Raw genomic sequence first — 72,089 nt, forward strand, 5'->3', positions numbered from 1 at the left:
GGCTTTATGAAAGGGAGGGGGTTAATATTGACAAGTGTCTTTTTGTGTATTCATGCAGATTCAGCAAGCAGATGTGAAAAGGGACTTCTAATCTGTCTTCGCCTGCTGTAGATGATTTCTGGCTGCCAGCCTATTATATTTTATTTCTCCATTTTTCCCCTTCCCTGGAGGAGGTCAACCTAGAAGCAGGGCCGTTTCTACCATTAGGCAAGCCTAGGCGGCTGCCTAGGGCGGCAACAGGGGGAGGGCGGCAAAAAACAAGTTTGGGAAACTCCTTAATAACAATCAATAGCTAAGGATTCGGAAGTAATAACTCCGGAGTAATGTACGAAAAAAAGACCAAAACAGTGTCTGTCATCCTCCGTGAAAAAACGATTGGAATGTACACCTTTCATTTCCGGCTGCTCGCCTTCTTCCGATAGCCTCACATTTCAGGATAGTTTACTGACAATTTAAAGACTTTCCGTCTGTGCCACACACACAGTTTTTAAATCAAAATATCGGATTCACCAAGAAATAACACCTAAATAGAGTCCCTAATTAGAAAAAAATGAAGAGATGAGGCGATGTGAGGTCTACACAAATGTCCGCTCCGATTTATTCAGCTCTAAGTTCCAGGGGATCTTCGTCCATCCCGCTCACTGCAATTTCAAGTGCTGACCCACTAGTGTTGATAGTGGAGGGGAGGGGAGGGGAGGCAGATAGTGGAAATTGCTGGTGTGCAATTCTTAAGCAGACCCTATGGCCGGAGATAAGTAAACATGACAAAATTGCATAGAAAAGGACCAACATTTCCGAGGGGGATACGTCTGCCCAGCCCCTCACACTGTAAAAGAAGCCTTAATTACAAGGCAGTGTTAAGTGGCTTAACGCTGCCTTGTAAATAAGGCGAAGACCCTATCGCCACAGGAACTTCATAAAATGTGATGTGCCAATGGTGATAGGGGCTTGTAAATATGCCCCATGGTTTTCTAAATATTGTGGTCGAAGATTTCAACGTAATACTGTGGCTCTGATGCGGAGATAGGGAGCTCCCATAGCTGAAAGATTCACATGAATACTTGTGAGTGTGATACTGCAATAACAAAGAATAGTACCTATATGAGGTAAAGCTACTACCATATGTGGGTCAGGTAAAGAAGCAGTTTGGCAGTATGCAATACTCATGTCACTTAGGGCCAGATGTAGGTAATCCCCGATTACCGATTCTTAAATACCGAATCATACCGATTCGGTATTTAAGAACTGGCAAGCGGGATGTAGGTATATTTACCGAATCATTTACCGAACCGGTAAGATTCGGCCATTGATTCCTATGGGCCTTGAGGCCCATAGGAATCAATGTCAATTACCGAATCAGTAAATACCGATTAGGTAAAATTACCAAATTTACAAGGGGGGCAGGGTATCACTTTGACACCCTGTTGCACCCCTGATTCTGGCTTGTGTGCAATGAGACACATACATGCCCCTAGGGCATGTATGTGTGCCACATGGCACAGGTGTATATGCACAGATGTGCATGTACACAGGAATTCGTTATTTACCATGAGATAGTATTTCATGGGAAATAACGAATTCTTAAGGGCCTGTGGCACTATTTTAAGTTCCACCTACATCTGAAATTACCGATTCGGTAAATATACCGAGTCGGTATTTTACTGAATCTGTAAATGTACCGAATCGGTTAATTTACAGATTCGGTAAAATTCGGGTCCCCTACATCTCAAAAACCAATTACCGGTCGGTAACGGCCGAAATCGTCCGTTACCGACCGGTAATTGGCGACCTTCATCTGGCCCTTAGATGCTTAAACAGCTGAGAATCTAAGGCATTCTATCACTATCCGTTTCATAAATGAAATCACCTGCTCACACCTTGCACATCTCACATGTTTCATCTTCTCAGGAGATGCCATAATTTTACATCGGACATTCTCCTTATCACCCCTCAGTTGGAATGTCCAAAAAATGATGACATCCTTGAACCGAAAGACAATGTGAGCCTTTAAAATATCGGCTGTCCCCAGTGAAATTAATTTGTGGTCCCAGCGTGACCCCTTGGGTACACATTCACATGCCACCGCCATACTGGAGTTTGTCACAATGTGGCCCCACTTTTAGACCCTGCTCTCAGAAGACAAGCGGCTAGGGAAATGAAGGGCTGCGTCAAGCTGAAACCGTGGAATTTATACAGAGCTTGCCTTGGTCTGAAGAAAAAAATCCCAGACTACATATGGAAACCTGTTCTACTTCAATACTATTGTTGATGTGTTTTATTGATTAATGTTGAATAAAAGTTCTTTTTATATCTAATGCATTCATTCTTCTAGCCTGGATGACAGAGGGAGAGAGTGATGATAGTAAAAGGGAGGGGAGCATTTTTCTATTCTTGCCTAGGGTGGCAAAACACCTAGAAACGGCCCTGCCTAGAAGTGTGTTATATGTATGACACGCCTGGGGGGGCCGCTTCTAGGGAGGAAGGAATTAAGCTACGACATCGCTCCTGCTGCTTCTGACTTTTAAGGTTAGTCATCCTGCCTTGTTTGTGACAGTGCATCACTGTGTGTGTATGTGTATTACTGTCTTTGTATGTGCAATATGTCTCTGAAAGTGCATGAATGTGTTTGTGTGTGTCTATGTGTATGCACTTCTGCTTCTATAGTCTCTATATGTGCATCTCTACTTGTGTTTGTGTCTTAGTGTGTACGTGTATCTCTATATATGTGTATCTCTGTTTTTGTATGTACATCTTGTGTCTGTATGTGCGTGTCTGTGTTTACTTTTTTATCTGCGTTTTTGTGTCTGGATGTGCATCTCTGTATATGCGTCTTGCTAAAGCATAATGTGGAATTTTATTCATAAATTCTGTTCTTCGGGTGCCATCTGTGGAAGCCGCCACATTGCATACAACTTGTTGGCTGTCATATAACACTTCCATCTGTTTCACGGCGCAGTGAGTGCAGAGTGAGTGCGAGAGTGACTGAGTGCAGAGTGGGTGCAGAGTGAGTGCGAGAGTAACTGTGAGTGCAGAGTTAGTGCTGAGTGAGTGTGAGAGTGACTGAGTGCAGAGTGAGTGCCAGAGTGACAGTGAGTGCAGAGTGAGTGCCAGAGTGACAGTGAGTGCAGAGTGAGAGTCAGTGCTGAGTGAGTGCAGAGTGACAGTGAGTGCAGAGTAACAGTGAGTGCAGAGTGAGTGCCAGAGTGACTGTGAGTGCAGAGCGAGAGCAGAGTGAGTGCCAGTGACTGTGAGTGCAGAGTGAGTGCAGAGTGAGTGCAGAGTGACTGTGATTGCAGAGTGAGTGTGAAAGTTTCAGTGAGTGCAGAGTGAGTGCAAGAGTGACAGTGAGTGCAGAGTCCGTGCGAGAGTGACAGTGAGTGCAGAGTGAGTGTGAGAGTGACAGTGAGTGCGAGAGTGAGTGTTAGAGTGTGAGAATGACTGAGTGCAGAGTGACTGCCAGAGTGACAGTGAGTGCAGAGTGAGTACTAGAGTGACAGTGAGTGCAGAGTGACAGTGAGTGAAGAGTGACAGTGAGTGCAGAGTGAGTGCGAGAGTGACTGTGAGTGCAGAGTGAGTACAGAGTGTGAGTGAGTGTAGAATGAGTGCAGAATAAGTGCAGAGTGAGAGTGAGTGCAGAATAACTGCAGAGTGAGTGCAGACTGAGTGCAGAATGACTGCAGAGTAAGAGTGTAGAGTGAGAGTAAGTTTCTGCCTGGTGAATACGTGCAGAGTGAGAGTTAGTGCAGAGTGAGAGTGAGTGCAGAGTGTGAGTTAGTGCAGAATGACAGAAGTGAGTGCAGAATAAGTGCAGAGGGAAAGTAGAATGACTGCAGCGTGAGAGTGAGTGAGTGAGTGCAGAGTGTGAAGCAGGTCAGAGTGCATGTAGAATGAGTAAGTGCACAGTGAGTGCATGGGCAAAGTGAGTGCAGTTGCAGAGTGAGTGCAGGGTGAGTGCAGGTGCAGAGTGAGTGAGTGCAAAGTGAGGGCAGGTGCAGAGTGCAGAGAGAGTGAGTGCAGAAAGAGTGAGTGCAGAATTAGTGTAGAGTGAGAGTGGGTGCAGAGTGAGAGTGAGTGCAGAGTGAGTGAGCGTAGAGTGAGTGCAGAATAAGTGCAGAGGGAGATTTAGTGCAGAATAAGAGAGAGTGCAGAGTAAGTCCAGACTGCAGAGTGAGTGCAGGATGACTGCAGAGTGAGAGTGAGTGAGTGCAGAGTGTGAGTGAGTGCAGAGTGTGTGCAAAATGAGTGCAGAGTGACAGTGAGTGCAGAGTGAGTGATGAGTGCAGAGTGAGTGCAGAGTGAGTGCAGGGGCAGAGTGAGTGCAGTTGCAGAGTGAGTTCAGGGTGAGTGCAGGTGCACAATGAGTGAGTGCAAAGAGAGGGCAGGTGCAGAGTGCAGAGAGAGTGAGTGCAGAAAGAGTGAGTGCAGAGTACAGAGTGAGTGCAGAGTGAGTGCAGGTGCAGAGTCAGGGTACAGTGAGTGCAAGTGCTGAGTGAGTGCAAAGGGAGTGCAGAGTGAGTGTGAGTGCAGAAAGAGTGAGTGTAGAGTGCAGAGTGAATGCAGACTGAGTGCAGGTGCAGAGTCAGTGCACAGTGAGTGCAGGTGCAGAGTGAGTGCAGAGTGAGTGCAGAATGAGTGTGAGTGCAGAGTGTGTGTACAGTGAGTGCAGGTGCAGAGTGAGTGCAGGTGCAGAGTGAGTGAGTGCAAGTGCAGAATGACTGCAAAGTGAGTGTGACTGCAGAGTGACTGCAGTGAGTGTGACTGCATAGTGACTGCAGAGTGACTGCAGAGTGAGTGTGATTAGAGAGTGAGTGTAGAGTGAGTGCAGGTGCTAAGTGAGTGCAGAGTGAGTGCAGGTACAGAGTGAGTGCAGAGTGAGTGTGAGTGCAGAATGACTGCAGAGTGAGTGTGACTGCAGAGTGACTGCAGCGTGAGTGTGACTGCAGAGTGACTGAAGAGTGAGTGTGACTGGAGAGTAACTGCAGAGTGAGTGTGACTGCAGTGTAACAGTGACTGCAGAGTGACAGTGACTGCAGTGTGTGAGTGTGCAAGGTAAACAGTGTGTGAGCATGCAGGGTGAACAGTGTGTAAGTGTGCAGGGTGCACAGTGTGTGAGTGTGCAGGATGAACAGAGTGTGACTACGCAGGGTGAACAGTGTGAATGTGCAGGGTGAGCAGTGTATGTGTGTAGGGGCACTGTACACCACACACACCACACACATATACACCACACACACATACCACACTCACACACACCACACACACCAGCCTCTCACCACCACACACTCATCACCACTCACCACCACACTCTCACCACCGCACACTCACCACCGCACACTCACCACCACACTCACTACCACTTTCACCAGTCACACACAGCACCAGCCGTCAGTCCACTCTTTCACTAGGCGCACTTGCCACCAGCTGTCAGTGCACCCTTTCAGCAAGCACACACATTACCAACCATCTCTGTACGCTTAACAGGCACTCACACTACCAGCCTTCAGTGCACGCTTCCATCAGGTACACACACCTCCAGCCGGCACTGCACGCTTCCACCAAGCACACACACCACCAGTCATCAGTGCACAATTTCTACAGGCACACACACCACCACTCATCAGTGCACACATCAATTGTTAATGCATCCACAATTAACTATTGCAGCAATCGCAGTATGGTGCACTTTACTTTTAAACATATTCATCTAAAGCGCAGCATGCCACGATTGCTACTATTCCAATCCATCACACATATTTCCACTACACACCACATGCATACACTCCATAACAAATGGCTAAAAGGCATTGCCATTTACAATGCCATTACCTCTAACTCAAAAAAATCCGAGACCTATTGCATTTATAATGCTTGTTGTGGTTTTATGTTAAACCGAAACAAAGACATTTTTGATGATGACTATAAATAGTAATAGGTCTTCACAAGAACAAACTTATAATAACTGAATTACAATAGTGTATGATTATGACACACAACATACCCATACGTGACCCACGCATGGCCCAATCCCATGGTGATCCAGTTGACAGAATTGCATGATTCTGAAGAAGGCCACATTAAGAATGAACTATCATTTGAATAACCATGTGAATGACAACTATGCAGGCAATGCAGAATGAAAATATACACTGAAACACACATTTTACTAATGTAAGAATAAGGGCCTGATAATGAGTTTGGCAGTGTGGGAGTGAATACACCGCCCTCCAGATTATGAGTTTTCTCGTGTCTGGCGGGCTGTTTTTGGCAGTCTCACGGCAGTGCCTTTGAAAATGGACACCACAGTGGCAACGGCAAACACACTGTAAAGACCATGCACATGTTGTGCCCCCCTGCATGCATCCCCATGCACATGGGCCACAGGGGGCCTTGTAGGGCCCCCTTTGTTTCAGGACTGCCACCTTTTTCATGGAGTAAAGACCTCCGTGACACAGCGGGCGGTCCTGAAACTCGTAATTTGCACGGCGGTGCTGCAGAGCCACCAGCAGCATATTGCTGAGCCCTTGACTGTCATGCCACTGCCAGGAAAAAGCACTTTCCTGGAGGTTGCAGCAGTGCAATGCTGTCCGACTGCCAAAGTTGCGATTGGGGGGTCGAACCGCCAGTGCCGCGCCACCACCTCGCCCGCGAGTAATTGGCCCTAAGTAACTAATGTCATAAACATCCACTTAGTTCAAAACGTTTGATAGCTACCAACAGCATATATTAAACAAACTGAATAGAAATCTGCATGATAGTCACAAACTGTAAGGCAATACATGATAAGCAGCAGGAGCAGTTGCAATCTCTAGTAAATGTTTGACATCCAGGGAGTAGCATGCTATTATTCCACAAACCACATTAACCAGGGTAGTAAGCACTATATAAGGATCATATATAATACACTAATATAACATATTATAACATAAAATAAAATTATATTTTATTAAAGGGAATATTTCCAGATGTCAGCTCTGTCACTTTTAGAATAAATATCATGTCTCATACACCATTGTAGCTAGCAAGCCTAGCTTAATTCCAAGCTGCCACATTTTTGGAACATATGGGAAATAAAATGATTTGCCAGCGCTGAAGATCACACAATTTGGTAATAAAAGGGGAAGCGATGATTTGAACTCTTGTCTTCTGGATACAGAGATGGCAATATTATCATTAGGGCACACCTTCGTACTATAGTTTACTCCATATTTTGTTCACGTCCTTTTAAACAACAGAATGTACAGCCGTATGTGTAAAATACTTAATTGCACCTTCCAGATACCTTCCTATAATCCAACTCCATGGCTAGCAATAGTAAACCAGGTGCAGTGGCACAGGCACCCTTGGGGCTGTGAAGGGACTTTGGCGCCCAATGGTGGGCGTTTTTCACTAACTAACTAGAGGACACAGGGGCACATGTAATTTACTTTCGTTAACCAAAGCCTGCTGGCTCCTGAACGCTTTCCTGTAAAAATTAGCATCATTAATTGAAAATGAGAAATGCCAAGGTGTACCAAGTGCTTGGAGAACCGCAGCTAAATGGGAAGTTTCTGAGGTCAGACAACATGGAACTATGGTTAGTGAGCTCCATTTGTATAAAGGTTGCATGCCACAATATCCAGGAGGTAAATATCATCCTCCAAAAATATTGAACCATTAATATCAATTACCTATACTTTGTAAAGATGAGTATAGATTTATTATCCGTATTCCCTTAACTCCAGCTATACTTACCTTATTGTGATAGAGCAAGCAGATATTCGTAGAACTGATATTAAAAAGTCAATACTGTAGACTCTCCCACTTTTAAAAGCACTCAAAATACATGTATTCACAGCACTGAATTCAGTGGACAGAGGAGTCCTCACAAAGCATTGAATGTGAAAAGTTTAGGTCAAAGTATATCAGACAGTTTGCTAAAGACATCTTGGGAACATTCGGAAAGCTTCCCTGGGTATACCTTCCGACCATGGCTTACCATTGGCTTTGAAGTTTGTAATTCACATTTGCTTGTATTCTATTTGCTAGCTTTATTTGTTTTAATCTGCTCAGTTGCAGTTTGTCCCTCCTGAAGAGTACATCCTATTTAATGTATTCTTCCACTGATTGATCCCTTTCTATAAACAAGCTTTTAAATCTTGTTCTATTCTTGTCATGTTTGTTGTGCTTTCAAAGTCAGAGATCAAATGGCAGGCTCTCCCCCCAGAGGGAACTTCATGTTTATATTTCTTTCTATGCCTTCAAAGTGAGAGGCTTTATGAAAGTAAGGTTTTTTACCTATCACACAACAAAATATAAATTTCTGTAAATGAACTGTGCAGATATTTCAGAATGTATCCGAATTAGGAAAGCACAAATGAAGCACTTTTTTTGTAATTCAGAAGTGTGGTGGAAATACATATTTTAATATGATCAAAACAAATTAATACACTAGATGATGGCTTCTCACATCATGATTTGTACACTGTATACTTTTATCAGTAAGACTGTATTTCTGTGCAAATGTAATAGTCATTTCAATTGAAAATGTGTTGTCTGTAATTGCAGTGCATTACCACGCCATGCAGACTCCACTTTACATCTCTCTGCATCATGCCACTCCACTCTCCTCTGCACCACTCCACTCTACTCCACTCCACTCAATGCCACTGCACTTTACACCACACTCGGCTACACCTCTCCAGCCACGGCCCCTGCAGGTAAGAGCGGTGGGGCCGGCTGGGGGGGATTTCGAAAGACGACCACAAGGGATTATTAATTATTTATTTAATTTTCCCTAGTGGTCGTCTCTCGAAATCCCCCCCCGCCCCCCCCAGCCGGCCACACCGCTCTTACCTGCAGCAGCCACAGCTGCAACTCTCTACTCTACTGTGCACCATTGTACTTTATGCCAATACACGCTACTCCGCAGCCCACTTTCTTAAATGGCACTCTACACCACTCCAGTCCACCCACTCTACTCTGCACCACTCTACTCTATGCCACTGCACTCTGCACCAATCCACTCTATGTCACTCTAATCTACTCTGCACCATTGCACTCTACCTCACTGTGCTCTTTGCCACTCTACTCTATGCCACTGCACTCTACACCACTCTACTCTATGCCACTGCAATCTACCCTGCACAGCTCCACTCTACGCCTCTTCACTCTCCTCTGAAGCAATCTACTCTATGCTGCAGTACTCTATGCCGCTGCACTCTACACCACTCTACTCCACTCTATGCCACTGCACTCTATGCTTGCCACTCCACTCTCTTCTACACCACCCCACACCACTCTACTCTGCAACAATGCACTCTATGCCAGTGCACTCTACGGTGATGCACTGTACTCAGTACCACTGCACTCTGCAACTGCACTCTATGCCAAACCACTCTACGCCACTGCACTCAATGCCTGTCAACTCTATACCACTGCACTCCACGGCACTCTACTCTACACCAATGCACTCTACACTATACTACTCTACTCTATGCCACTGCACTCTACCCTACATCACTCCTCTCTGTGCCACTTCACTCCACTCTGAAACAATCTACTTTACGCTAATGCACTCAGCGCCACTGCACTCTACTCCACTCTATGCCACTTCAATGCCGTGCATTCTACCACACTGCGACACACCACTCTACATCACTCAGAGTATGTAAGTCTCACATGCAGTCTTTTTACCAATCATTTTTAAATTTGACAGGTAAGGAGACAGATACATGGTATTCAAATACAAATTTAGATAGAGTGAGTTACTCAATTCTTTTAGCTTAAGTATGTATGATTTAAACTGATTTTCTTATAGTTTTTTGCACTCACAGTCACATATTTTGACAGTAGTATAAACATAGGGCCTCATTTACAAGAGACCTGTGCTGCCAGAGCGTCACTTTTTTTGATGCTCTGGTGGCACAGGCCTCTTAGTCATAACTATGAGGTGACGCAAAGCCACCCTGCGTGACTTCGAATGGCCTCATAGCTATAAAGTAAGGCAAGGCAGCTCAAAGCGCTGCCTTGCCTTAGTCAGCGTCAAGGAGGTGTTCCATGGGCATTGCGGTGAGTGTACCCACGCAATCAATACCTGTGGATTTTGACGCTGCCCCAGATTTACAAATTCCAGTTTTGAGCTTGGAAAGACACGCTGTATGGGTAATTTGCTAGGTATGGTAGATGGCATTCTTTTGTGTTTGTTGCAGGTAATACCTGTGGCAGTAACAGGTAACATCAAGGAAATCAACAGTACAACCTGGCTACCCAACCACAAAACAGGCTTCCAAGCTGCTAAAAACAAAAAACAGCCCACACATTGATCTGTCAGACCAGCCCATCGGACACTGCCTGACTGCCCTATTGACCAGTCCGACCCTATAGTGAGGCCAGCACTGAGAAAAGATGGCTTCATTGGGACAATAACACGTTTTCTACATTCCCCTAGGGAGGCAGCAAGGAACAGAGCTGGCTGTGCTGCACGGCTGAGTCTCCAGGTGAACCAGAAGTCAACAAAGAGGGGGAAGGGAAGCACGCAGCTGGGCGCGCGACTGTCAGACCAGACCAAAAATGTAGCAGAACAGCATTTCCGAGCACGTTTCATTTTACACATTATTACATGACCATGGCACACATACTTAATGAAGTCCATAATGCGGAAAAAAACCCACAATACTGCACATTTGCACTTGAAACCCTCCTGCCTGGAGGGACCACTGCATGCCCTTAAAAAAACGAAAGTGAAAAGTTTCATTTTTCTTTTTTAAATGCATCCCATTTTCCTTTAAGGAAAACTGGCTGCATTTAAAAAAAGCCTGCTTTATTGAAAAGAAGTCACAGACATGTTGGTCTGCTGACCCCAGCAGGCCACCATCCCTGTGAGTGCTAGCCATTCCCCATGGGGTTGCAAATTGCGCTTGCCTCATAAATATTGATGAAGAATGCAATTTGTGACCCCATTGGGAATCGCAAACAGTGTCTGAGACACTGTTGTACATTCAGTTTAGCGAGTCGCAATTCTGTGCAATTTGCGATTCGCGAAATGGAATGGGTCGTACATCTGGCCCACAGAGCCGAATTTAATAAATACAAGGCCAAAACAACAAAAATCCAATCAGTAGAACCGGAGCTTTGAATGTTAAAGATTTTTAGAGAAAATAGCACCAAAAGGAGTAAAGCAGCAACTGTGGATATCTTGTTGTGCCGGACCAGGACAAAGTCACAAGTTCTGGCCGACCGCAATGGATAGTGGGCCATCTGCAGTGACCCAGTACAGCTCACTGAACAGAGTACCTTATATACTGCTTTGCGGAGCATTGAGGGCGTCCACGTCGAAGATGTGTTGTGCAGCCAAAGTGGTGCGTCGGGTCTGGAATGGGGCGAGGCTGCAGTGCAAGGGCCTGCATCATTCTCAAGGATCCCGTTGACAGGGTATGCGTTGTGAAGTCCAGTATCGAGGATGTGGTATGCAGTCGGGGCGTTGCGTCGGTTCTGAAGGGCTGTGATGTGAAATCCGGCATTGTCGTCGACGCTGCCGTCAGCGACAGATCCTTGGGACTGCACCAAGGATGCTTCGCACAGGAGTAGTTCCAAAGGTGATGTGGGCTGCAGTGGCAATGCAAGTCACTGCAATGGGTCCACTCCACACATCCATCAGTAGAGATGGGTTGGTTCTTCTCTGGGTTGAGTAGCAGAGGAGATGCGTCAGTTCCACTGGTACTACAAAGGGTGGCAACGTTTCTTAATCTCACTTACAAGGGTCTAGTACTGGGGTGGCAGGGTAGACTCACATATGGCAAAGTTCAGGTGCAGATGTAAGGTTGTTGGAAGCCATTTACGTCCCTGAGGCTTCAGATCAGAAGCCAGCCAACTAGCCCTTGGAGTTACTCTGGTTCAGGGCGGGAGAGCTGCAGGTCTACTTCTTCTCACCCAGGCAGCAAGAGGGCAGCAGGCAGCAGGTCAGCACAGCAGGGTAGCAGTTCCTTGAGAGCAGCAGTCCAGCAGAGGAGCAGTCCTTGTAGCAGTACAGCAGTGCTTCTTCCAAGTAGAGTATCCACAGGTCCAGAAGTGTACTGAAGAGTTAGTGTCTGACGTCCAGTATTTATACCCATTTGTGTCTTTGAAAGGGGGGTAGCTTCTAGAGGTTTCCCTTTGAAGACCCCAGGCATCCTGCCTTCCCTGTCCTGGCTCCAGACTAACAACAGGGGATGTGCAGTCCTTGGTGTGAAGGCACGACACAGCCTATTCAGGTGAAAGTAGGGCTGTGCCCAGCTCCTCCCTTCCATACTGCCTGCAGTGGCCCATCCAGGAACACCTAAGCTCCCTATGGTATGTGGATGTCTACGAGGAATACACAATTCACAGCTGTCAGATACACCCAGTCATGGGACCAGAGACGGGGTACAGGCACTTAATGGATACGGCAAGAAAATGGCAACTTTCTAAAAGTGACATTTTCAGAATTGCATTTTAAAATCCGACTTCACCATAAATTAGGATTTTAAATTGTGATTCCAGAGACACCAAAAACGGACTGGTTATCTCATCCTATTTGAAAATTACACTTATAAAATATAATAAGTCAACTCCAAGATAATAAATAATAACAAATGTAAACGTTTTTCACTACCAGAGCATGTACAACTTAAAAATATATGTACTGCTTTCTAAATACATTGCACTCTGCCCTCTTGACTGTCCCGAGCATAACCTAGGTGTGGTTTATATGTATTTAAAAGGAAAGTTTAAGCCTCGCAAAAGGCTAATTGGCCAGGTTGAACTGGCAGTTTACAACTGCACACACAGTCTTTGCAATGGCAGGCCTAAGACATATTTAAAGGGCTACTTAAGTGGGTGGCACACTCAGTGCTGCAGGCCCACTAGTAGCATATAATTTACAGGCCCTGGGTACATGTTGTACCACATTACTAGTGACTTATAAGTAAACTATTTATACAAATTGGGTGTTGCCAATTCTACCATGTTTTAAGAAGAGAGCACAGGCAATATAGCACTGGTTAACAGTGGTAAATCGCACAGTCCTAAGGCCAACAAAAAAAATTCCAGCAATGTGGAGGGCAAATACATTAAGAATGGGGATGACCCTGCAGAAAGGGCCAAGTCCAACACAACCCTCCTCCAGCCAATAGCCAGAGGAGACTAATCAATATCTTGATGGACTTCCCTGCTCAAGCGATAGAATGTGGACAATTGCCCTCTAATGCAGGGGCACTTGGCAGTTCTACGCCTCTGAACTCCGTTGGATCCCTCTGTCTATACTCCTGAGACACTGAACTGACCCATAGGGAACACTTCTCTTTATCTGTGGACCTCATCTGTTCAGCACCTAACCTTAACTTGCTCACAGATGCATCCCAGTAGGCAGGCAGTACCACCATGGCCAACCAAGTGATGTGGCCCATTCTGGGACAAACATCCGTCCCAACCCAAGGAAAACTCTGGCCATAAAGGCAAAAATCAACAGAGGACACTGGCAGCTGTGAGGAATCAGCAAAAAGTGGAGGGCAAAGGAAAAAAGTCTGGAGATGACCCTGCTGAAAGGACCAAGTCCAACAGCAGAGCAACGGTCACTCAGTTAAGTATGGTTGTAGCCTTTTTGTACTTATAAGGAATTAGAAGCACTGGAGACAAAGAAGCATGTAACAATACTGCTATTAACCTATACACACTTATACTGTTCTATACAAAATGTAAAAAATAATTCCCATGTTCCATTAATCAAATGGGCGTAATCTTTGTAATTAGCACATCTTTAATTTACATACTGAAACAATATGTATTGAACAAAGTTCTTTTCTTTAACTAACCCCACTCTTACACAAGACAAAATATGACACTATAGGCTACATTTGGAAAATACGAAAAACAAATGCTTTTGTCCGAGAGTGTAATCCGAAATGCAGAAGAGATAGTATAAAAATGCTGCTTGTTACAGTCTGTTAACCAGATAGTAGACATCATATTTGAAAAGAAATTACATTGAAACCTGTTTTAATGGCATATTTGTAGTTTGAAAACTACCTTCTTCAGGACAAAGACAAATCTTACCAGTTCTCTCCTCGGTGTAACTTGTATGGGGATATTTTTCTATTTCAACATGAATGGTGACCGCATTTATTTTAATCATAAGTAGGGCTCTTGGTTTGATGGTATTTATATTTTTTAACATTTCTGTCTGTAGTTATCCATTTTTATGTTTTGGTCATCCTATTGGTATTTATCCATATTTATTTTGTGTGCGTTGAAAATAAATGGAGCCGTAAAATGGTATATTTCCACATTTATTTAATTGAAAAACATACTTTTATACCTGTCGCAAACAAAAATACCACACCGAGAGGCAAATATTAGCATTATATACAAATATATATTAACGTAAGCCTGTATTTAAAGATTTTTTTTTAATTCCCCATGCTGTCTATCTGCTCAGCTGTTGCCTTGAATTCATGAAATTCTGCGGCAACAAATGATGGACGGAATGCTTAATGAATCAAACATTCACCACCAGTCAAGAGATCTGGGTTAAATCCATCATTCTTTTGCTCAGTACCCCATCCCAGTTTAAACCCAGCCATATGCAAATCAGTCTTGACCTTACTCATCATGGGAATAGTCAGCCCGAACTGCCAAGCCAGGTCCTCCCTGGACCGAAAACAAGCATGCTGGGACTGGTTTCGGGATAACACCCTTCATCAGCCAGGCTAGCTTGAATCCACTGGCACAGAAAGCAAGGGACCCACGTCTGGGCATACTCATCCCACTTAGGGCAAAAAGTGCTGTGGCAGCAAATGATTGATGGACTGCTGAATAAAGCAAACATTCACCCCCCCAGTCAAGAGATCTGGGTTAAATCCATTGCTCTTTTGCTCACTACGCCACCCCAGTTTGGACCCAGCCATATGCAAATCAGTCTTGACCCTGCTCCTCATGGGAGCAGTCCAGCCTGAACTGCCAAGCCAGGTCCTCCCTGGACCGGAAACAAGCATCCTGGAGCCGGTATCGGCGTAACACTTCTTATCATCCAGGCTAGCTTGACTCCACTGGCACAGCAAGCAAGGGACTCATGTCTGGGCATACCCATCCCACTTAGGGAAAAAAGAGCTGCAGCAACAAATATTTAACATTGTTCAACATTCTGTCCATCAATTGTTCTTTTTGCATTTGTTACCCCGAGTGGGACGGTTATGCCCAGACGTGGGTGTAACCTACGCTCTCCATGCCACTGAAGTCCAGCTAGCCTAGCTGATTACGGGTGAAACCCAGAATCTGGTCCCAGGATGCTTGTTTTCCTGTCCAGGGAGAACCTAACCTGGCAGTTTGGGTTGGACTGTTCCGATGGAGAGCAGATTGAAGGCTGAATGCATATAGCTGGGTTTAAACTGGAATGGCACAGGGTGCAAATGAAGATGGATTTGGGCCCAGATCTCTGCACTGGGGTGAATGTTTGACATTGTTCAACATTCTGTCGATCAACTGTTCTTTTTGCATTTGAATTCATGAAGGGCAGTAGGGAGAGTCACTCACAAGAAGCACTATTTTCTGTATTTTTCCGCTTTAAAAAAAATACAGACAGGAAACACATTGTAAAAATCAGTAAAAACTGACAATTTGGAGCCTTAATCATAAGTTAAAACACTAAAACGCCTCATCATATTACATTTTTTAGTTGGACCCACCAGGTTGAGTGTAAGGAAATCTATAAATCTTACTGGGCATGATAAATCCATGGGCACAATATCTGTGTCATGGATTCCACTACGCTCTGACATCAGGACACTTTCTTTACTAGGCTTGATTATTCATTAAACAACCTTTTATTAGGTCTCACCTGGACAGTTCATGTGTTGTCTTTGTTACTCTGTTGTCGTTAAAAAAATAATACTTAAAAAGGGCTTAGAGCCTGTTAGACGGACCGGGAGGGTCGGCCGAGGACAAGGGGAGAGGCCTCCGGGGAGAGCCGTCTCCAGCGATCGTACAGACAAGTAACTTCCCCCCCACAGATGTACACCACACAAGGATAAGGTTCAACGTTACTTTATAAGCAATTCTTCAAGTACGGTGAAATGGTACAAGGAGGTCTGGACTCAGGGGTCCCCTCTAGGTTAGTCTCTTGGGAAAAGGGTAGCGGGACAGTCTCGTTACCAAACTGGTAGATGAAATAGCTCACAATCCTCGAGCTCGGCGTTCTAGATGATCGGGCCGCGGCGGAGCCAGCAGGTCCCGATGGTTGAAGGTAGCGACGGTCCGCAGCGGAGCCAGCAGGTCCCGATGAAGGTGGTGGTTACAAACGGTCCGCGGCCACGCCAGCAGGTCCCGACGACGATGAAGGTTTCCGAAGGTTGCGGCAACGCCAGCAGGCAGGTCGATAGTTCACAAGGCAGGGCTACGGCAGCGCCAGTAGTCCGTCAAGGATGAGTTCTTCTCTGCGTCTCTCGACTCCAGGATACAACTCCCTTCCTGCTCTGGAGCTGCCCCAGTTATAGGTCTGGCCCCCTTTGATGTCCGGACCCTCGCACTTGGAGGTCGGGAGGTCCAGGATGAGGGAGTCCAGACACCCAGCAGGGGGGTGGAGCCAGCGCCTCGGGGAGCTGGGAGGATCGGCCCCTGGCGGGGGGAGAGCCATCGACACCTCTTTCTCCCATTGACCTGCCAAGTAGTCCGCTCACCTCCTGGGTGGATGGTGGTGCCGGGATGTCGGGGCCTGGCCAGGCCCAGGGTTAGGGTCGATCGGAGGCCACGCGGCCTCGTGGTGCTGTGTCCAAGATGGCGCCCAGGCCGGGCGAGAGGGCCGGTGGGAGATGGGCCCATGACGGGGAGATGTCCAGGGGCAGGGGTCCCATATGAGACTGGAAACGGGTGGTGGTTGTGGGTGGCACCTGAAGAGCCCGGTTCGGGCATGGTCGTGCGGGGAAGGAGCAAGCCCTGCACGTGACCTGTCCAACATGCGTCCCCCCCAGCTGAAGGCGGGGAGAGTCACCCATCCTCTTGGGGACTCTCTTCGTCGAGGCGGAAAAAGCGGGACAGGCCATCTGCGTTGCGTGGTCTTGCCCGGGTCGATGTTCCACAGTGAAATCCATCCCCTGCAGGGAAATGGACCAGCGCAAGAGTTTCGGGTTTTCCCCCCGCATCTGCATTAGCCACTGCAGGGGCCGATGATCGGTCTGTACCCGGAAGTGGGTGCCGAAGAGATAGGGCCGGAGCTTTTTGAGGGCCCACACCACGGCGAAGGCCTCCCTCTCGATGGTGCTCCAGCGTTGTTCTCGGGCCAGGAGCCGTCTGCTGATGAAAGCCACCGGCTGGTCAAGTCCTTCGGGGTTCAGCTGGGAAAGGACTGCCCCAATGCCATGGTCGGAGGCGTCCGTTTGAACGATGAATTCCTGGCTGTAGTCGGGGGCCTGGAGCACAGGGGCGGAGCACATGGCGGCCTTCAGCTTCTCGAAGGCGGTTTGACAGTCGGGGGTCCAGTTGACCTCCTTTGGTTGGTTCTTAGAGGTGAGTTCCGTTAGGGGCCCCACAATGCTGCCATAGTCCCTCACGAACCGCCGATAGTAGCCTGTAAGTCCCAAGAAGGCGCGGACCTCGGTCTGGGTGATGGGGGGCTGCCAAGACTGGATGGCAGCGATCTTGAGTTGCAGAGGGCCACCAGACCGCTTCCCACCTGGTGCCCGAGATAGGTCACGGACCCCTGGCCAATTTGGCATTTGCTGGCCTTGATCGTGAGGCCAGCCCGCTGGAGGGCCTGTAGCACCTTTCGGAGGTGGTGGAGGTGGTCGGACCAGTGGCGGCTGTACACAGCGATATCGTCCAGGTAGGCGGCGCTGAATTCTTCGAGTCCCGCCAGGACCTGGTTTACGAGCCGCTGAAATGTTGCTGGGGCATTCTTCATGCCGAAGGGCATGACCTTGAAGTGGTAGTGCCCATCAGGGGTGGAGAAGGCAGATCGTTCTTGGGCCCGGGGTGTGAGACCGATCTGCCAGTAGCCCGCTGTCAGGTCGAAGATGCTGAGGTAGCGGGCAGCCCCCAGGCGGTCGATTAGCTCATCTGCTCGGGGAATGGGGTGTGCGTCTGTTCTGGTGACCGCATTCAGGCCCCGGTAGTCGACGCAGAACCGGAGCTCAGGCGTGGTGCCGGGGGCGGCCGCTTTGGGGACCAGCACCACTGGGCTGGCCCAGGGGCTGTCTGAGGGCTCGATGACCCCGAGTGTGAGCATCTTGCCCACCTCCTCTTGGATGCAGGCCCGTACCCGATCTGGTACGCGGTAGGCCCGGTGGCGGACAGGGGGACTCTCTCCAGTGTCCACGTCGTGTAAGCACCAGGGGGTGACCCCTGGGGTGAGGGAAAACAGGGTGGCGAACTGCAGCAGGAGGTCTCGGCAGCCTTGGCGCTGTTCCGGGGTGAGGGCCTCCGAGAGGCGGACCCCGTCTACGGAGCCATCCTTTTCTCGATTCCGTAGGAGGTCAGGAAGGGGTTCGGAGTCCTCCTCGGCCCCGCTGTCTGTTGCCATCAGGAGGCTGAGCTCTGAGCGCACAAAGTGGGGTTTCAGTCTATTGGCGTGGAGGACCCGGAGAGGGTTCCGTGAAGATTCCATATCGATGAGATAGGTGACAGGGCTCTTGCGCTCGACTACTTTGAAGGGCCCTGCCCATTTGTCTTGCAGGGCGCATGGTTCGGTGGGAGACATTACCCACACTTGTTGGCCGGGTTCAAATTCGATGGAGGAGGCATTTTGATCGTACCAACGTTTCATGTCTTCCTGGCTGGCCTCCAAGTTTGCTTTTGCCATCTCTCGGAACCGTCTGGTCTGGTTGCGGAGGGTTAGGAGATACTTGAAAACATCTGGAGGGTTCTTTAGAGGGGGCATTTCCCAGCCTTCTTTGACTAGGCTGAGCGGGCCGCGCACAGGGTGTCCATACAAGAGTTCGAAAGGGCTGAAGCCGAGGGATTTCTGGGGCACTTCTCGGTAGGCAAAGAGGAGGCACGGTAGTAGCACATCCCACTGGCGACGGAGGGGCTCTTCCAACCCCCCAATCATCCCTTTGAGCGTGCGGTTGAACCGCTCAACCAGTCCATTTCCTTGAGGGTGATAGGGGGTCGTGAATCTGTAGGTGACCCCACACTGTTGCCAGAGGGACTTCATGTATTTTGAAATGAAGTTTGTGCCTCGGTCGCTGACGACTTCTCGGGGGAAGCCCACCCGGGAGAAGATCCCCATCAAGGCCCGGCCGACTACCGGGGCGGTCACAGTTCGTAGGGGAACAGCCTCGGGGTAGCGAGTGGCGTGGTCCACCAGTACCAGGATGAACCGATGCCCTTGTGCTGTACGGGGGTCCAGGGGCCCCACAATGTCTATCCCCACCCTCTCGAACGGGGTGGTGACCACCGGGAAAGGTTGCAGAGGGGCTTTAAGCTTGCGGCCGCTCTTCCCGCTGGCCTGGCACGTGGGGCAAGACCGGCAGTGCTGGAGTACGTCGTTCCTCATCTTGGGCCAAAAAAAATGGGTCACCAGGCGGCTGTAGGTTTTGTCCTGGCCCAGGTGGCCAGCCAGGGGGACATCGTGGGCCAGGTTTAGCAAGAAGTCTCTAAAGCGTAGGGGCACCACTAGCACTCGACTGGCCCCTAACTCTGCGATTCTCTGTTCGCTGTACAACAGGTCATTGTCCCAATAGACCCAATGGGTTCCGGAAGTATCCCCTGCACTCTGGGCGAGGGCTTGCTGGCGGAGTCCCTCGAGGGAGGGACAGGTCTTCTGCTCGTGGCGAAACTGTTCCTGGGTGGGCCCCCCCTCCTGACGCCACTGAGCCAGGCCGGGAAGGTCCTGAGGATGGATGAGCCCCTCGGGACTTTGCTCTGGGGGGACGGCACGGTCGGCGTCTTCTACTGGAGCGACCGGGGGCGGAGGTGCCGGCCATTCAGGTTCTTCGGGACGGGGGGTGGTACGGGCAGCCATGGACCGGGTGGTTACGCACGCCCAGTCCGGGATGCCCAACATCCCCAGGTGCTCTCTCCTCTCTACGGCGGCCCACGGGGAACTCTCCAGATCATTTCCCAGGAGACAGTCTACGGGGGCATCATCTCGGACCGTCACTTTCAACATGCCGGAGACTCCTCCCCACTCGAAGGGGACGCAGGCCATCCGACATAGACTCTCCGAATTGTCGGCTGACCGGACAGGGCAGAGAACGTTCGGCAGGATCTGTTCTGGGGTCACCAGGTGACAGCGGACGGCCGTTACACTGGCCCCGGTGTCACGCAGGGCTTCGGCCCGGCGTCCATTAATGTTCACCCACTGACTGTACTTCCGGGTGTTGGCGGGTAGGGGGACCCGCGGGACCATGTCTTTTCCCCCTAGGCATGCTAGAACCATGGCGGCTGGTTCCCATTCTTGGTGTTCTTGCTCACCTTCCTCGTGTTCTTCGGAGATTTGTTCTTCCCCCAGGGCGGCGGCAGCCATCTGGCGGGGTCTCGGAGTCTGGCTCTGTGGACAATTCGGGTCGTTTGCGTAGTGGCCGACTCGCTGGCATCGGTGACATGTGACATTGGCTCTGTATCCCGGCCGCGCCGGGGTGTTGCCCCGGTTGGCCGGGGGTGGGGTGCTGGTAGCGGGAGCGGCCGGGGCGTTGTCTCTTCCTCGTCCCTGGCCCCCTCCTCCTCCTCGGGGACGGTGCTGACCGTGGTTGTTCCGGATCTGTTCATGTGACCCAATTCGGCCCACTCAGGTAATTTCCCACCGGTCAGCCTCGGCGGCGAGCTGCCGCGGATCAGTCAATTTACTGTCGAGGAGGTGCTGCCTGAGCTCGACGAAGCAGTTGTTTGATAGGTGCTCCCATACCATGAGATTGAATAGTTGCTCGTAGGTCGTCACGTTGCTTCCCTTGATCCAACCCTCGAAGGCTCGGCTGAAATAGTTCACGTATTCCACCCAAGTTGTACCCGGGATCCGGGTGCAGTCGCGGAACCTCTGGCGGTACATTTCGGGTGTGAGCCCATAGCGGGTGAGGAGGGTAGCTTTCATGTGGTCATAGGAGGTCATCAGATGGTCGGGAAGCTGCAGCAGGGCATCGCGGCCTTCATTGACGAACCTCCCCCATAGACCGGCTCCCCAGTCGCTGCGATCGATCCGGTGGGAGGTCATAGCGATCTCATAGGCCTTGAACCACTGCTGTATGTCGTCATCTCGGAAATATTCTCGAACGACATCCTTGGGGATGTGTACCTTTTTTTCTGTTGCCCCCGGGATGCGCGGTTGCTCGGGCACCCCTAGTTCTTTGTTCTGCTTGCGTAAGTCTATTTCAGCTAGCTTGCGCTCGTGTTCATACGCCAGTCTCTTCTCTTCGAGCTCTCTTTGTCTCTGTTTCTCTTCCCGTTCTTCTCGGAGCCGCAGGTGTTCCAGGTTCAGTTTTTGTTCGGCTAATTTGAGTTCGCCATCCATTTTGAGCCGGGCCATTTCTAGCTCGTGTAGTTGGTTTCTTTCTCGTTCTTGGATCTCCTCTTGCGAGAAACCCGTTCTTTGCTCCTCGGGAGCCGCTGTGTTTTTTTCTGCTGCTGCGACATTTTGGTCCGGGGGTCTGATGTCCCCGGTTTCTGCCCATGACTCAATGGCGTGCTTGAAATCGTCTTTAGTACTCAGACCGGTGGTAGCGACACCTAGTTCAATGCAGAATTGTTTCAGCTCACGACGGTTGTATTCTTCCAATTTCTCCATCTGGAATTTCTCGGTGGATCCGCTGTCTTTGGTTGGCATTGTGGTTTTGTCGTGGGGTGAGCTACTCTCTGTACGATTACGCGTTGATTCGGATCGCGCCGCTGGCCACCAATGTTAGACGGACCGGGAGGGTCGGCCGAGGACAAGGGGAGAGGCCTCCGGGGAGAGCCGTCTCCAGCGATCGTACAGACAAGTAACTTCCCCCCCACAGATGTACACCACACAAGGATAAGGTTCAACGTTACTTTATAAGCAATTCTTCAAGTACGGTGAAATGGTACAAGGAGGTCTGGACTCAGGGGTCCCCTCTAGGTTAGTCTCTTGGGTTGGGAAAAGGGTAGCGGGACAGTCTCGTTACCAAACTGGTAGATGAAATAGCTCACAATCCTCGAGCTCGGCGTTCTAGATGATCGGGCCGCGGCGGAGCCAGCAGGTCCCGATGGTTGAAGGTAGCGACGGTCCGCGGCGGAGCCAGCAGGTCCCGATGAAGGTGGTGGTTACAAACGGTCCGCGGCCACGCCAGCAGGTCCCGACGACGATGAAGGTTTCTGAAGGTTGCGGCAACGCCAGCAGGCAGGTCGATAGTTCACAAGGCAGGGCTACGGCAGCGCCAGTAGTCCGTCAAGGATGAGTTCTTCTCTGCGTCTCTCGACTCCAGGATACAACTCCCTTCCTGCTCTGGAGCTGCCCCAGTTATAGGTCTGGCCCCCTTTGATGTCCGGACCCTCGCACTTGGAGGTCGGGAGGTCCAGGATGAGGGAGTCCAGACACCCAGCAGGGGGGTGGAGCCAGCGCCTCGGGGAGCTGGGGTGATCGGCCCCTGGCGGGGGGAGAGCCATCGACACCTCTTTCTCCCATTGACCTGCCAAGTAGTCCGCTCACCTCCTGGGTGGATGGTGGTGCCGGGATGTCGGGGCCTGGCCAGGCCCAGGGTTAGGGTCGATCGGAGGCCACGCGGCCTCGTGGTGCTGTGTCCAAGATGGCGCCCAGGCCGGGCGAGAGGGCCGGTGGGAGATGGGCCCATGACGGGGAGATGTCCAGGGGCAGGGGTCCCATATGAGACTGGAAACGGGTGGTGGTTGTGGGTGACACCTGAAGAGCCCGGTTCGGGCATGGTCGTGCGGGGAGGGAGCAAGCCCTGCACGTGGCCTGTCCAACAGAGCCCACCAGTTGGTTACCATTGGTTGGCTTGAGACCACTCTCACTTTCTTGCTTCTAATTGGTCTGCTCCTCTGGCTTCATTTCTTCTTCCTATTGTGGAGCATGGACTGAGTACAGCTTCCTGCCCACGGCCAATGTCCTTCCACATTCTGAAGGCTTCCGGGGGTACTTTTTAGGTTTCGCCTGGCGTCCGCTGTGCAGCAGCGTTCGCGCTGGCGAAAACGTTTGAGAAGAGTATGGTGCCTTTGTCACGCCTCTCACTTCCATTGGCTAGCTCCATAAATGGAGGCTAGCCATTGGAAGTGAGATGTGTCCGTCATGGTCCGAGGCGATTCGTGGGCGTTCCGGCGAGGTTTTTCTCATCCTGCCCCTTTTCTCACGTCCTGCGGCTGTGGGCGTGTGTGTTTTTTTTTTTTCTCCCGTGATGTTTTCGTCTTTTTGGAAGTGCCTTTAGCCGGAGTGGTCGGCGAGATTTACGTTGCCAGGAAGTTGTTGTTATTTTCGATCAGGTAAGCAGCATTTTGTTTATAATTTGGCTCCGTGTTGTGAATGTTTGTGTTTGCACAGTATGCTTGTAACAGATATTTTTTTTATTTGAGATTTATTTTGGCTCGTCTTTTACTCGTCTCGTGTATCCCGTCTTATGTCGTCTCCCCTTTGTGTGTCTCGTTGCTGTGTTTGTGCGTGTATCCTGTCTCGTCTATCCCGTCTCATGTTGTCTGTTTGTTTGTTTTACATTTTTAGGTTTCGCCTCCGTGTGCCTGTTAACCCGCCCCCCTCCCGCTGTCCGTGAGCCCGTTCACCCGCCCCCCTCCCGCTGTCCGTGGGCCCGTCCTACCCCAATGAAAAGGTAGCAAATGCGTCCATTTCGCATTGAAGCGGGAACAGGGAAGAAAGGGAGTTGTTTGACTTGGTGTCTGTTGTGGCAGCTTCTGGCTACCATCAGCCCAGCAGAGCTGCAGTTGCAAGCGTCCATGTTGTCTGTTTGTTTGTTTGACGTTTTTAGGTTTCGCCTCCGTGTGCCTGTTAACCCGCCCCCCCTCCCGCTGTCCGTGAGCCCGTTTACCCGCCCCCCTCCCGCTGTCCGTGGGCCCGTCCTACCCCAATGAAAAGGTAGCAAATGCGTCCACTTCGCATTGAAGCGGGAAGCAGGGAAGAAAGGGAGTTGTTTGACTTGGTGTCTGTTGTGGCAGCTGCTGGCTACCATCAGCCCCGCAGAGCTGCAGTTGCAAGCGTGAGACCCGTTGACGAAGGGGCACTAGGCCTCTCTTCCGGTGGTCCTCGCTTGGTACAGTGATGGTGCTCACAAGACGCTCAGACGCAATAGCATCTTTCTGCCTGGCTGGTCTCCCTCCCTCGCCGAGCAGTGCCTAGATTCCGTTCGGCACGGCTGATTAGCTGACCACCAGCCAATACGAAGGGGCTCCTGCAAATAGTATCCAATAGCGCACGGTTTTAGGAAGGGTGCACATCAGAGCAGCTGAGCACACCAGCAGGGGCTTATTTACGCCAGGACCCGTGGGCATGAGGGGTCAACTTCACCTCCATTAGTGCCAATGTTTTATTACAAATGTATGTGAGGGGGCCCATTTTCTTCCTTAAACTAGTGCCCATGAAGCTCTTTCTACATCACTGCCCACACACCCTTGTTGACAGTCTGCCAGCCCTTCTTTCCATTTCATGGATTGCCACTTCCGGAAGCCCCACCATCCATGATGCCTCCATCAAGCCAGGGGCCCGGGTAGAACAGTGACCCTGCAGACAGAGGCTCCAGGTTCAAGTGCCACCTGACCACATGGCCCAGTCTCAATCCGTGTACACAGACCACCAGGATCGGACTGGCCCGATTGGCTAATCTGACGGATCAGTATAAGGGCCGTTTATTTTTTTTTAGAAATTTGTAGGCCTATTTATGGCGTGATGGGTACGTTTTTAGCGATGATCCCCTGCTATTACAACACACATTGGCCGCAGACAACACAGATGCATGCATGGAGCCTCCCATACTTTTTTAAAGAACAGCCCAACGTTGCTTTCCTTCAATTTGTGATTTTGTGTGCACACTTCTTATATTCTTTCCATGAGACAGTCGAAAGCATTTAAAGTGATTTTCAGTCCGTAGAATAGACTGCACTTTTTTTGTAATGTTCAGGTTAGCACTGTTGTGGTTCTGCTACAGTAGTTTGTAAAAAGAGGTTGTACATTTTGTATATTGCCTATTCCTTCTGCATTTTCATTTGTTATACTTTTTAGATTTCGCCTAGCATGTGTGTGTGGGGGGCTCTGGGTGTGTGTGTGGCTCTGGGTGGGTGTGTGTGGCTCTGGGTGGGTGTGTGTGGCTCTGGGTGGGTGTGTGTGTGTGGGGCTCTGGGTGGGTGTGTGTGTGTGTGGGGCTCTGGGTGTGTGTGTGTGTGGGGGGGGCTCTGGGTGGGTGTGTGTGTAGGGCTCTGGGTGTGTGTGTGGGGGGGGCTCTGGGTGTGTGTGGGGCTCTGGGTCTGTGTGTGGCTCTGGGTGTGTGCGTGTGTGTGTGGCTCTGGGTGTGTGTGTGGTAGTAATTACTGTCTGCTGAGCTCGTCCGTAGGGTACAATAGGTCTCACATTGCGAGAGATTAAGCTAATGGCAATGTAAATGCCAAAACCAACACATAAATACAAATTTTGTCATTTGCAATGCCAATAGCTCTAACTTTTCCAAAGGCGAAACCATTGCATTGTAAATGCTTGTTTATTTTTTATTCAAGTTGTTGCAGTTCACAGGAGTCATATGCTTGTGACCTGCTTTCATGGTGTTTCTTGCTCCATTGCACCCTCCTTCCTGTTGCTTTCCATGTACCCCTCCCACCCTCCTCTCCCCGTCCGAGGTGTTGCTTGCCCCCATTTCAGGTCTCTCGTGTTGCATGCCAATCCCACCCTCTGTTGTTTTTGTTTCATCCTATGATAGCATCCCTGCTCCTCTGTGAACCCCACACCTCGCAGTCTCTGGCAGTGTATCGTCTTGCTGATGCTAGGGAAGTGTGAGCTACACCTGCAGACCTCACGGGAACAACCGCGGTGACCCACCAGTGGGGCTGATTACTGTTCTGTCAAGGGATGCTCTTACTGGACACAGGCTGCATGCAGAATGTCCTGCAAGTCGGTGAGTGCACATTCTGTACCACCAAGACTAACTGGCCTTCTTTCTTAGGAGATCTTCTATACTGAACACATTAAGCCATGTTTGTGCCATTTCTGTGATTCGAACTTCTTCTAGTCTGTGGTGTAGGATTGAATAGGAGATTGTGTCGAAAGCTGAGCTCAAATCAAGAAGAATGAGCGCAGCTGACTCACCCTGGTCTAGTGTCCAGAGAAAACGTGGCGAAGATCGGGTGGTTACGATACATTAAAACTACAGCAGAATATTTAGGCCGCCCAGAGTTATATACATACCCTGAGAGCATTGTGAGGGAGGACATTGACTGGGTAAAGAAAAACTATATTGAGAAAAAGGTTTCAGAGCGAGAGGCTATTGAAATTGTAAAACCAACTGTTAGGGCCCAGTACATGACGATTGCTTCACTATCTATGCAATCCTATTTAATGCTAGTTAATAAACCTTTTCACAGGTGGGTCCTCACCAAATTTCGGTTCAATCAAGCACATTTTTTGTTAGGTGAATTTGAAAAATGGTGTAAGCCTCAGGAAAATGCTCCCTGCAAATGTGACCACTTCTCAGATCAGGACATATTACACTTCTTGTTCTTCTGTCCCTTCTATAAGAATGGAAGGGAAAGATATATTAAACCAATTCTGAGAGGTTTCGTGCAGGTTAAACCAGCCCTATTGTACTTACAACTTATGGAAACTTCAGTAGTAATGTACGGGGTAGCACATTTTCTGACTATGTCTATCCGGTCAAAGCAAGCAAGACTAAAATCAAATAATTAACGTAACCTAAAAATGCCTGTACTGAATAAATGACCTTTGTTTATGTAACCCTGAGTTGTACAAATTATGAACGCATGAGCGGCACATTTTGCACTTTACCCCAGGCGGCTAGCATTTCCTGTATCTAAAAATGTAAAAATGTTCTAGTCTTTTGTACTGTTTTTTATAATCTGAATACCGCTAAGGGATCATTAGATTGTGATCACTGTAAATACGTTTGTAAAGATGATTTTTATATGAATTTGTCATGCGTAATTAACTTTTTAACTTTTTAACTTGTTTTAAAAACTTGTGTGTATGATTGAATATGGTTCTGTAGCATACTTTTATGATTTTAAAACAATCGAATAAAGTGTTTCTGACTTGACTTGACTTGGTCTAGTGTCTTTTTAAGGTCCTCTGTGGCCAATAAGAGAACTGTCTCTGTGCTGCCTGCAACCACATCAAAAACCAGTTTGCGTCTGGCATAGTAAGTTGTTAATATTCAGTAAGAAAACCATTTATCCGTTTTTCCCAAATTTTACTGACCCTCAGACGTAGCGGAATAGGTCTATAGTTCTCCGCTAGGCCAGGGTCCAAAGAAGGTTTCTTCAACAATGGGCGAATAGTCGCGTGTTTCAATGTATCAGGAACACATCCTCTCACCAAGGATAAATTGTAGATGACCATTAGAGCAGATATAATCGCCTCTCCTCCTTTCAACTGGATATCGATAGGTGGTGGGTCCAAGGGTGAGCCAGACTTCACTATATTCGCTAAGGTCAGAATATCATTCTTACTCAATTTTGGAAATATTGAGAGCTCCGCCTCAGGCTTTTCGACTGTAGCACTGTCTTTGATGTTTGGGTATGATGCTCCCGACAAGAAACCATAAATAAGTCTGACCTTTCCCTGAAAGTAACTGGCCAGCCGCTCACACCATTCCTTTCCTTGGAAGGGATGGGGGCGCACCTGCAATATTGGGCTTTCAAAAAGGAATTGAAATAGCATGTATTTCTTTGGAAGGCTGTGAGGACTGACTGATACTGATACCTTTTTTAAAGCTTTCTTTTAAATTTCCTTATGTCATATCCATTTTTTTCATATCTTTTGCATTCCTTCTTTAGCTCCCTTATCTCTGGTGAGAACCATTTGGCACTAGTTCTAGCATGGGGAAGTTTACGAGCTTTACTAGAGATTAGCGTCTCTAGCGTCAAGTCGATCCATTCCTTGTAGGTGGAATAGGAGGCAAAGGCGTCACCATCTAACCTAGGGGGCGGAATTAATTATCCAGGGATGCTTCCCAACTCATAATATTCAATGTGCACCATTGTCTGGTGGGTTTCTCTTGAGCTCCTTTGGGTTTGGGCACTTCTGTTCTGGGGATAGAAGACTGAACCAGCAAATGATCTGACCATGGAACTGGCACAGGAGTATTAACCCTCATAGCCGAGATATATGTGAAAATAGGATCCAAAATATGGCCCTTGGAATGAGTAGGGACCGTGACCAATTGAGCGAGCTCTATTGCTAATAAGTCTTGTTTAAGATTTATAGCCTGTGTACATGTGTTTGCATCCACCACAATGTTATGAATATTTGTAGATACATTATACTACAAAGTGATGTAAGAAGAAGAAGAATGAAAAGGTCTTTTATTCAAGTGGTTTCATTAATGATGTCTCCAGAATAGAAGTATAGGTTACCATAATTTACAAACACTCATTATCTTTAGGAGCCACACACTCCCTCACCCTGTATATATGTTATATGTAACTGGAAAAAACTCTAAAGCAGATGTTACTATTCTCCCCAAGCCTCTGTTTCAGTCCCCGCAAAGGAAACAAGGCTACAGTCAATAGTGTTATCTTTTATTTAAAAAAAGGAATTCATCGAGATCCTGTTCATACTTAAAATACTGCATGAATAAAGAGAAATCATTCTCATCTAACTTAGAATTCAACCGAGTTTGGCAATACTAACATCTTTATACTTCTGGTTATGAGATAGCTCTCTTGCCTCGTCATTCTCATGTTTTCCAAAAAAATCATTAAATAATTGCAAATATATTTACATATACGAGGGACATTTTGCCCAGCCCTTTTCTACCATTGTTCTTTGAAGTATCACATATTACTTCTGCCCACCACAGCATACATCATGTGCAGTGGGTCAGCCCACTCTATCCATTGGCAGTTTCCCAGTGCTTGTTTCTTTTATGGCGCTACTGATCCGAAAGACTGTCACACCAAGTGGTGTTGTGAAGTAAAAGCCAATATTATTAGTTAGCATCAGTGAGCGAGAGGCATTCCCATTGAAAAAAGGTATTTTAGGTGTCAAGTGTAACCTTGATCATAGCAAAAGTTCTCTGGTGCAAGCTTAATATCTTGAATGGCTGTCACCTAAGGCATTTTAAGTTTAAAGGCTGACTGGGTGTTGACCTTAAAGAAAAGGGTATATGGATCAAATATCAAATTGACATCCCCAAGGCACTCATTTAGAAAAGGTCAGTAAGCAAATAACAGTGTTAAATGCTCAGTAAGCAGATTTCTGTGCTTCTTCCACGAGTTTGCAATTCAGAGTCTTCTGGTATCACTGTATCAAAAATGTGGCAATCGGACCCACATTATTTCACTATTGCAAAGACAAAAGCATACCTAATGACAGAAGCAAAGTCTGGTGCTCCATTATTTACATACTGTATTTATAATGTATTTACTGTATTTATAAAGCGCAACACTCGCCGCAAAGGGATATCACGGATCTACACCAAAGACTACATTGCATCCAGTCACAAAACTAATTATAAAGGGAATAGTCAGTTCTTTCATTAAAACGTAGGTTCTCATAATACAGAGCAATGCAGCTTCGATCGTTCCTTTAATGCCAGAAAACATGCAGAAGCACTCCTATAATGCAATTCTCTTCCCACAAATGGTGTAATTTCAAGTGTGCCAAATTGGTCACAAACTAAGTGTTCTTCCAAACCACAGAGCTCAGCTTAGGGATCAGAACCATGATGAAGGCCTCAGTGTGCATGCACGAGGGCTGAGCTGAAACAGATCAGGGTACCAATTAACCTGCAGCTGGGATCATTTGGGTTAAGGGGGCCACATTAAAATATGATTTAGTGCACATTCCAGTCTAAGAGCGCCTATATACCCAATATGATGCAGCTGTTTAAGACTTCTACAATGAAATTACAAGCATTGCCTATTAAAGAAAGCCCTCTTCATGCTTAACTTGCCCTTTTAAGGTTGCAGCCTACCAGACAGCACTGTCTGGTTTGCTAAAAACATCTTGGGGACATTCAGAAAGTTGACCTAGGAATGCAATACACCAGTTGCTTACTGGCTTTGTGGTTTGCAACACACATTTTCTGGCTTTCTATTTGCTGGCTTTCTTTGCCAGCGCGAGTTTGTCCCTCCTGTTGCCCAAACCTTGCTTACTGTATTCTTAAACTGACTCGCTTTCTGTAAACACGCCCTTAAATCATGTTCCTATCTTGTCACATTTGCTGTGCATTCAAAGACAAGGGTCAAATGTAAGGCTGAGTCTTCCATCGACCTTGCTGTTTATTTTTCTTTCTCTGACTTCAAAGTGAGAGGATTTATGTGACTATTATGCTAGCTGCTAAGGGTCTGCTTGTGGAAGGCTGTACAATGTTATTTCTTTTTCTAGTACACAACAACATTAAAATGTCTGTAAATGAACTGTGCTGATGATCAAATCAATACATTGGGTGATGACATTTCCACACATCGTTTGTGTGCTGTGTATTTCTATCAGTAAAACTGCATGTGCGTGCAAATGTAATGGTCATTTCAATTGCAGCTGTGTTGCCTGTAATGGCAGTACGCTACCATACCATACATATTCCACGTTACCTGACTCCACTCTACTCTGCACCACTCCACACTGTGTAACTGCGCTCTTCTCTGCACCACTCTGCTCTATGCCTTTCTACTCTAGACTACCCCACTTCACTCTATGACAGTGTACTCTACCCCACACTACTTTATTATGCACCACTGCACTCTTTGTCGATGCACTCTACTCTAGCCAATGCCACTCCACGCTACCCTACTCTACAAAACTGCACTCTATGCTACTGCACTCTATGAAAAAGCACTCTACTCTGTACCACTCCAGTGTGTGCCAGTGCATGCTATGCCAAACCCCTCTACGCCACTCTATTCTACTCTGCACCACTGCGCTCTACTCTGGAGCAATCTACTCTATGGCACTGCACTCTGCACCACTCCACTGTGCACCACTGTACTCTGTCACTGCACTCTATGCCACTCTATTCTACTCTGCATCACTGCACTTTACGCCACTCTATTCTACTCTGCACCACTGTACTCTATGCCACTGTACTCAGCCCCACTGCATTCTATGCCACTCTTCTCTGTGCCACTGCACTCTATGCCAATGCACTCCACACCACTCTACCATACACCACTGCACTCTATGACAGTATACTCTGCAACACAGCACACTCTGCCACTCTACTTTATACGACTCTACGCCACTGAACTCTAATTTATACCACTCTACCCAAATGAACGCTATGCTACTGAACTCTGCATCGCTCCACTCTATGCCACTGCACTCGCTAAGCCATTCTAATCTACTCTGCACCAGTGCACTCTGCAACACACTGCTCTATACACCTGCATTTTACGCCACTTCACTCATTTTTTTTCATAAACTTTATTCGGTTTTACAATGAGAAAACCATAAAAGTCACAGTAAATATACACATTCCTTAAAAATATACAATAAAAAGTATAAAGTTCATATCTTTAAAACATAAGGAATTACAACAAAATACTACAAGTTTCATAATTTCACATAAAAACCACACAGAAATCATACCTAAAACTATGTGTACCTCTTCCCCGTTAAGTGACTAATATTCTAAGCCGGCCCTGGTTCTCACCAGTGATTTAAGATACCCTACAATAAAAATTATACAGTCAGGTTTCAACAACTGCAGGTACAAAAGTGCTGGGCGAACCTAGTTAAAATTAAGCCTCTTTAAAAGGGGGAGTAAAAAATGTCTCCGAGGTACTTCATAGAATTTGCAGAGGAACATAAAGTGTAGCAAATCCTGTGGAGACACGTTGTCGCAGCCACAGGGTGCTAACACCTGACCTCTGCTACACCCTTTTGGCACTGCAATTAAAAGATGAAAGAAATCAAGACGAAACCTTGTCAACAGAAACCGCTCATAAGTGGTCAGTGTTCCCAAAAAGTATGGCTCTGTTAGTGGGTGGGTGTTTAGGGTCAGAAATGTATGAACACTTGGTTTGCATAATTCCTGGTCATCTCTTTCCAACTTCCTTATAGAGATAAATGTTTCTTTGACCAATTCAGCATCCTTTTTGTTATGGTTGAGGGTTTTAAAAAGAGTTCTGGGTGGCCCAGCTCTGTGAAGCGACCTTTAACATACTTCAGCAAGGGAATTCTAGACATATGATCCAGGGACATACAGTCCATCAGAATCTGCTGAGTTAGTTTTAATTCTTTGTTAGGCCAGCACTTGAGCCAGAAAACTAAAGGACGCAAAGCAAAAACATCACATAGGAAAGGGACCCCCAGTTCTTCATGGCCTATCAAATTCGATAAGCCAATTGGCATTCCCAGCAGGCGCTTTAAAAAGTTATTGTCTACCAGTACCACCTGCAGCGAATCTGCAGTGGTATACCCCCACACTTCACTACCATAACATGCGGTTGATACACCCTTCGCCTGAAATTTTCAGCAAAGCTGCAATCGGGCACTTGCCCATGTTAGCAGCAAAACTGAAAATTGCGGCAACTATTCGTGTGAGCTCCCCCTTCTTCCTTTGAATAAGGGGCCCCCACTTCAGGCGCTCATCTAACACTACCCCCAGATATGAAAAGGCATGTGTTGTGGGAACCTTCTCGGAGCCTACTGAGAAGGAATACTTCTTCGTTGGCCGAGACCCTACCTGCATAATATAGGATTTTGCATTATTAATCATTAGATCTCGGGACCCCATAACATTTGGAAAAACATCTAGTGAACATTGGAGTCCTCTGGAAGTCCTCGCTATCAGGACAGCGTCATCCGCGTATAGGAGAACAGGGAGACCCCGACAGCCCAGACGCGGAAAGTCAGCCCCGTCGATACCAGTGTTCTCTCGAGGTCATTGATATATAAATTAAACAGGAAGGGGGCCAAAATACAGCCCTGGCTCACCTCTCTCTCAATGTCAAATTCCCTAGAAACCCGGAGATCCTGTGCGTATCTAATATTTTCTTTAGTGTCCCTGTGCAGATCCATCAGAAAGTCCACGATAGAGGCATCCACACCCATGGCCCTCATGGACTGCCACAGTTTGACCGGATTAAAACAGTCAAACGTGGACGATAAGTCCATGAAGGCCATGTAGATCGTACCCGGGCAGGCCATTGTGTACTTGCCAAGGATCAAATACAATTTTAAACATTGGGCCACCGTTGACCTCCCCGCACAAAACCCATATTGGGTATTGGCGATAATGTTGCGTTCCTCTGCCCACAAAGATAATCTCTGCAATAAAACCCCTCCCACCACCTTAGCTACAGAATAAATGAATGAATGAATGAATGAATGAATGAAGGCAATCTTATATTGCGCAACTTAGCCCAAAAGGCATCAAGGCGCCTAACAAATGATGTAAAATGTAATATGAGCCGAATACCAGATTACAGATAGGCCTCTGCGAAAAACCATGTTTTTAATGCTTTCCGGAAGAGCATAACAGATGGTTGTACTATTAGTTCCGGGGGGAGAGTGTTCCACAACCTCGGGCAAGAGAAGAAAAAGCCCTCCAATGAGAGAGTTAGGCCGGTAACAATGTGTACTATTTCGGTCCCCCTTTTTAAACACTGGCATGATGGTAGAGATTGCCCATGTGGCAGGGCTGCCGTCCCTGGCTGCTGCATTTAAATACTGCCATCAGGATCGTGGCCCAGAATGAGGGATCCAATTTAAAAAGGTCCAGCGGATTTCCGTCCGGCCCGGGGCCTTGTTGCTAGATAAGCCCGCAATTCCCGACTCTATTTCTGTCATCTCGAAGACCATGTAGTCAGTATTTATTGACTCGGATGGTTGGTCATAATTGCCCATAGGGCCCTTAAACATAAGTTGAAAATGTGCCACCAATTCCTCTTCTGTGATGAGGGAGCCAAGGGTGTTACTTGAATCTTCACAGAACAGGGGTCTGTTAACAATGCCCCAAAACCATGTACCATTCCTCAGGGTACTAGACTCCAACAGCTCCCTCCATGTCTCCTCCTTCAATGCTCTCTTGCGTGTGGCTAGGGCCTGCTTATATCCTGTTCGACAAGCCCGTATATATATGGGGTTCCTCGGCACATCTTTCAGGGCCTCCTTTAGCTTACGTGCTGCCTACGAGCAAGAGGAATCAAATCATCTTGAGTTAGGGTTAGAGACCCTACTAGCTGGGGCCCTCAAAAGTTCCCCTACTTTGCATGTGATGGAGCTAAAAGCACTGAGAACATTCCTTGGCAGACTCTCCAGGTGAACACAGAGGGCAAGTTCAGTTACACGTGAGTCCCTCACCTCCCTATAAAAAGCATCTGGATCTATCTGGGACCATTTAAGACTGCGCCCACCGTCTGTAGGTCTCATGTTTCCCTTTCCCCTACCCCTAGGCTTGCTAGATAGAAGCACACCACAGAAATGTACACAAAGGGGATTGTGGTCGCTGTAACCTATATCTTTAATAGCGGACCTCTGGAAAAGGGACTGAGAGGGTGAGGAGATTAGAATATGGTCTATAAAAGACCCGGTGCCTCTTCCTTTAAAAGTGGGAATCAGGGTTTTACTATTTGGGGCAGAGAGGGAAATCAATGGAAGTAAGTCAAATTCGTTGACTAAGTTGTTTAATTCGTCCCCCTGTGAAGAGTGTTCATAATGATACCCCCTCATTCTGTGACATCCCATATCGCCCATGTTCATGATCTTGGGGTCGCCACAGGGGTGGATATTAAAGTCTCCCAGCACCATCAAGGGGGGTAAGCGTAGGTCACATAGCTTCCTTAAATAGTGACTCAGCTGTGTAATGTAACCTTCCTTTTTAGGTCTCGCCTACGCAGCGCGCATGTGGTGCATAGGAAAGAGACCTAAAGCTGTCGATTCCCTTTTTGAGGCAAACTCGTGCACGCGTTCCATTGCCTTCAATGGCAAGGTGTGCACGTGGGGCGATTGCCTTGCGGGAGCAAGCGGCGATAATTAATACCATATGGCGCTGCGAGCGGCAGCGCCATATGGTATTAATTATCGACACTGGCTCCAGCAAGGCAATCGGCAGGCCCCCTCCCCCCTGCTGCCACGCGCGGGGGCGGTTGTTTTGTTTGCTATGAATCTTAGCCCTTCCTTTAAAAAGAACGGTCCAATCCAAACTGCTTGACCATATGAAAGGGGACTAAAGCAGCCCGACATTCCTGCACGTTTGAACCTCCTCGGCTATTCATCATGATGAACCTGTGTTTGTAGTTCTCTGTGGGAGTGCAGCTTTTTTTTTCTTCTAGTCCCTGGAATGGTCTAAGCATTCGGGCAGGTAGTATTGCATACACGCCCACCCTGGACACTTAATAGCCCACTATTGTTTAACGCTACTGGGGCTTATCCTGGTGGGACCACCGACCCATGGTATGTGCTGTGGCCTCAATTCCAGTTAGGGCAACAGGGAAGTACAAGAGACTGCATACTAAATAAACCGAGAACAATTGGTGTGGGGGAATAAGCAAAGCGCCTTGAAAGAATCTTAGTGTGTTAAGAGTACCGTCTTTTGACTACAAGACATTCCTAAGCTGCAACTGTATCATTACCTATTTTTAGGGCGTAGTAGTTTGCACTAAGTGCATAGCGGAGATCCAAAAAAGGATGTATTTTATTGGCAGCCCAGCACCATAGAATTTGAACACTGTTGTGTTCAGTATGTATTTTGCCCAGGGCTTAAATATTCCCGAGGAAGCATTACCTACGACATTTCTCTCCTTTTAACCCACTCGAGCAAAGAGAATAACGGTAGAACCAGGGAGGTTTACGATTTCAATTCTGTGCTTTCCAGGTCAGATTTTTTTAATTGGCTGTGAAAAGACTGATAATTTAATTGTTTTTGTTTGTTGTATAAAGTTACAATCTGCATATAACAATATTTTCCTTTCTGTTCTAAGTGCCCAGATGGTGTATCTACGTTGTTTAATGAGTTTTGATTCATGCTCTGTTGCTAATTTGCCAGATCTAGTTTACATTTTACAATGTTTGTGATTATTGTGAGACTCCTTTGGCTAATCCAGCTAGCATCTGCTATGTTATTATTTGTCGCTACATCTTTTGTACAAATCCAAGAATATATTTTGTTGGAATGTGCTTTGCATCTCTATCTATGACCATAGTTATTAAGAAATTCAGTAACACAAGGTATTGCTTCACCTATGGTATGGTGAGGCTACCTGACGGCATATGTAACCATGTTACTGGAGAACAACATTAGACAAACCGTGACATTGAAGAATAGATTCGGGTGCGAAGAAATGTCTGCATCTAAAGGCCAGGTTTTTCGGTATTTTAACCAAAATATGTATTAGAACGAACAAACAAGTGAATGTTTTTTACTGTGTTCCAGTGAATGGGTTTGGGTGAAAAAATCGGTTTTCTATGGGTTTCAGGAATATACATTTTATGAAAGTTTTATGATTATCCTAGCGCCACTAAATAATCTTTATTTATGACATTGCGATTATTGACTTAGTGCCCTTCGTACCAATTTGTTTATTTTTGTCGTGTGCGCAATTATCCCTTTCCTTTTAAAATCTATTTTGTATGTTTCAGGGGAATAATCATTAAACTGTCTCCTATGTTTTCAGTTATGTTACCCACCCTGCTCCACCTGTCAGTTACCTTTACCCATTTCATCTACTTCCTTGTCATGGGTTTATTCTCGTGGCTTCAGTAGCCTTGTTTTAACACTAAACTTATTCCCCTCTCACTTATTATCCTTCCTGTTCTAAGCTCCTTCATCCAACTCCCATACTGTGTTTTTATTTTTTTGTTTTTTATTTTGGGGTTCTCCCACCCCCTTTGTATTTTCCCCTAGCTACCTTTCCTTGCCGTAGTAGTAAATATTACTTTTATTTGATTTCATTAAAAATCATAAAAGCATGAGAAAAACACATCTTACATAATGATTAGCTAAGGTTAAAAATCTATGAAATATAGACGAATAAAACCAATGTCCTTTCGTAAGCTTTGGTCACTGCGACAGTTTAAGCGATAACCATATAAGAAGTTCATTGCAGTTCGATGTGAAAAGAGCAGTACTTGATACCTGTGCAGATAGGCAGTTACCGGTCAGTCATATGCCTTTGCCATGTGGACTATTGTCTTTTTTGTCCAGTTCTTTAGCTGCTATTTTCCAAAAGGTGATCGCTCGACATGACAGCTGGATTGACAGTCCACCAAGGCATTGTATCACTGCAGCTCTGCACGATCTCAATTGGTGCTTCCTGAAAATCTCCCGAAGAATTGTTTTACGATGTTCCAGTAGTGCAGGGCAGATGCATAAGAGGTGTAATAACGACTCTTCTCCTTGATCACACAGGCGACATTCTCTCGTGGGCCATGTAAACTTCCATTTCGGGGTTAAATCCTTTATAGGGAACGAACCCAACCGCAGCAGCGTCAAGTAGTGCTTTTTGTGATGCGAGAAGTGTTCGGACAAGTACGGTTGGGGTTTCATAAACTGGTATGATTGAATCACTGCCCATGTGTGTTTTTTCTTAGCTAAGGCAATTTTGTCCGTTAGTAGCGAAGTTCGTTTTATTGCGCTGTTCACCATGTTTTTGAACCCTGAATATGACGTTGTTGTGTGCCATGCCTCTTCAAGATGTAAATCAGCGAGTGATTCTTTTAGGATTGATGCAATGGAATTTTTTTGCCTCGCCTGATTTTCAATTTCTTCCCAACAGCAGTGGGCTAAAGTGTCGTCTTCCGCTTGCCTCATCCGCCAGTAATATTTAACCATCGCCCCTTGTCTTGCTGGTTTCTGATTTTTCAGTCCATATTCCAGTCGGACTTGCGCCTGAGAAATATGTCGAGGAATTAAAAAGAGGCGCTTGAAGAAACTCGATTGGGCTAGATTTAAGGCGGCTGCATCTTTGGTGTTCAAAATTTCCGACCCATATGATATTGAGGGTAAAAATTTGGCTGCGATTATCTTAAGCAACTGGCCTGTTGGACTACCTTTTAGCTTCTTCTGTAAAATTTTGAAGGCGTACAGGAGTTGTTTTGCTTTGGTATTCCCTTGGTCCAAATGTAGCTTGTATTTAAGTGAGTGGTCAAGTTGGAACCCCAGGTATTTGTATGAGTCCACCTGGGATATTGGTTTTTCCTCCAGTTTCCAGGTGAATTTTCCTTTTGACCCTTTTTTGTGGTGATTGCTGAAGCATAATACCTTTGTTTTCTTAAGGTTTATTATTAGTTGAGCAGAGGTGATATAAGATCCTAGTTGTGACAATGAGCGCTGCAGGCCTATTGGTGTTTGTGCTAGGAGCACAATATCATCTGCGTATTGAAGGCTCCTGATCGGTGTTTTGCCTAATTTAGGTGGGTCGATTTGCACTTGTTGGAGGCACTTCTCAAGATCAGCTGTGTAGATGTTGAATAAACAGGGGGCCAACACACACCCCTGTTTTAGACCGTTTGATGTTGTGATCTTGTTTGTTATAGTGCGGCCATCTCCTTTCCTTATCTGTACCCACGTATTTGAGTAAAGATTGATTATTGCCTCCAAAAGTTTGGATGGTGCCCCCCAGGTTTGCATTTTGGCCCACAGCTTCTTTCTCGGGACCTTGTCAAACGCTGCTTTAAGGTCGATAAAGCATGCGTACAAGGTTCGAGATTTTGCATAGGCTTGATTAGCTAGTAATGTTACAGCAGAGATATTGGTAAGGGTGCCCATTCCGGCCCGAAATCCAGTTTGGGTATTCGGTATCAGGTTTATGCGTTTGACCCAATCCTCTAGATCTGCCAAGAGATTTGCAGCATATATCTTGGCCTCCACATCGATCAGTGCAATCAATCTATAGTTTGCAGGGTCTGCTCGTGAACCCGTTTTGTATATTGGATTTAAAATACTTCCTCGCCATGAGTCGGGGATCGAGCCGGTTGTTAATGCGTACGTAAACAATGGAGTTAGAGTGCCAGTCCAAAATGGAGGGTCGTGCTGGAATAGTGCATTTGGCAGGCCATTAGGACCTGGTGCTCCCTCAGTTCTTAAATTTTTTATAATTTTAAGAACCCGGTCTTGTGTAATTTGTAACGGAGGGTCTGAAGATTCTAACTTTTGTGTTTTAAGCGTGGTTTCTAAAGTGGGAACTTCCTGCTTTGTACCATCCATGAGTGGGGTAGCGTTATATGTCTGATCAATATGGTCTCTCCAGGTATGTTCCGTTATGTCTGAATTAAAGTGCCGGTTCTTGCCATTTGTTAACTGGTTGATAACTTCCCAGAACAGCTTAGAATCTCTCTGCTTACTAGCGTAATGAAGTTTCGCCCAGAGATTTTCGCTATAGTCATTCTTGGCCACCTTGATGTCTCTTTTTAGCCCTTTTCTTGTTTTTGAGATTAGGGCAAAGATGTCGCGATTGGGATCTGGGCCTCAGAGTCGAAGTTGTCTTAAATATTTGTTTAGTAGTCTTTTTTGTTTCCTTAGGCTGTTCGTGAACCAAACTGCCCCTACTGGGGTTCTACTTTTGCGTCCATCACCTTTTCTTGAGAATTCGTTGTTTAGGTCGTGAGTGAAGGATTCCCAAGCCTTTGGACACAATGGTTCAGTTTTGAAATTCTCGAGAAGAGTAATGCATGTAGCCATGATTTCATCTATTTTCCCCTTATTCCAAGTGAGTCGTTTTAGATTGTAGCATTGCGTTGGTAAAGACATTGCATTGTCTCTTATGGGATTTGCCATGCTTATAAGCAGGGTGAATGTTTGGGGATAGTGATCACTTTCAGCTCTCTCTTTTATTAGATAGTTTGCAATATACGGAAGGATGTCCTGATCTGTAAATGTGTAGTCTAGGATTGAGCTTGATTTTTGAGTAACCCTGGTGTATGCTGGGGAGCCTTCTGGCAGAGCTTGACTGTTGAGCACGCACAATGAGAGTTTTTTTAGCAGGAATGCACATCTATCACCATGTGTGTTGCTTCGTTTTCTTCGTTGTGTATAGCCTGCTGATTTTCCTTTCCTGACATTTAAAAGGTTCATGTTGAAGTCTCCGGACAGGAGGATGTTAGCATGTGGATGCGCTAGTTTAAGGGTGGCTATTGTTTCTGTTAGTTTCTCTATCCTTGACATCTTTTGTTTGAATGAGGGATGGATGTAAATATTCAGTATAAGATGCTAAAAGAAGATGTAGCCACTAATTTGATGCATAACATCCAGGTCGTGTCGAGGTCTACTACAGAGATATCCCAAGAAAGGTTGGTCGAAGCGAAGATGGAAAGACCTCCTTTTGCTCTGCCATACTTGGAATCCCTCTTTGCTGGGTTGAAATACTCTTTATACCCCACGATTGATGTTGGATTTGTCTGCCAAGTCTCCTGGAGGATGAGTAGGTCATGTTGAGTTATGAATTCCAAAAAGTCTGGGTCTTCTAATTTTGCACTTAGGCCATTCACATTCCAAGAGCAGATGCTACAGTAGTTAGCTGGTTTTGGTGTTTTGGATGGGTTTGTTCATGCCGTGCCGTAACTGGTTCCAGTTTGATTCCTCTGCCCGTGTCCCGGGGGATTGTCTGCTGCGGGGTGAGCGATGGTGATGGTAATTTTCCTACCGGTATGAACTTTGTCAATGCTTGGGCTAGGTTGATCCGGACCTTTCGCGCCTCTCAACATGCCCTTCTGTAGATTTGGTAGTTGTAACGGTGTTGGGTAACGCAGCGGAGCAAGCTTTTTTATCTCTATACCCCATTCGGCAAAGGCATCTTGTTGCTGCCAAATCTGCTCAGCAATGGAAATGTCGGAAAAAGTTACTCTAGTGATTTCATGACCCGTTGAATCAGAGTTGTTTCTGAATTTTATACTTTCCAATTTACAGGTGCCATTCCACATTCATGGTTCCTTACTCTCATTCCTACACCATTTGTATTAATTAATTAATCTTTTCTGACAGACTCACTGACTCACTCCCACTGACAGACTCACTGACTCACTCTCACTGACTGACTGACTCACTCTCACTCTCTCACTGACTGACTCTCTGACTGACTGACACACTCTCACTGACTGACACACTCTCACTGACTCACTCTCACTGACTGACTGACTCACTCTCACTGACTGACTCACTCTCCCTGACTCACTCTCACTGACAGACTCACTGACTCACTCTCACTGACAGACTCACTGACTCACTCTCACTGACAGACTCACTGACTATCACTGACAGACTCACCCACTCACTCTCACTGACATACTCACTCACTCACTCTCACTCACAGACTCACTCTCTCTCATTGACTGACTGACTCACTCTCACTGACTGACTCACTCACTCTCTCTGACTGACTCACTCTCTCTGACCGACTGACTCACTCTCTCTTACGTGACTGACTCACTCTCTCTCACTGACTGACTCACTCACTCTCTCTCACTGACTAACTGGCTCACTCTCTCTCATCGACTGACTCACTCTCTCTCACTGACTGACTCACTCTCACTGACTGACTCACTCTCACTGGCTGACTCTCTCTCACTGACTGACTCTCTCTCACTGACTGACTCTCTCTCACTGACTGACTCTCTCTCACTGACTGACTGACTCACTCTCACTGACTGACTGACTCACTCTCACTGACTGACTGACTCACTCTCACTGACTGACTCCCTCTCACTGACTGACTTTCGCTAAAAGACTGACTTTCGCTAAAAGACTGACTCTCGCTAAAAGACTGACTCACTCTCACTGACTCACACTCTTTCACTGACTCACTCTCATTCACTCTCACTGACTGACTCTCACTCTCACTGACTGACTCTCACTCTGAGTGACTGACTCTCACTCTGAGTGACTCACTCTCAGTGACTCACTCTCACTCTCACTGACTCACTCTCACTGACTTACTCTCACTGACTCACTGACTCACTCTCACTGACTGACTCACTCTCACTGGCTGACTGACTCACTCTCACTGACTGACTTTCATTAAAAGACTGATGCACTCTCACTGACTCACACTCTTTCACTGACTGACTCACTCTCATTCACTCTCACTGACTGACTCCCACTCTCACTGACTGACTTTCACTCTCACTGACTGACTCTCTCACTCACTGACTGACTCTCACTCTCACTGACTGACTCTCTCACTCTCACTGACTGACTCTCACTCTCACTCTCACTGACTGACTCTCACTCTCACTGACTTACTCTCACTGACTGATTGACTCTCATTCTCACTGACTGACTGACTCTCACTGACTGACTGACTCTCTCACTGACTAACTGACTCACTCTCTCACAGACTGACTCTCTCACCCTCTCACTGACTGACTGACTCTCTCACTCTCTCACTGACTGACTAACTCTCTCACTCTCTCACTGACTCACTCTCTCACTGACTGACTGACTCTATCACTGACTGACTGACTCTCTCACTCTCTCACTGACTGACTCTCTCACTGACTGACTGATTCTCTCACTCTCACTGACTGACTCCCTCACTGACTGACTGACTCTCCCACTGCCTGACTGACTCTCTCACTGACTGACTGACTCTCACTCACTCTCTCACTGACTGACTCTCACTCTCTCACAGACTGGCTCTCTCACTCTCACTAACTGACTGACTGACCTTCACCCTCCTGTTACTTATGCCCCATAACAAAAAAAGCACAACAAGCAACCATTAGGACAGGCAGATACAAGTTGTCAGCATTGAAAGGACAAACAAAACCTCAAGACATTATTTTTAATACTTTTTTAATATGGTCGTTCAGTTGTACATAATGCTTTTTTGATCATATCTAAGGTAACAAAAATGCTTCTGACACTTCTTTATTATAACTTTTCAGCATGCTGCAGACTTCTGTACAACACAGCTTAAAGACATAGGTAAAGTCAATATCTCTGGCTAAACACTTATAAGTTCCCAAATGGTGAGACCTATTGGCTATGCTAATGCTTGTTACTGTTTGGTTGGTTGTAAAAGTTGATCAAGGTCATTTTGTTGTTCCACTTCTTGAATGTAATGGCCTTTAGGCCCAGTGCAGTGGAGGGGCAGATTTGTACCAGGCAATCTATAGCCAGGGAGATATAGATAACCAAACCTCCTTTGGCTCTACCACTGGTCGAAGGGGTAGCAGGAACGAAGTGACCTTTGAAGCCCTCCAGAAACAGATTACAGTCAACTGACCAGTTCTCTTGCAGGCAAATTACTGAAAATTGCCTAATAAACTGATGCCACAGAGGGTCCTGGAACTTGTCCGCCAAACCTGCTATATTCCAGGATATGAAATTAACGTCCACCTCAGGGGTATCAACTCAATTTGTGGTGAAAGAGGGGAAATCGTTTGCAATGTCTCTAGCTCGCTCATCGGGATCAGGTTAGCCTTCTGTTGGTACTTCGGCTCTACTATGGGCACATCCGAGGTATCCAGTCAATCACATTCCTCCAACCCCGATAACATGGAAAATCTATTGGCTAATGCTAGGGGGGAGGCGCAGCAAAGTTAGAGTGAGGATCCCTTGGATGACTTGTACTGTGTAGTGGTTGTGAATACCCATAGTTATTACCTACAGGGGTTTTATATGGCCATCTAACTTGTAAGGGTTCCCTATCTATGTTTCGCATTTTGTACCCATGGGGTTCCACTCTATAAAAGAAACCCAGAGGGAGTGCCTGTATTAGGGACCCATGAACTGACTGGCCTACGTGAGCAACACCTGATAGGATTCTTTCAGCTACAGCTGCCCTATTAAAATTGACTATAACACAATTGCCACCGCCCACCTTTTTAGAACTGCCAACCCATGCCACTCGACGTACCATGATAATGCTGCGTTATACCCTGGAACCCACGGAGGTATTAGTTGTTAGCCAATGAAGTACCTTATTCTTCAAGTTATTATAGTCTTCATTTGTGCCTGGGCGGAGAGGCGGGACATTACCCAAGGCCACTACATAAGGAGTAGATTCTGGTGGAAGATGAATAGTGGTAAGGCTCTGACAAACCTCCCCAGTTGGCACCACAGTGCCGTCCGACTGCCTACAGTACTTTGAGAAACCTGCTTGTACAAAGGGATTGCCTGAGATCTACCAGGGGTTTGGGCACCCCTTAGGCCGCCTGTCTCCCCGTGGACTAGCTGCGCCGCCTGTCGCTGTGCAAGCAGCGGTTCTGCATGAGTTGTGGTAGAATTTTCAGACGTGCCTAGACCCGGATTTGCTGCTGGGTCTTGTTCACTTGTAACCCTACAATTTATGCAAATGTCAGTTTGGGCCCCCCCTGCAAGACTTCTCTTGATCGATGTCAGCCTCTCCAGAATGGGGCTTAATTTAGTGTCCAACAGAGTGGTCATTATGTCGTAAAAAGCCTTGGTAGCCTTCGTATCTAAATTTGGGGCTACCTTTTTGGGCACCAAAGATTTATTTGGAGGCTTAGGGGCCGGGGTCATTTTTGATCTTTTAGCTTTACCCCCAATGGTTTGAAGTTTACGTTTTGTACTCCCCTGGGCAGTGGGTTGACTGGGCTGAAAGAGCGGATGGGTTGCTGTAGGGCTCAATAAGTTAGTACTATCCTTCCCTTGCGGTAAAGCAATACTTCCTCTTCTATCAATTATAATAACTGGGGAGAGAGATCTGTGTGGGATCTGAGGGGGCACTGAGGGGGGGAATTAGTTTACAGGCGATAAGCCTTCAGTAAGAGCTGAGGCTACGGGCGACCCCTGGCAGCTGTCAGAGCAGACAGATGACAATTCAACCTTGGGCACACTGGATCGAAGTAAAGATGAACACAGACAGTTGGTGGGTAATCTGGAGAGACACATGTTCACAAGCTTGATCTCTTTATCAATGACAGCGGCTGCTCTCTGCAAAAAAGAATCCATTGTGGTAACAGTAGAGACAGTGGAAGAAGAGCTAGCCAAAGATTTGGCCCCAAATGGTCCCCGTCTGAACCTTTCTCCTCCCTATGTTTTTAAGTGGCTTTAGTAATACCACAACAGGGGCGAGCTCAAATGTATAGAAAAGAGGAAAGGTAGAAATTAAGCAGTATACATATAAAACAAGAGAAGTACTTCTTGCTTGGGTTACAGTCTTAATATGTATACAACACTTAGTTCAAAATGAGCTTTCCTCCCGAACAGAAGATTTAAATGCCAATGCCAAATGTAGGCGTCCCTGGCAGTGTCCAATAGAGTCTAAATGATAGGTGTTAGTTCAAGTTCAAGCCTACCTCCGTTCGCAGGTACAAGATCTCAATGCCCAGCTGTCCGCATTTCGTTTACAAGTCAGCCAATATCTTGAGAGATGGACCAAGAGGGGTGGCCCAGCCCAGCCTCTACCGATCTCTGACGGGTGCAGCCGGGCCCGCCCTTGGCCAGGGCTAGGCCCGGGCAGGCCTCCGCGTGTACCGTGCTGCGGGAGGCCTGGCCCCTTTTTGAAGTGCATCCTGGCACCTCAAACGCAGTGCGCGCTGCGAGGAATGATGGGGGATGTAGTCCCCAGCAACAACGGTGGGCCGGTGTGTATGCAGCCTTGCAGCAGTCTGGCGGCGGTCTCCTGTGCCCCCAACAGCAACAGGTAAGGCAGCAAGTAGGGCGGTGCACCAAAAGTTACGGGCCCCTTTTTGAAGTGCCTCCTGGCGCCTCAAACACGGTGCGCGGCATGAGCGCTGCGAGGAATGATGGGGGATGTAGTCCCCAGCAACAACGGTGGGCCGGTGTGTATACGGCTTTGCAGGAGCCTGGCGGCGGTCTCCTGTGCTCCCAACAGCAACAGGTAGGGCAACAAGTAGGGCGGTGCAGCAAAAGTAATGGGCTCCCGGCCCCTTTTTGAAGCGCCTCCTGGCACCTCAAATGCGGTGCGCTGCGTGCGTGCCGCGAGGAATGATGGGGGATGTAGTCCCCAGCAACAACGGTGGGCCGGTGTGTATGCGGCCTTGCAGCGGTCTGGCAGCGGTCTCCTGTGCCCCCAACAGCAACCGGTAGGGCAACAAGTAAAGTGGTGCAGCAAAGGTCACGGCTGTGGGAGCCCTGGCCCTTTTTTGAAGCTGCGCCTGGTGCCTCAAACACGGTGCACGGCGTACACGCCGTGAGGAATGATGGTGGATGTAGTCCCCAGCAACATTGGTGGGCCGGTGTGTATGAGGCCTTGCAGCAGTCTGGCGGAGGTCTCCTGTGCCCCCTACAGCAACAGCAATAGGTAGGGCAACAAGTAGGGCGGTGCAGCAAAAGTTCCGGGCTCCCTTTTTGAAGGGCCTCCTGGCGCCTCAAACGTGGTGCGCGGCGTGCATGCCACAAGGAATGATGGGGTATGTAGTCCACAGCAACATCGGTGGACCAGTGTGTATGCGGCCTTGCAGCGGTCTGGCGGCGGTCTCCTGTGCCCCCAACAGCAACAGGTAGGGCAACAAGTAAGGCGGTGCAGCAAAAGTTACTGTCTCTGCAGCCCCTTTTTGGAGCGCCTCCTGGCACCTCAAACGCCCTGCGCGACGTGCGTGCCACGAGGAATGATGGGGGATGTAGTCCCAGCAACAACGGTGGGCTGGTGTGTATGCAGCCTTGCAGCAGTCTGGCGGCGGTCTCCTGTGCCCCCAACAGCAACATCAACAAGTAGGGCAACGAGTAGGGCGGCGCAGCAAAGGTTACGGGCTCCCTCTCTCTGCATCGCTCCACTCTATGCCACTGCACTCTACGCCAATCCACTCTAAGCCATTGGCACTGCACTCTGTGTAACTGCACTCTGCGTCACTTTACTCAAAACCAATACACTGTGCGCCACAGCACTCTATGCCAATCTACTCTGCACCATAGCACTGTACACCCCTTTACTCTACTCTATGCCACTGCACTCTATGCCACTCTAAGTTACTTTACTCTGCACCACTGTATGCTACCACATTCTACACCAATGAACTCTTCCCCACTCTAGTCTACACCACTGCACTCTACCGCACTATACTCTGCAGGACTACACTCTCTGCCCTGAACTCTATGTCACTCTACTCCATGCCACTCTACTCTGCACAACTGCACTCTACTCTGCACCACTCTACGCTACTCTACTGCAGTCTACGCCACTCTAATTTACTGTGCACCACTACACTGTGACAATGGCACTCAAACTACTTTACTCTACACCTCTGTCTTATGGACCACTCCACTCTACGCCACTCCATTCTGCAACACTGCACTCTGCGCCAATGCAATCTATGCCACTACTCTATACCACTCCAATGTATCTTGCACCACTCCACTCTACGCCATTTCACTCTACTCTGAAACAATCTACTGTACACCACTGCACTCCATGCCACTGCACTTTACATCACGCTACTCCATTTTAGGCCTCTGCAATCAGTGCTGCGCCACTCTACTCTACGCCCCTCTACTCTTTCCTGCACCACTCCACTCCACTTGAGTCCACTCTGAAACAGTCTACTCTATGCCACTGCACTCTACGCCACTCCACTGCACACCACTCCACTGCACACCACTACAGTGTACGCTACATCACTCTACTCTATACTATTGCACTCTACACCAATTCATTCTCCACCACTTTACTCAAAACCATTGCACTCTATACCAATGTACCTACACCAACTACTTTGCACCACTGCACTTTACACCACTATACTCAACAACATTCTAATCTATGCCACTGCACTCTGACACTGCATGCAACGTTGCCCTACATCATTCCAGCCTAAGGTCACTGTAATCCATGCCACTCTACTGCAGCCTGTGCCACTGCACTCTATGCCACTGCCCCACTCTACTCTATGCCAATGCACTCTACACCACTCTGCTCTGCAGCACTACTTTCTCTGCCACTGAACTTCTGGCACTGTATTCTGCAACATTCCACGCCTCTGTACTCTACGCCAATTCACTCTGAGCCACTCTAGTCTACTCTGCATCATTGCACTCTATGACACTCTACTTTATACCACTGCTCTCTACATCACTTCACTCTACACTGAAATAAGCTACTCTACGCCGCTGCAGTCTATGCCACTCTATTCCACTATGCGTTACTCCACACTTCGCCACTCTATTCTACACTGCTGCAATCATGCTACACCAATGCTTTCTATACCATTTTACTCAAAACCAATACACTTTTTGTCACTGCACTCTATGCCAATCTACTCTGCACCAATACACTGTATGCAACTATACTCCACTTCAGTGCACACTACGCCACTCTACACAATTGCACTCTGTCACTTTGCTCTGCCCCACTCTACGACAATGCACTCTATGCCACTCTGCTCTGTGCCACTCTACTCTGCACCACTTCACTCTACTCTGCACCACTTTACGCCACTCTAATGTACTCTATGCCAATGTAATGTACTACTGTGCACCACTGCACTCTATGACACTGCACTCTACGCCACTTCACTCTATGCCTCTCTGCTCTACTCTGCACCACTCTACTCTATGCCAGTGCACTCTACTCCACTCTACTATGCATCACTGTGCTCATTGCTCAATAAACAATATGGGACCTAAATTCCTCAGAAGTTCCCTTAAGCCTCTGGCTACCCCCAGAACGCTTCGTTCCAACACGGCTCATCTGCTTCAGATACCCAGAACAAGGAAAGTTAACTGGGGAGACAGATGTTTCACCATAGCAGCTGCACAACTATGGAACTCCCTTCCTTTTAATATAAAATCCAGTCCATCCCTGATCATTTTCAGAAAACAGCTAAAGACATGGCTGTTCTCTCAACGTTACGACTAATCATTAATCTTTCTAACCTTTACCTTAGAGATCCAACTACTGGTAGCAGCTCTTAGCCCTCAGCGCCGAGACACCTAAGGGTAATTGCAGCACTTTAAAAATTGCATAAATAAATAAATTGCCACTGCACTTTACATCACTCTAGTCTGGGCGACTCACTCTGCACCACTCCACTCTACACCACTCCTCTCTGCAACACTGCATCCTACGCCAATGCACTTAACACCACTACTCTCTAACACTCCACTCTACCCTGCACCACTCCACTCTACACTATTCCACTATACTCTGAAACAATCTACTCTACGTCTCTGCACTCTATGCCACTCTACTCCACTCTGTGCCACTCTACTCCACTCTATGCCTCTGCAGTCTTTGCTACGCCACTGTATCCTAACCCACTGCACTCTATGCCAGTGGCCTCTACACCACTTTGCTAAAAATCAATGCACTCTAAGCCACTGCATTCTATGCCAATATACTCTGCATCACTGAAATGTATGCCGCTTCACTGTAGGCCACTCTACTCAACTATACAATATTTTCTACTCTACAACACTCTACTCCACTCCACAATACTAGAATTTAAGATACTCTGTTCCATTAAACTCTACCCCACAGACACTCTACTCCACTCTACAACACTCTACTCCACTCTAGGCCATTCCAGGACACTACTCCACTATACAATGCTCTACGCAACTCCCTTTATGCAACTGCATGTCACTTTATTCCACTCTATTCTATGACACACTACTCCACTCCACTCTACTCCACTCTATGCCACTTACTCTACAACACTCTACTCCATTTTATGTAACACCCTCTATGCCACTCACTCTGCTCTACACCACTCCACTCTAGGACACTCTACTCAGCTCTGATACTGCACTCCACTCTACGCCATTCACATCTAGACACTTCACTCTTCTCCACGCCTCTGAGCTCTACTGTACGTCACTCCAGGCCACTCTACACCACTCCATAAAACTCCACTCTACTCTACTTTACAACGCTCACCTTTACCCCACTAACGTTTAGCCATGCTGACCACATCCACTCTGGTGTACAAAAATGCTAAAACATATTCGCAAAGCCAATAGCTCTTGCATGGGTGAGACCTATTGGCTTTGCCAATGCTTGTTATGGTTGTGATGAAAGTTACTCTCCTTTCTAAAGCATTGGAAACTCATAGCCTCACTTTGTTGTGCTGAGAGCCGTCCATAGACACGTAACTGGTAAAAGCATCTCCTGCCACCTCTTCCTCCTGTTAAGAAAATACCCCTCCCTGGCTGACTCTTCCATCGCAGCTGAAGTGTTCCATGTATCTGATCCAGCAGGTTACCAGCAACAAGTAATCTAACACCACATACTAACCTGGGCCCATAAATTGATTCACAACACACTGGCAATAACCGCTGCGGTCATGTTTTTGTAATTCTCAAGATTAGTTATCTCTAGTCCCTAACCAATCTTTCACTGATCAAAAGTTATTTCCTCTGGTCAATGGACCATTAGTTTGAACTAGTTGATGGTGAAATGACATAAGATTTCAATATACTTACACATTGGAAATGATCACAGAGTCGGGATGTCTTTTGAAATGTTATCTTAGAGTAAAATTCATGTGAACCACTTACACAGCACATAATAAACTCCGTCTCTCACAGGAAAGAAGACTCAAATAATCAATCAAGATACGTTCATTTATACTCTGCAATGACACTGCATGAAAGGGAGAGGACAAAGAGAAAATCATATACGCGCAAATACATATATAATAAAGTTACCAAGTATGGTGTGGAAACCAACTCCCAGACCTAGGAATTGGAAAGGGTCCACCAGGAAAGGACTGGCGAACAAAGGTTACAGGACAGGAATCAGGACAGGACAGATGACCTCTCTATCTCCGACGCTCACGTAGCACCCCTCTCTGACACTCTCTTCTTCAGTGGCGGTTTCTCATTGTGGGCGTCGGGGCTCCGCCCCAGGTAATTTAGCCCCAGGCAATTTACCACGTTTCATTGATTTTTAAAAACAAAGATTACCTGTACGTTTCTTTTTTATTCGTAAAAAAAAATAATAATCGCAAAGAACACAGGGCAAAGAACACGGGGCACTGTCTCGAAGTCTTCTGCCCCCCACTGCCAATACCGCCGCGCTGCACCACCTGCTATGTCTTTGCCGGCTGAGGTCCTCACAGCTCTGAAGGCTGTGATGTCATCAGGTAGGCAAAGACATAGCCTGGATGCCCAGTCTCCACCCCCTGATGGCGTGGAGATTAAGTTAGCCCCGGGCGTTTTTAACACAAGCCCGGGATTGCTAACATCTCCACGTCAATCAGAGAGTGGAGGAGGAGAGCTTGCTGTTGTGTCACCCCTCCCAACTCGTCACAGGGCGTGGTGAGACCCACCCTGTGACGAGTTGGGATAGGGACTGTCTGCGCAGACTCTGACTTCTTCCCGCGCATGATTTCAGTTGCAGAATAAGTAGCAGCCATTTTGCAGACGGAGTGATGGACTGTCTTTCACGGCATTAGAGCAGTGGTCAAGCGAGCGGAGACTAGCCGAGGTCAAGGTCGGTCGGAGCCTCTGAAGGAAAGCGGACCGGTCATGCCCTGCAGCAGCAGCCTAGTCCATCCATTTTGGTTGCAGGCTGCCAGGTTGCTGTCCGGACCGGGTCACCGGAGTAGAGACGTGTGAACTCGGGCAGGTAGGGCCCCACAGGCGGGAGGTTTTTAATTTATTACGCATCCTAATTGATTAAACGCCAGGAATGTCACAGTCTCAGACCTTGTCTTCTAAGATGCTGCGGCGCTCTCCTCCCCTTGTCATCAGTGCTGCAAACTCTTCAGGTCTCGGGCCTACAGTAAGACATGAAAGGTGCAGAATACTGGTGTTGAAGGTGTAAGGATCGCTCTTTAGAAATGGTGAAAGAAAGGCTCAGGTGCAATGATGATGAAAGGTGCAGGGCCCGGCGTGGGTTACTGGTGCAAGATGTGGCTGTGGTGAAAACGAAGTACACGTTGTAATGGAAGGCTAGTGATGGTGAAAGCGAAGGGGATGGTGAGTTGGGACAGGTGCAGGATGCAGTTGTTGAAATGTCACTCATAATTTCACAGAAATTATGAAAATGTCACACATGGCAATCTGAAACCTTGGCAGCTATGAGTATTTAACCACATGTTGTATGCGTCGCACTTAATGCACATGGTGAGCACGTGTATGTATGCATTAGCATATATGTGTGGATATCCGTCCCAGTAATGCACATTTGTTGGGGGTTTATGTGTAAACTGTTTGAATCTCAGTAGCGGTAAGAGTGACTGTTAGCACAAGGTCGGTGTGTAAACTTAACTATTCGTTCAATCCCCCGTTGTGTTTTGTGCACTGACTAGCCTAGGGCAGTATTTAGGGCAGTATTGGCTCTGTCCAGACTCCAGAGGAGGGGGGGGGGGTTTACAAGCAGAGGACACTCAAGTGTCTGAAGATTATTGGGAGCGTGAGATATTCAGATCGGTAATACTTATGTGGTGGTTCATGACTTTCTATATGTCAGGAGCGTGCATTGTGATTTGTCTGAGCTCCACGGTAGGCGAGTACATTGGTGACTCTGTCAATAGATGGATGTGCTCAGGAAAAAGGATTGTTGGTGTGACTACGAGCTTCTAAAAATGTGTATTTGCTCCCTCCTGTCTGAAGTTCGACAAGAAGTAATTAGGCAGAGCTCAGAGCATCATTGTCTTCCTCAATGTAGTTCATCTAGAAGTCTTGTTTTTCTGTTCTCATTGTTGCCCACTGACAGTGGGCAACAATGAGAACAGAAAAACACACTGATAGCATTAGCAGGGGGAAGACTGGCCTTTAACTCAATCTGATTATTTTCTTGTCCCACCCCCTGCCTGATAGGCTTTTCCGCTCGGTCATTTTCCTGGTTTATGGTTGGTCCTCCGCTAGTTTTTAGCTACTTCATCGCATCTCTTCACAGTCACCCTTATTGGCATATCTAAAGGTAAAGGCCCAGACGAAGTTTAAATTACATTTTGGGGAATTTAGTGTCATGCTGATAAAAGACATTTCTAAAATGATTCCCTTACGCCACATCTCGCAACATCCCCACTGTTGGCAGCAAAATTATAAAGTGGGAGTCCACTTATAACCAGCCGCGGCAAATGCATGTAAGAGCGGTGGGGTGGTGGGGCCGGGTGGGGAGAGATTTCGACGGACGATAACGAGGGAACATTCATTATTTATTTAATTTTCCCTCGTCGTCGTCTGTCGAAATCCCACCCACCCGGCCCCACCACTATTATCTGCACGTGCCCTAGCTGGCTGTAAAGCGAACACCCAGAATGTGATCGGCTGTTGTACGCAGCAAGTGCAGTTTTCATGCAATTTAAAAAAAATTAACGCAAGGATGCGTTAAAATATATTGCTAAATGAAGGATGTACATGTTGCATAATTTTACAGAAATTTACAGTTCGTTCTGGTGGCTTATGTCACCCAGGAAACAGGTGCGTGTGCTAGAGTAAATTGCATGAATTTAATTTGAGTGCACATTATGTAATTTTGTATAGCACCGATAAGGCCTGAAGGTGTCATTGCGCTCTACATTGAAACACTGCAACACAAAATTAAAGTGTAAACAGAAAGCAAAGCATCAAGAGGTTAAGCAAGAAGTGGGTTAAACATTAAAAGCACAATACAAGTAGTAGCAGAATTCACATGAAATAAACTGAGAATTTAGAAATATACGCAGAGACCATACCAAAATAAGCACCAGAAGTCGAGTGGAAGAAGGGATATCTACAAATGTAACAAGAGAAGAGAAGGTGAATGGAAAGTGGAAGGAAAAAGTAGAGATAGATTGTTGGAAGCAGCATGTAAAATAGAATGTAAAGCAGTTGGATTTATACTTTGGTTCATTGATGGGTACAATTACAGCGACTTGTGCTTTCACTTTACAAAAGTGCCCCATCTCTCAGAAATTGCATAGCAACGGAATATACATCCTCCGTGAATGTTGTAGTTTTTTGATGCAGCCACTCATTATTTTAAAAATGATATTAAAGACGTTGATGTTCTTTTTAGTACTATGGGATACACAGCCCTTGGACTTAAATGTCTTCATTATCTACCAACGACGACGTCATCTCAGTTTGCATAAACTAGAGGTGACCAACTTATATTTAGTAAGACAGGAGACATTCTTTAATTTCAGGATAAACATTAACTACGTAAGTTACTTACTTTTAGATTAATTGTAAGTAAAGTTAAGCAATGTGGTTATCATGAAAATGTGGAATGGATATGGCCTACATTGGAGATCCCAGCCCTAAACCATAGATGTGTCTTGTTTACTTTCTATACAGCTACATGAAGGTGTAATATTGCATTAGGAGAACTGCACAACTGTAGATTCACAGACAAAACACAGATATTACTGTCTGCATCATTGCTATATGATCAGCATTTCCTCTGCACTCATTTTTATATTCAGATGGAAGTACAGAAGGTAGTGTTCACCAGTTCATCAACTTAAACATTAAGGAAGACAGTTGTATGTCAAATAATCGTGGTCAAATACATTCACCTGTACTTATATAGACTACACAATATTAGATTCCAACATAGCGCCAAGTTATGTAAGCTAAATTGAGGAGCATTGATTTATTATTCTAACTTCACATCTACTTATCCGGTAGATACCTTGGTAGCCGACACAGTGTAGGCTGAAATTTGAATTTCGATATTCCAGTAGACCACCAAGCTTTTTGTTCCCTTCCACATTTTGCACATGATCAAATTGACCAAGAGAATTACCGCATGCGGCACATGTACACAAATTACTTTGCGCTCTTGCATGCCTCCCGGTTTCAAAAAGTCTAACTCTGGAAGGGACCAGGGTTGTAGTAGCTGCAAGTTTGTATGCAGGCATCTGTCACAGGTGACTGCACAAAGATCTACACAAGGGGGAACATTTACTAACATTTCACATAATGCAGGATAGCAAGCAGAGTTGCTGCACTGCATTGCATAAAACAGAGACCAGTGTAAAGATGTGGTGTACTAGTTGTTTACACTCACTCTCCCTTCTACTTTACTTTTACTTTTTTAACAATGGGGTATTTTTAACATGTAGAGAAAATGGATCGTATGTATTGGAATATTGTGATGGTTTTAACTAACTATACAATAAAGAATGTTTTCCCTTTCAGTCATCAAATTCTGATAAGAGTGGATTAATGTCCTTAGTAATGGAGGGACTTTGTTGGATAAGCCCTAAATTAAAATTATGGTTTTGACCACAAGCTAGTCATGTAAGAAGAGGTTGGCTTATTTTCAGTTTGAGATGTCGTAGGAAGTCTGACATTTATAGAGACTGCTGCATGGTCAGGCCACATTAGGCTTGACTTCGGGATTAGGCTTCTTTTATTAGCTGCAGAAAACCTAATGTGGACATGGATTTTAAAAGATTGTGAGCTACTTGATTGGTGGAATCATCAAGATGGAAATTAAGACTTCCTGGAAGTAAAAAAATGTGCTTTTTGTAGAAGGAAAAGTTATTACTAAATTCTGTTTTTGGACCCAGACGACAATGTATGAATGCGGCAGAGAAGGAGATGGTTGGATTGATTTTAAGAATAAATATTATTCCCTAAAAGCATGAGAATGTATCTTGTAAAATGGGGCAGGAGAAAATTGACATTTAAACAATTGTGACCGCCTCCTGTTGTCTAAATAGCAAAGCCACATCTAGCAATATAAAAATCAGTAGTAATGACAGCTGCTTTGTCATGGCCTGAAAACTGACACAGCCATGTTTCTGGACGAAAGAGTATGTTTGATGTATGAGATTTAATGAATTCAAATATTTCAAATGTATGTTTAAGTAAATAAATACCTTATGTTTATAATATAGAGGCTTGCATATAACAGGCGTGATATGCAATAAAAATGCTTTGCAAAAGGTAAAGCTTGGGTCTATTAATTGTTGAATTAGAAAAAGGCGGAGCTTGAAAGTTACAGGAGCATTTCATATAAGCTAGAGGCTAGTTTCTTGTAAGTACCCCATGTGTGGATGTGTGACACATGGGAAACTTACAAGAAACTAATCTGAGGCTTTTATCAAACGCTCATGAACAGACTATACTCAAACATAGCATATTTTTGGCCATCTGTTGTCTGGATCGATTTCGAAGCAGATATCTTACATTCCAATTTTCAAGATTCACTTAGATCTTGCATTCATTCGACTCATACCTTAACAAATAAGACAATGATTGTGCAATGGTGGTGGATAGAAATGTCTGCACATCTTGACTCTGAAGTCACAGGATGAATCTATTTTATGTATGATCCGAGGCCTGGGGTTATTTCTTTATATGACACCACTTTATTCATGTAATAACTGCACTTTCACAATTGCTTTATTAACCTTCCTGCTTTCTCAAATTTGCTTGAAAATGCACCATTTGTCCACTCTTTTTTTCAAAATTTTCTCGGGGGAAATCCCCCCGAACCCTCCTTAGGGGGTTCGGGCTCGCTCGCTACGTTCCCTCGCTACGGTGCAGTACGATTATCATTTTACGCTCACCACTTTCAAATGTCACCAGCCGCCACTGCTCTTCTTCCTCAAGATTCTTCCGCAATCTTCTTCTAAATTAATTTGCTTAAGGTAATTTGCTCAGTAATCGATTCTTCTTCAACATCTCAGTCTGGGACTTCTCTATACTCTGACAGCATCCCGGTCTCTGGAACTAACTAACTTCACTAACTAATGTTACTTCAATTATACCTTTATGTATGCTAGTACCACCCATTAATGTTTCAAGTTTATGAAACTCCTAACTCTGATTGAACAGGCAAGGGGAGGTGATCATCACACCATGCTTATTTTCTAATATTTTCTTTCAGCTCTTTGTTTAAAATCTCACCACTTAAGTTTTATGCGTCAATCTTTATTCCCACCCATATTCACAATGTAATTGTCACAATTTTAGAAAAAAAACAGTAGTTCTCAGGCATTTCAGTAGACTGTTGTTCTGGTTCCCATGAAAGTAAAAATTTTCAACCATGACCAGCGGTCAAGTTAACATTGCGTCTTCCATCGAGGTTGCGATTCAGAAAAGGGGGTGGTGATGAACAGAGTGTCTGAATTAAGCAGACCACTCTTACCCAGTCCAAAGATCAGGGCTTGATCCATCACCGTTATTTATCTCACTGCCCGATCCCAGTTCAGAACCTGGCTATATGCAAATCAGTCTGTCCCTGGCCCAGTGCATCATGGGAACAGGGCAGACTAAACTACCAAGCCAATTCTTTACCAGAAAGGAGACAAGCTACTGGGGACCGGTTTCTGGCATTTCAGCCGTCTTCGGCCCGGCTTGCTTGAATCCTGATGGAGCAGTGAGAAAGGGACTCATGTCTGAGTATACCCTGCCACACCTATAGTGGCTAAAAACGATTCAGAAAAGGGGGTGGTGATGAACAGAGTGTCTGAATTAAGCAGACCACTCTTACCCAGTCCAAAGATCAGGGCTTGATCCATCACCGTTATTTATCTCACTGCCCCATCCCAGCTCAGAACCTGGCTATATGCAAATCAGTCTGTCCCTGGCCCAGTGCATCATGGGAACAGGGCAGACTAAACTACCAAGCCAATTCTTTACCAGAAAGGAGACAAGCTACCGGGGACCGGTTTCTGGCATTTCAGCCGTCTTCGGCCCGGCTTGCTTGAATCCTGATGGAGCAGTGAGAAAGGGACTCATGTCTGAGTATACCCTGCCACACCTATAGTGGCTAAAAACGATTCAGAAAAGGGGGTGGTGATGAACAGAGTGTCTGAATTAAGCAGACCACTCTTACCCAGTCCAAAGATCAGGGCTTGATCCATCACCGTTATTTATCTCACTGCCCCATCCCAGCTCAGAACCTGGCTATATGCAAATCAGTCTGTCCCTGGCCCAGTGCATCATGGGAACAGGGCAGACTAAACTACCAAGCCAATTCTTTACCAGAAAGGAGACAAGCTACCGGGGACCGGTTTCTGGCATTTCAGCCGTCTTCGGCCTGGCTTGCTTGAATCCTGATGGAGCAGTGAGAAAGGGACTCATGTCTGAGTATACCCTGCCACACCTATAGTGGCTAAAAACGATTCAGAAAAGGGGGTGGTGATGAACAGAGTGTCTGAATTAAGCAGACCACTCTTACCCAGTCCAAAGATCAGGGCTTGATCCATCACCGTTATTTATCTCACTGCCCCATCCCAGCTCAGAACCTGGCTATATGCAAATCAGTCTGTCCCTGGCCCAGTGCATCATGGGAACAGGGCAGACTAAACTACCAAGCCAATTCTTTACCAGAAAGGAGACAAGCTACCGGGGACCGGTTTCTGGCATTTCAGCCATCTTCGGCCCAGCTTGCTTGAATCCTGATGGAGCAGTGAGAAAGGGACTCATGTCTGAGTATACCCTGCCACACCTATAGTGGCTAAAAACGAATCAGAAAAGGGGGTGGTGATGAACAGAGTGTCTGAATTAAGCAGACCACTCTTACCCAGTCCAAAGATCAGGGCTTGATCCATCACCGTTATTTATCTCACTGCCCCATCCCAGCTCAGAACCTGGCTATATGCAAATCAGTCTGTCCCTGGCCCAGTGCATCATGGGAACAGGGCAAACTAAACTACCAAGCCAATTCTTTACCAGAAAGGAGACAAGCTACCGGGGACCGGTTTCTGGCATTTCAGCCGTCTTCGGCCCGACTTGCTTGAATCCTGATGGAGCAGGGAGAAAGGGACTCATGTCTGAGTATACCCTGCCACACCTATAGTGGCTAAAAACGATTCAGAAAAGGGGGTGGTGATGAACAGAGTGTCTGAATTAAGCAGACCACTCTTACCCAGTCCAAAGATCAGGGCTTGATCCATCACCGTTATTTATCTCACTGCCCCATCCCAGCTCAGAACCTGGCTATATGCAAATCAGTCTGTCCATGGCCCAGTGCATCATGGGAACAGGGCAGACTAAACTACCAAGCCAATTCTTTACCAGAAAGGAGACAAGCTACCGGGGACCGGTTTCTGGCATTTCAGCCGTCTTAGGCCCGGCTTGCTTGAATCCTGATGGAGCAGTGAGAAAGGGACTCATGTCTGAGTATACCCTGCCACACCTATAGTGGCTAAAAACGAATCAGAAAAGGGGGTGGTGATGAACAGAGTGTCTGAATTAAGCAGACCACTCTTACCCATCGAGGTTGCATCACGCCTGCATAGCAGAACGAGAGGGAATAGACTGTGGCTTACAACTGCAGTCCCATAATAAGCACTATTGAAAGAGTCAAAAAGACAAATGTTAAAATCAAAAATAAATGGTTTCACTGTATACCACCTACCTCTACTCGACTCCCATTTACTTAATATTATTCTTCCCGCATTAGCATTAGTAAAATAGCTGGAATTAGTTTTTCAGCAAGCAGGTGGCAAGCATGTGCGTTTCAAGCGGCCATCTTGTTAGCTACTGCACACATGCAGAACGTTTCCCTCCAAGCATAGATATGTCACACTATGTAGGTGCAGTAGACGCATGCGCACTAAAGAATTTCAGTTAGCGGTCATCTTAGCATCACTTTCAAGTTACTGGTTAGTAAAAAACATAGGAAGGCTTGAGTCTTATACTCAAGTGTTGTGTACATGTATGTTATTTCCACAAACAAGTTTTAATACAGGGTTATCGGTTACATGAGAAGATTGCATTCGAGCAAGTCTCCTTTTTCACGAGACCTTGCTCCATTACTCAATTCGATTTGGAGACCTATCATTGAACCTTTTCCCAATCAATCTTTTCTGGTGTGCTTCTACAACCTTGAAGTTTTGAGATCGACCTGAACTTATATCGGATTCATTATATTGACTACCAACTCCTCGATTGTCGAAGTTAAACTCTACGCTGCCATATCATGCTCTGAGTACTGAATAGCCTGCGCAGGACAAAATAGGGCACTGTTGTGTGCTCCTGATCCCCTGTAAATGCACAGCTGCAATTGATACCCTTGTATAACGATGCTAGCACAGTTAAAAGTTCTCCGGTGCAGAGATTCTAGACTCCATTTGTATGCATAATTCATTGCATTAACCCAAAAAAGTGTTCCTATTTCAGAGGATGTGGCTTAACAGCTAGAGCGGCTGACTTTGAAGCTGGGGAACCGGGTTCGAGTCTAGTGGGAGGCTCAAACATGCTGTGATTCTGGGCAAATCACTTAATCTTCCCATGACTAAAAAAAATGAATGTGTCTGTCAGTTATGCAACTGCTGCTCAAATAGAGATCTCTGATACCTTCCGGTCAAGTTTGCGCTATATAAAACTGCAAAAACAAAATACATATATATATATATATATATATATATATATATATATATATATATATATATATATATATATATATATATATATATATATATATATAGCATAACAATCTTAGCCTTGACTGTGGTCAGTGCTACATTATTTCAGTTCGTTACAGGGGGCAGGAACCTGCACTCTGTTTTAGGGACAGGGACCTATTTTTTTCAATGTCAGACTTTGACTAAGAGCAAGAAATAGAGAGGCAGGACAAAAAGAAAGAAGAAAGAAAACATAGGAGGCGGTGAACTATGGGAGAAAACAGGAATGAAAAAAAGAACCAATAAGATTGAGACAGGGAGTTTAGGATGGTGGAAGAAACAGGCATGAAGTGGAATCAAGAATAGACAGCCTTGGCATTCAACAATCCTGACATTCAATCACGCCAGCAGCGCCAGCGGGATACTGATAAAAAGTTTGGATCCATGTCCTTATTTATTTCAAACGAAGCACTGGCTATGGCGTCACCAGATTTCGTTAAGCTGGCAATCGAGGTGATAGAATGAAGAACTGTGCAACATCCTTCCGTTTTCTCACCTGATGTCAATTAGCAGAAACATTGAGATTGCTCTGCCTAACAGATTTACCACATTCATTCATGAGAGCATAGTTAAAAGCAATCTCTCACCCAAAAATACGTAAGATATTGCTATGTTCAAAAAACACTCATTAGCACATTATGACATCGTCGGAAATGACGTCACACAACAGGGTTGTGTTGCAGGAAAATTCATCACGTGGTATTAGGCATAGATCAGAGGAAGGGGCCGTGCAGCTTTTGATGTAGAGGGCATCATGACATTGTATCAATCTCTTTTCAATTCTCTCCCACTTCCATTTTCTTTCCTTTTCCTCTTTTTCTCCCATTCTCCTTATAACATTTCCCCACTCTTGGGCTTGGGTCTATCTCTTCCAGACCACCACACGTTCCATCATTTTCATCTACGCTTCATTTCTTGTTCCATCTCTTCCACACTCCCTGCCTCCGTTCTTCTTATATTCCCTCTCATCCCCCTTCACTCCAAATGTCTTTCTTTCCCTCCCTTGGCTCTGCCTGTCCATTTTCCTGCACCTCTCCTATCCCATTTCTTTCTCTTTTCTCCCTCTCTCTTCCACTCTCCTGTTCCTTCCTCTCCTCACAGTTCCACCAGGCCTGCTCTATGATGTCATGGGGTCCTTCCCACCCCGTTACCTGTAGTATCAATAGATGTAACAAATATGTTCCCTCATGCGATCCTACCAAATATATTTCCACAACTCAGTGCTGCTGCAGGCTGCGCAGGCATGTGTGGGTGTTTGCTGCAGAGGAGCACACAGTATGTGCGCCACCTTTCAGGACAGTGCGATCTGATCTGGTGGCAAGCGTCCTAAGAATGTGATACTAAATTGGTAGCAATAACTTAACAACAATTGGCAAAGCCAATAGGCCGCACCTTTGTAAAGCAAGACTCAAGCTACTGCTTTTGCTAATGCTTGTTTGCAAAGCATTGTTAAACAAAGCAAAGTTTCTAACTTTATGATCAGCATGCCTTATTTTTTAGAATACTTTCATCTTAGGAGGTTATGACACAATTTAAAAGCCTGTTACACATGATTCAGCTTAAAACAACACAGAGGACTAGTTGCATAGACTTGGAAGCACAATGTGGCCCTCTGATGCCATGAATAAGGAAGTGTCAGTACTTAAAGAAACATATTTGAAAATCTCCTGAACTGGAATAAATGCTCTGGCCATTTGTCGATGTGTAGTAACCTGGCAACAGATTTATGGGCTTCTGGGAGAAGAAGCATTTCTTTTTCAGTTAGACTAAGCACTTCTTTTTTCCTCCAATGGTGCTGAGGAAGGGCAGCATACTGCCCCTCCCCCAGTTACCATAATTGGTGCATTTGTGTGCCGGGGTCTTGGCTTTCATGCAACATTTGTAATGCAGGAGATAAAAGAAAGCAAACCCGATAAAGTCTGATCTTTCCAGTGCTTTCCAGTGCTTTAAATGGAAATAAATAAGTGCAGGTACTCATCAAATTGAGTTAGCGGTGTGGCTAGTGGGCGGGGCTAGAGGTGGGACATGAAACAATGACACTACTTCCATCTGTTGTGTTATTGCTATTTTTGGTTGCTAAACTGAAATGCAACCTATGCCCTGTCAGTATTAACAAGTATAAAATGAAAAAATAATAAATACAATCAGCAAATGTTCTGCATTACACTGCATATGTTGCCTTTTGTTGCTGCATAATTTTATCAAACCTGCCGCATAATTACAGTGGCCCTGATTATTATCATTTATTTGCATTGGGCTCAAGTCAATATTCATATTCTCGTGTGCGCACACACTCACACAGGCCCGAGCACACATGCACATACAAAACAGTCCGCACACTTTCTTTAAAACAAGCATTTGCAATGCAATAGGTCTCGCATTAGGAAAGTTTAAGCTATTCGTATTGTAAATGACACATTTTTTATTTATGTGTTGGTTTTGAAAATAGTGAAATTAATAGCTTTGTCATTTACAATGCCAATAGTTTTAACTTTCGCAAATGTGACACCTATAGCATTTGTAATGCAATATGTGTTGTATTTACGTGACTTAGATGTATTGATATTGCAAATAACAATGGCTTTTAATTTTTTTAATAATTAATACTTAAATAAAAGTTATTGTAATTTATAATGGCAATAGCTTAGACTTTTGTAAATAACTTTTGTGAAGATTATGTTCAGTGTATTTTATTGTGACGAAAATCCAAGAACAGAAGTGAAATATTAACATCTTTGTGTGACATTTCTAATAAAGCTTGAAACATTGAGAGAACATATTGTTGTTGAATGGTTGCACAGATTGATGCTGTGGTGGCACTGAGTGATATTGTGGTGGCGACGAGTGATGCTGTGGCGTTCAATGATGCTGTGGTAGCGCATAGTGATGTTGTGGTGCCCCTGAGTGATGCTGTGGTGGTGCTGAGTGATGCTGTGGTGATGCGATAGATAGATAGAGTGAGTGTGATAGATAGATGGAGTGAGGGCGATAGATAGATAGAGGGAGGGCGATAAATAGATAGAGGGCGATAGATAGATAGATATAGTGAGAGCGATAGATAGATAGATAGATAGATAGATAAATAGATAGATAGATAGATAGATAGATAGATAGATAGATAGATAGATAGATAGATAGATAGATAGATAGATAGATAGATAGATAGAGTGAGGACGATAGATAGACAGATAGATAGATAGATAGATAGATAGATAGATAGATAGATAGATAGATAGATAGATAGTGATAGATAGATAGATAGATAGATAGATAGATAGATAGATAGATAGATAGATAGATAGATAGATAGATAGATAGATAGATAGATAGATAGATAGATAGATAGATAGATAGATAGACAGATAGAGTGAGTGCGATAGATAGATAGATAGATAGATAGATAGATAGATAGATAGATAGATAGATAGATAGATAGATAGATAGATAGATACATAGATAGATAGATAGATAGATAGATAGATAGATAGATAGATAGATAGATAGATAGATAGATAGATAGATAGATAGATAGATAGATAGATAGATAGATAGATAGATAGATAGATAGATAGATAGATAGACAGATAGACAGACAGATAGAGTGAGGGCGATAGACAGACAGATAGAGTGAGGGCAATAGATAGATAGATAGATAGATAGATAGATAGATAGATAGATAGATAGATAGATAGATAGATAGATAGATAGATAGATAGATAGATAGATAGATAGATAGATAGATAGATAGAGTGAGTGCGATAGATGAATAGATAGATAGAGTGAGGGTAATAGATAGATAGATAGATACAGAGATAGATAGATTACATCAACACATGCCTATTACATGTACAATACATTATATATGTTTGTAAATGAATGTACAGGATATGTTACATAAAACTGGGGTATTGCAAGGTGTAGAAGTCACATATTACCTTCCATAGCTCACTGTGCTATTATCCTCGCAATGTGCTCAAACATACACATAATAGACCTGCTAAACATATATGTGAGAGTTTTAGATCTGATGTCACTTATTGTGATGTGCACACATTGATTCAAGCAACGGGGGGAGATATATTGGCATTGGTATTATTTATAAACACATTGAATGCAATGAAAAAACAGTGCCCAAAAGTAGCAATTTTACCTGAAAAAAGAACAATAGATTATATCCACACTCTGTGTTCTTGTTATACCAAGATTTACATATTTATTTACATCTTCATAAAACAATTATAAATATAATTATAAACGGCGCAAAGGACTATCAGAGTATAGTCAGTGAAGAAAAAAGGGGGTGCTCTCGTGATTTTGAGAAGGAAGGAAAGGAGAGATAGCAATTATAATGTACAATTGTAATATTTACACAACAAGAGCGGGAAACTTCCGCTGTCATATGAGCCTGTCCACATCAATTAAAAAGGGGGGGATGAAATTAGGGTGGGGGAGGTACAGGCAAACAAATGGAAAACCGTCGACGTTTCGACCCTAGTGCTCCAGGGGTGTTTTAGGACCTCGGCTGCGGGTCTTCTTCAGATAGTCAGTCTACTGACAGTCATTAGTGATTCTGAACTCACCTAGTATATTGGTGGTGGTCTGGGATGTAGCTGCTCAGTTCTAAGCGCTGTGTTGTGCTCGGCCTATTCGATTGGATCAGGCCTGTGGGGTAATGGAAAGAACTAATCAGAGCCCCAGTCTGTATGGTTAGCTAACTGCACCTACTACTTAGGTACATGGAGGGACTTACCACGAGTGCAGACGGTTGGAAAATCCTACCGGTGCCCCCGCGGGCAATCCGGTGGTGGTAGCCCTTTAAATCGCCTTGGATTAGTCGCCTGTGGATGGTAGTAATATGAGATACCGAGGTGACCTGGTGTGGAGAACAAGAAAAGGACAATATTGTGTCTCTCTGCACCAATTCGGTTATCTGTCCACTTGTAAGGAGGAATATGAACTAAAGTGTAGGCTTACCTCTTGAATTTATGTTTAGCGGTCAGATGGCGGGCTACTAATGATGGATTCCCAAACGCACCCTGGGTGAGTTCAGAATCACTAATGACTGTCAGTAGACTGACTATCTGGAGTTGGTTGCCCTTGGGAGATGGGCTCTGACCCACTGTTTTTCTTCGATGTCAGATAGGTGACCTGCCTCTTAGAAGCTCGGACGGAGGTCCACCCTCAACAGCATCATTGGTAATGTACCCAATGTTTTGCAATGAACCACACTTTTGTGAATGTACCCCACATAGCATCTAATTCAAACCTCATCCTTGCACTTCAGGTGTTCGATCCAGACTACCTGCTGGACCACGGCCCAGACCATCTTGGAAGCCATACCAAGTTCCAATGTCCCCCCCCCCCTACCCCTAATCCCACCGTTATTGACCTGAAGAAGACCCGCAGCCGAGGTCCTAAACACCCCTGGAGCACTAGGGTCGAAACGTCGACGGTTTTCCATTTGTTTGCCTGTACCTCCCCCACCCTTATTTCATCCCCCCCTTTTTAATTGATGTGGACAGGCTCATATGACAGCGGAAGTTTCCCGCTCTTGTTGTGTAAATATTACAATTGTACATTATAATTGCTATCTCTCCTTTCCTTCCTTCTCAAAATCACGAGAGCACCCCCTTTTTTCTTCAATGACTATACTCTGATAGTCCTTTGCGCCATTTATAATTATATTTATAATTGTTTTATGAAGATGTAAATAAATATGTAAATCTTGGTATAACAAGAACACAGAGTGTGGATATAATCTATTGTTCTTTTTCAGGTAAAATTGCTACTTTTGGTTACTGTTTTTTCATTGCATTCAATGTGTTTATAAATAATACCAATGCCAATATATCTTCCCCCCGTTGCTTGAATCAATGTGTGCAGATTTAATTGCACTCCCAAGACATAAGCGATACTCATATATGTTTTGTTTGAATTAATATCAAGGACCACCTTTCTTTATATTATTTATACCCAGGTCCTTTGATTCTGTGGGTGACACCCCATTGATTTAATGGTCACTTATTGTGATGCCACTTCCTGTAAAGTCATGGTTTGGATGCCACTTTGTATGATGTTGTGCGCTGTGATGTTGTGCGCTGTGATGTCGTGCACCGTGATGTCATGTGCCGTGATGTCACTTGCATACTACCAAACTAGGTCAGTCCCCCAGTTCTTTTTTTAGGACTTGTGCCCTTATTATTTGTTCTAGTAACGTTGTAATAATATGGTGTAATGTCCGGCTCCTCATCACATTTTTGATTTTGTAATATGGTTTCAACTAAAAACCATGCACACTATAATGCACTGTATACACTATGCCAGTTCCTGATGACATAAAAGTGTTCTTTGCAAAATACTTCGTACTCCACGAACTTAGGTTCGATCTTTACCTATATGTCACATAAAACACAAACAACTTTGCCCACCGGGCTATCATAATGACAATGGAACTTGTGTTCTGCAGGTTATACACAAATCACTGCTTTAGCCTCCTGAGATATCTCATTGGTACTCTGCAGGTGACTGTTTCATCATAGGCATGTACACATCTGCTTTATAATTGAAGAATTGTTTGCTATTTTCTACAACATACAGAGACCTCAGTTCTTTTATATACTTAAAGGGCCTAGAGAACTAGCATGCTTAAAAAAATTAAAACACACAAACAAGAAAAACAAGCAAAAGAAAATGCTGTAATTAGGATGCAATTTTCCCGAGATCCCTGGACCAGGTGAACTGAGATACTCGCCTACCCCGAATCTTACTAGGATACCCCCGTTCTCCTTGTCCGGATGTTGTGTCAGTACCATTACCTGTTCCTGTTCTACTCTCAGATTTCTCCAGCTGTTCTCTTTGATGTATAACAACGCTTTTGTTTAAAAGTGGTGAAAACCCTAAGATATGCACACCACGGGAGAGAAATATCAAGGGTAAAAGTTCAACACATCTAAAGTTGTCGGTCTAAAAGGTCGGAGGCCCTTACATTTAGTTGTTTTTTTTATAATTCGCGTTGGCCAGAAACTAACCAAACGAATTTGTCGAGTGCCACTAAGCAGCAGAGAAAGATCGCCATCTAGCGTCTAAATAACATGAATGATTAGACAAAACAAATGCGTAAGATGGGCACTCTTTCTTAGTTAGCTGTGGTCGGACAGGTGAGCGACGGCGAGCAGAAGAAAAAAAATCAGACATTGTTCAAATATACTTTCAGAAGCTGAAAAGATGGAAAACATAATTAAATATATTGGCACAAAATAAATGTAGTCCAGCTAATTTCCGGATGAAGGAACCGTTATGAAACAGATCACAAGCCCTTGACTCACAGTACTAATGGTTATGTGTGTATTTATTTTGTACTTTTGAATGCCACCTATCAGGCACGATGTGTGCATGTTTATCTCTTTAATAGGTGGCAGACAGCAAAGGAAGAGCACTGGTGTGTTATGTCAGATTGTTTGGTGTCTGAGATCAGTCTGGAAGCAGCATGTCACACCGTTTGAAAAGGAGCAACGCGTAATCAACAAGCAGGAAGTGGGATAAGGGAGGGGGGCAAATGGTGAGCACTTTTGCAGCCGCCATGATGTTCTCAGTGGCCACGCGGCTCACTGAGAACATCAAAGCGGCCGCGAAAGTCCTCCCAGAGGCTGCAGGCGGACAAATGGTGCGCGCGTCCGGCGCACATGCACTGTACCCGATCCGCCTGCAGACTTTGGAAGCATTTTGGAGAGCCCTTACTTAACTCTCGCGGGGCAACGCATGCGCGTAGGCTCAGCGAGACTTACAAACTTTGTTGAGTATCCACATTCTCTCTATTCTTCTTTCTTTACATGTAAACGCGCACACAAGTCGTTAAACACTCACAGTCAAACACTCACACAAAAGGCTCACGCAGGATTAAGGACGCTTTCAACTCGTTACCTCCCGTGGCTTCCTTGAGTGCCGCTGTCAGTGAGTCCCCTGCATTCCAGGGTGTGCACCAATGCACACCATAGTGTAAATGTGATTACTGAGCAGTGTCTGAATGGTAACAGACACTGCTCTGTCAAGCTCAGCGTGAAGGTGACATTTTTAACACCCACCCAACTGTTGAAGGGTTCAGCAAGGGCTCAGCACAGGGCTCCAGGGGCACTTTACCTGTCAGAGTATCCGGGAGGAAGGCTCCACCCTGCCTCCGCAGAATTACCAATAAACAGTACACCAGACATGAGTACTGGTACTCTCCTTGGCGGGGGTTGAAGTGCCGGTACTTGAAGAGATAGAAATAAGAAGTGCCGGTACTCAGTACCGGTGAATACCGGCCCATTTAAAGCACTGGTGCTTTCACAATCACAGAGGAACTGGGCGCAACTCAGAGAACATGGGGTGGGAATGTGAGGGGGAAGCAGCACATGGGAAGAGAGAGCAAGAAGACACATGCATTCAAGGGGAGGGGGGGTCAAGGAAAAAGATGGTTAGGAAGCTATGCTCCAGGGGAAAGAGGAAGGACTACCATGGAATGGGAAGCAACCAAATGAGATTAACGAGAGAGGTAGCAAGGAGCCGTCCCAAAGCCCATTACAGGAGCACAATTACTTGTCTGGGATGCAGTAGCAGTCCACGTAGGTAAGCATGGTGGGCGTGGGGGGGATGTCGCGACAGATGACGGAATAGGAATTATTACTTTATTTAATTTTCCCTATTCCGTTGTCTGTCCACTTCCCCTCTTCTCGCCCCGTCCCACTGCGCTTACCTGGGCTGGAACAATGAAAGGGTGGAAATTCGGTTCTGCCTGACCACTAGTGGCCCAGTGTTTTAAAACCTGGTTTTCCCCAGTGCAGGAACACCGGACCGACTTTACGTCAGAAAAATGGCAAAGAAAGCTGCTTTAGGCTTCAGACTCCCTCCCCAGCCTACTTCTGTAGCACAGGAGCAGCTTACAATGCTCCCCCCTGCCATGACACTTATTCCCCCTCCTTCTCCTGTGCTCTCGCCCCTACTCCCTCTCCCATTGTTATTCCAGGCCCCATGCACACATTTACTACCTGCACAGAGCAAGTGCTGCATGTATGCATGCATCCCTACAGCTTGAGGACTACTGTGTGGAATTCTGCACTGTAATTCTGGGTCCTCTCAGTTATTCCTCATTGCTTTGGGTGCATCTTGAAAGTGAACCCCATGGGAGATTCTGGCCAGAATCAGTAATTCTGCCCCCTGGGAATCCTAGTATAGAATTCCGACCCACTCCAAATCGGGCTCTAAGCATTACCGGTAGGCGGGGCCTAAAAAGTGATGGCCCACTGCCTCCGTCATACGAGTTGGCAAATGTTAGTTAGCTTCGAAAACGCTGGCAGACATTGGAAAACACCATTGATCAGGTCAGCGATTCCCTTTTACATACATTATATGCACATGCATATGGCAGGGACATCCATGGCACACTTCCGGTCTCAAGCAAATTTAGTTCACAGCCTGGGAACTCTCTCGCAGAATCCGTTCGTTGCCGTCAACAACCTGCATTGTCGCCGTGGGTGTGTTGTACACCTGTCGTTGTCTAGAATGTATAGAAAGAGGGACTGTGCTGGAAAAAGGCCCAGGGCTCTTAGATACTACTGTGACAATGTGACAAGAGTGCAGTCTCGAGACACCTCACGCTGAGATCCGGTTACAACGCAGCCAACATGGCTTCCTGCAGAGCACAACGGCCGCCTCTGGCTTGTCATATTTCAAAAACAGGTTCTGGGTGTCACGGGGCCGCGCCTGCCGGACTCATTTTTGAGAAAGAGAGGTGCACTAAGCACTATATTTTTCACAGGCGTGGCGGATATCTGCATTCCCCACTAATTGATTATGTCGAGAAAAAAAACAACAACAAAAAAAGTAAAAAAAGCTGGTGATCTGGTTGTTCTGAGCATGGGTGTGTAGGGCGTGTTTAAAAGCAACTCTAAGGACCTTTGGTATCCACCTGGATAATGCGTGCGCGTTTCTAGAAATGACTAGAATCTAAGCTAGGCATAAATATATTGTGATAGAAGAATGCACGATATAATGTCCCGTAGCAGAAATTGCGAGACTGCTGATTGTGAAAAGGGGAAAGAAGGGACAGCCCCGATCTTTGTGCAGGGCGGGACCTGGCGGAACTGGAAAATCAATATATGTAACCATGTGATTTGCTCAGAGAAATGTACTTTACGGTTATGCGGAAGCAATTTTATAGGCTATGCGAAAGTAGTCTTATTGGCTATGTGTAAATAATCTTATAGGCTATTCGGAAGTAATGTATTAGGCTATCCAAAAGTAATCTTATAGGCTATGTGGAAGTAATCTTATAGGGTATGCAGAAGCAATCTTATAGGCTATGAGGGAGCAATCTAATAGGCTATTCAGAAGCAATGTTATAGGCTTTGTGAAAGTAATCTTATAGGCTATGGAGAAGTTATTTTATAAGCTATGTCGAAATAATCTTATATGCTCTGCATAAATTAGTGATTAGGTATGAATTACTTCAAGTTATTTACGATTCTTTAACTTAAGGAACAATGGCTGTTTTTATGTGACTCCCATCCCTAGCCAATTACTCTTGGCAACTAAATTAACACTATGGAAGTGTACTGACCACACAGAGGTAACAATTCCGACCAGAAAGTAATGTCACTCCTTCTGAAGTCAAATTTCTTTCTTTTCAGGAAGTTTGGACGTATTCTCTATGCTTCAATCGGGCCTTCTCATTCTATTTCTTGTGGCATTTCTATTTCTTAAATCTCTTTTCATGAAATTGCTGTCATAATTATCCTTGGCGGTACTGACATGAAGTTTTAGAATTATGCTTAGAGATGTGTGATTATCATTCTAAACATGTATTGTATTGTACTGCAACATTTAGAACAGCGAGTACTACCCCTCGGTGGGGGAGAAGGTTCTGACCTACATGGGCAGCAAGTTACGTCATTTAGACGGGCGTTGGTTGGAAGGATGTTGTCTTTGTTTTGATTCTATGTGGGAAGTGTTTTCATCTCGTGCGTGATGACCACTGAGGTGCTGTGGAATGCAGCGCGTAGGAGTGTGATGAAAGATTAAGTGTTAGAGACTGACATGCATGTCATTGTTTTTCGTAAGCTGGTAGCTTAGAACGGCTCTGCGGGGCCCTTTATGGTATTTTTTATGATTATAGTCTACTTGCCTGTTTACTGCACTGTGTTGTTCAACCTGAAATTTTGTTTAAAATGTTGGTCCTGAGCTGGCATGGTTGGAGAGAGAGAAAGAGTGGAGGTCTGTGCATGGCTGGGCATTTTTACTATCATCTCAATTCTGCGTATTACACCATGTATATATGTCTTTTTTTTCAATAAAAAATTACTGAAATAAGAAACAATCATAGTGTATAGTTATTTGGGATCTGCAATGGTAACTAGATTAAAGTCCTCAAATTGCCCAGCAGTACCTGACTTAACTCTTCAGTTGTTCCCTGCCTCTTCATTAGATGATAGTTAGTTTATTGGCTGGTATGATATGTCATGTGAGTGTAAGAGGTGTAAATTACATTTGGCTGCCTCCACTGGGCATTATAGGTTTAGTAATAGTCAAGTCAAGTCATAAAATTTGTATAGCGCACTACATACCCAGGGGGTTTCAAGGCGCTTAGGAAGGGGAGGAGGATTATTTGTCAAATATCCATGTTTTAAGCTGCTTTCTGAACGCTAGGTGGTTCTGGGTGAGGCGAAGGTAAGCGGGGAGTGAGTTCCATGTTTTAGCAGCCAGATATGAAAAGGATCTGCCTCCCATGGTGGTCTTGTTGATGCGAGGTACAGTGGCGAAGGCTTGGCTGGAAGAACGTAGTTGGCGGGAGGGGGTGTAGAAGGACAGTCGAGAGTTGAGACAATCTGGTCCGATG

This window comes from Lissotriton vulgaris, chromosome 12 (genome assembly GCF_964263255.1).
Source record: "Lissotriton vulgaris chromosome 12, aLisVul1.2, whole genome shotgun sequence".
Taxonomy (NCBI): Eukaryota; Metazoa; Chordata; class Amphibia; order Caudata; family Salamandridae; genus Lissotriton; species Lissotriton vulgaris.